The sequence below is a fragment of the Triticum urartu genome, chromosome 2A, assembly GCF_056163025.1.
Source record: "Triticum urartu cultivar PI428250 chromosome 2A, HENAU_Tu73, whole genome shotgun sequence".
In the NCBI taxonomy this organism is placed as follows: domain Eukaryota; kingdom Viridiplantae; phylum Streptophyta; class Magnoliopsida; order Poales; family Poaceae; genus Triticum; species Triticum urartu.
In genome coordinates, this window is record NC_141874.1 from 594354557 (window position 1) to 594426645 (window position 72089).

A 72089-nucleotide genomic window follows, 5' to 3' on the forward strand; every position below is an offset into this window, starting at 1 on the left:
TTAAAAAGGCCAATTGATTGATTCATAGACGCAAATGTCAGCCCTACCTTGTCAAACTGTAGGAGGATGCTGAAGGCGAACTCATCCAGTGTCTCCGTGAGGGACCTGCCAAATCGAAATTCTTGCTGTATCTCTAACCACCAGAATTCAACAGAAGTTGTGATTCAGATTCATCAGCATCAAACTGAATGGTCGATTATTTGACAGAAGCTATGTACAATTATTATTGTACAGTAAACAATCCCTGGTCCAATACGATCATGCCAGAGTCATAAAATGACTGTATTGACCAAATAACAATCGCGCGGTGCCTCTAAACGGAGGTGCTAAGCAGATGTCGAACATGAGAAGATATCAAGAAACATGTGAGCCTCTAGACGGAAATGCCAAGTAGCATCCTTGGACATCATGTATGCATTTTCTATGGAAGCTACTACCTATGTATCAAAATATAAGATGTTTTTGTAGTTCAATTTGAACTGCAAAAACATCTTATATTTGGTAAGGAGGGAGTACTAAACTCAGTTGGCCAGTTATAACAAAAGATCAGATAAGGATTGTTACCAGATCAACATTCCCTTCATTTGGGCGAGCAACTATGTGCCGTACCATCTTGGCCAGAACACTGCCATGCGACTGGGGCAGCTCATGTTACCAACTATAATTGCTGCCTTGACACACTTTTCTCCGAAGGTTGCACCTACCCATTGTCACTGAATGCAAAAACAAAGAGTAGCTCGCTAAAGTGCTCAAATAAATCATTTCACAATAAATGAGAATTAAACATAGAAATGGTTGATGACAAATAAAATACTGTAGGCGACTGGTGGAGGATGAAAAGGCCGTCCTTCCATGTCATATGTTGTAATGCCAAAAAAAGGTCTGATTCCAAATTTCATTCTTGGTCACCAAAGATTATTGTGTTGATGAGTACAAAAAATAGATCTCGGATCTCAGGGTCAGCTGTGTCAGTTGCTTAACAAGTTAGTGAAACATTATAGTTGAATAGAAACGGCTACTTAGTACGTATTGTGCAAGTATATTCAGGCAAACTAACATATGTATGTTCAATAATGATGATTAAAAGATACTACCTGCCAATTGGATAAAGATCCAAGGCACCAGAAAAAGTTGACCAACCTATGAGCGGAAAACCAGACAAATATTTTTACCTTTATTAAGCATACGATCGATCCACCATTACATGGATGTATCAGGAAAACTTCCTTTTTACATCCATAAGTAGTACACTCCACACATTCTTATATATGTCAGAAGGTAGAGCACTGAGTCTATCGATATGGAGAGCAGCGATTTGGCTCCCGGGCTCAGATGAGCCCGGGCCTGAACAGTACAGCAATTTTATATAGAAAGAAGTTTTAAAAATTCCAAAACAATTTTGTGGTGTAAGATGCTCCTGTATGTGTACCCTGTGCAAAATTTTGTGAAGTTTGGATATTCGAGGAGCTCATGGCAAAAAAAAATCAGGCATGAACAGTGCAATTTTCAAAAGTTTCTCGGACATTCGAAATTTGTCTTTTTTGAAAATCACACTGTTCACGCCTCGAATGTCTGAGAAACTTTTGAAAATCACATTGTTCACGCCTGATTTTGTCTTTTTTTCCACGACCTCCTCAAATATCCAAACTTCACAAAAAAAATCACGGAGTTCGCGCACATGAGCATCTTGCACCACAAAAATATTTGGAATTTTGTGAACTTTGTTTCTATTTTAAATTGTGGTACTGTTCACTGGGTTCATCTGAGCCCAGGTTCCGGGTTGAATTATTGATATGCCCTTACTCACTTTACAAACTCATCATTCTATCATTCCTTTGCATATAGCAACACTACTCACTGGACCACTCAATAATCACACAACTATACTGTCCATGTAAAATTTGACACACCAATTAGCAAGATGGGTGCCTCTCAACAACATATATTGGCGCAAAAAGGACAAGACTTCAAATTAAGTCGCAATCGTCCGCTTCACGCCCGCTACGGCTTGGGGGGAATGTTAGAAGTATAATGTGCTTGAGTTAGAGATAGAATTAGTAATTGTCTTGTCTTGTACTCCAAGTCTCTACCCCACCATGTATTCTATATAATCCCTCACGAGGGTCAGATCAAAACAACACAATATTATCATCCTACAATTTCCACAGTCCAATCAACACTATGATCCAACATCATGCTCTTACTTGCATACAAGAAGCCCCCACGACAACAGAAGTTGGACATCGAGCTCGATAGAGATAAAAATAAAGACAGAACAAATGAGCAAATGAAAGTTTGACAAATCATACAACTAAACGTCAGACGAATTGAAAATTCTCCACAAAATAAGAGGGGATTGGACTCTTACCTGTGCTGTCCGTTCCTCCCAGCTTATTCACCCATGTTCGTCAGTCTTCCATACCAGAGCTACTGCGCTATGAAATGAAACGAACATTATATGCACCATGGCTTTCATATAGCTAATCTTATGAATTCGAAACATATGACCATCAGGAATGGAGAATACATTGATCAACGCATTATTTTTCCCGCAAAAAAAGAACAGGTTAATGCATTGTTTTGCATATGGAAGCAGAGCGATACAACAAGATAGTTGCAGCAGTAGTAGTATTACTATCTCCTTCGATAGATGAACTGGAGGTCGGACCATCTTCAAGGAGGATCGGTTTCGATTCTTGGCAAGCACGGCCCTGCATGTAACAACAGCTCAAGGACCATGAAAACCTCACGTACACAAACCTGGGACTACATTGTCATTTTTCTTCACTAACAATAAAAGAACAAGAATAACCAAACTACAACTTGCTGGGACTGATACACAACAAATAGCAAACCTTGCCTTGAAGAAACACACGGTTGGAAGCATGCCTACCCCCCTGACTGTACTGAACTGGATGTAGTTTCATCAGGGTGTCCGGATCCCATCATCGTCAGAGATTCAGAGCTTGGAGAATTCCAGCCGTTACAGAACCTTAATGGTTTGGGACTAAGCACTTCTCCAAAGGTGATGATTTATGCGGGGGCTTATGCTGAAACTGAAGGAGCTCAATCTCACAATTCATCTTGTTGAGGCTATATATATCTGCATGCAGTCTGGGCGCTATTGATTTTGGCTCCCAGCATCTCTCCTGCCTTGCTCTTGTCAATTTCATGATACTCCTAGCGGCGGCGCTGCGCAGGGTGCGGGAGCAGCTCTGCCTTTCGTGCTCTCCCTCGACGCGAGGGATTGGTTTTGTCGTGGGTGTGGCAGGGAGCGGCGGCGGCGCTGGTGAGATGCGCTAGGGCATCGAGGAGAAGACTCGATGATTTTGGACCGGAGGATTTTTTTTTTTTGCGTGCGTGGGGGTGGGGGAGGGGACGGAAAAAATCAGCGAAAAAAAACCGTGACGAACAAAAACCAGAGAAGAGAAGGTGGGACAAAAAAAACCTGAAAGCAAGACTACCAACTGCTCCATTATGCTAGCGCTGTTCTTGTGGACATGGATCAAAAATCAATCTTCTTCGTAGGCAAATTAATCACTGAGCAGCTGCGGTCTATATGAAGTTATGAACACACGACAGCAGCGCCCGTCAAAACACACACAACACACACACGACAGCAGCGAAGCAAACAAGGGTCATCTAGGAGATGGCCGCCTCCGCCCAGGCCAGTGAGGAGTCCCTGACGGACGTGTCGACGCCTTCCTCGAGGATGGCCCCGATCATGTTCATGGAGGGCCTCCGCGACGGCTCGGCGTCGATGCACAGGTTCACCACGTTGCAGATGATGCCCAGGCTCTCCTGGCCCACGCTCCTCAGCTTCGGGTCCACCAGCTTGCCAAACTCCCCCGCCTGCTCCAAGTGCTTCCTCGCCTGAAACACACATCTCATCCATCATTCTCAAGAATCATGCGTACCCCGTTCGTCCGGAAATACTTGTCGGAGAAATGAATAAAAATGTACGATTTAGTTCCATAGTTCTGTGGTAGATTTTTCATGCTGCTGCTAATCCTGAGTTCTCTTGATTCAGGAAAGAACACCTACCCAGTTCACCAGGTCGTCTGTGTCCTTGGAGAGCGAGGCTCTGCCGCTGATCAGCTCCAGGAGAATCACGCCGAAGGCGAAGGTGTTGGCCTGGACGTCCATGAAGCGCACGTGCCGGGAGTCCACGACGCCGTTGGAATGCCCGCCGCCGCCGTTCACCACGCAGCCGGAGCTCAGGAGGGGTTTGCCGACGAGACCCCTCCACCTCTCGAAGTCAATTATCTGCAGAATCAAAACCCATTTCAGCTCAGCTGTTTAACATCTTGCTGTCAACCGCACCAAAGACGCCATGCTCCAAGCACCAACAGGCCGACCTTGGGCGAGAAGTCTTCCGTCAGATAGACGGAGCTGGACGCCAGCGCGGCGACGGCGAACGGCGGCTGCAGCTCGGTGTGCAGGTGTCTGAGCACGCGCGCGATGCTCAGCGCTATCTTCATCCGCCTCGGCCAGGATAGCTGACACCCTTCCACATCTGAGAGCACACGACAGACACCCAACCAACAAGATTCAGTCATATATATATGTCACCTTCTCAAATGCAGCAAGATTACAAAGCTTTCAGTACCGCCAAAATCTTACCGTGGAGATGCTCGTAGAGCGTCCCGTTCGACGGGTACTCGAAGACCACCATTCTCGAGAAGGGATCGGACGACTTGCAGTATCCCACCATCTTCCCGGCATTTTCGTGGCTCAATCTGGCCACTTCTACCACCTGAGGGTCCAAGACACCAACAGATATGGTCAAAGAGGCGTGTAAAATCTTTGGCATCAGTGTCAAGCTGGAGAGCAATCAACTCACCTCCTTCTGAAAGTAAAGCTCGACGTAGTTCGTCCAGTAGTGCACCGAAGCGGACATCGACACGACGGCGATCTCCCGGCCGTCCTTCATGGTCCCCTTGTACACCACCGTCTCCTGGGAAGACCCAATTATGTTGCTGAAGTCTTCGCAGGCCTCGGCGAGCTCCTGCCGGCTTATTTTCGGCACATTCCCCAGCAGGTCATCATCTGCACAAGCAAAAAGAAAAATTGTAACTAAAGCAGTACACACTCCAATATTTGTCAGTGAGAAGACAGACACTGACCAATTGAGATCACGTTGTTTTCCTTCCAGCTTAGCGCTCTTGTCCATGGAACACCTCTCCTGGAGGACCTATCTTTGCGTCTTCTGAGGCCAGCGATGGCACAGAGCGTTAAGATGGAGAGCACTGAAACTCCTGTGACGACTTCCACGATGAGGAGCCACAGTGGCTGTATCACTCTTCCTCTCTGCCCATCTTCACCAATACTGGTGTTGTTATTGTCCTTGCCTGCATCCATGCTGTTTCCACCTGTAATTATGACTCAATATACTCACTCACTGCTCAGAAAAATTAAATTACAGGCGGAGACTTAAAGTAAGTCTAAGCAATCCAGTATGATTATAAAAATGTGTTCTGGTATGTCAGTAAGAAAAGTAGGTATAGACCATTTTGAGTTATATCTTATTGCTAAAATGCACAGGTCAGTTCTGATCTGCTTCCCGCAGCGCTGAGGTATAAATATCTGACAGAAAAAATGAATACTTGGAAAAACATGGATACACTGGACAAATACCCAAGAAGATTAGGACAAGAGATCAAACTAAGGGACAAAGGGATGAATGTGATAGAAAGGGTCCAAGAAGGAAGCGAACAAAGTGGCAAATTTCTTCTCTTTGTTTTAGCAAAGCGTAACTAACATTCCCACTACCCCAATAGGTCCCATGATCTCATTCGCAGCATAGGTCCTACTTTTCTAATGTCTACTAATTTTGAACAGGCAATTTTTAAGTTCCTATGGCCGCACCATCAATGGCCTCGAGCCCCAAAGCTTAACACCTTTTTACTTTTTGAAGATGAACAAATGGCTGTGAATATTCTTCAGTCTAGCCTAATGCCCTAGTGCAGTTGTTCCTTTAACAAATACTGCAATAAGAGAACTGCTAGATGTATCTGTCCACAGGTAATATCTACATGCTCTTGTTGAATTACAGAAACTCAGCGGCAAACAGAATTTTTTTTAATAGAATCATGGTACTGAGAATAGGATTAAACTTCATTAGACCGTACATTCCCAGTCAGGACGGTTCCTTGTGTCATTGTTGTGGAAGCAATTTCCTACCATGCTTGATCTGTTGAAATACTGTAAAACAGGTAAGTTCAGATAGACTTAACCGAAATGCAAGCCACAAAAGAAAGATGTACCTTTGAATATGCCCCAAGCACGCAGGAATACTTCCAGCTAAAAGGTTATTTGAGAGGTCTATATCAGTTAGCTGAGCTAACTTACACAAACCAACCTGATCTTCTTTCTTGGTGGACACCCTGAAAGAAGAGCAATCACAATTTCATATTCATATGCAATGTCCATTGATGCCCACACAGAAGAAGCATATCTGCTAAAGACTTTTTTGGCAACATGGTCACTGTATCTTGTCTCATCCTCCAGCTTGTTTCGAAACGATAAACCATATCGACATCTTCTCTTACTACTATTGTGAAACAGCATCAGTGCTGATTGATGCCGACTTCTTAACTAAATAGCTTTATTGTGTTCAAAGGAGAAGAGACGTGCTTCGGCGCCCTTTCAGAATTCAGATCATGCATGCTGAAAACAGACATTTGGTTTTGAAGACTCTGAAAGACTGAAACAGATGCACTTACATGATGGAATCATTGCTTCCAGGAATAGTCCCTGTGAGGCTGTTGTTGCTCAACCGTAGCTCCTTGAGGTTTGCCAACTTGCCGAGCTCAGGAGGGATGGCACCACTCAACTGATTCGCGTGAAGGTCTCTAGGGCATAAGAGAACATAAGAGTTATGAACATGGAAATAAAAGTTTACATAAATAAAAGTTGATCACAGCTTCTGGCGTAGTACATTGTTGTGATGTTTTGCATGTCACCGGCCTCACTTGGAATGGGCCCCTCCAGTTGATTTGTGCTGAGATTCAGCACTGTGAGGTTCTTTAGCTTGCCGATTTCTCTCGGTATCGAGCCCGTGAATGCATTGTGATCCAATATGCTGCAAGAAGTTCATCAGGCCTGTTACTTTCAGTTGCTTGCAGGCGAAGTACATGTTGTAAAAAAATGACGGTTACAAGCACATACAGTTTTTGCAGAGAAGTCAAGGATCCAATCTCTGGTGCGAGGAACCCCGAGAGAGATGAGTTTGACAACTCCCTGGACAATGAGTTGCAGCGGGACATAAGCCAATTTACTTACAATGAGAGAAGAACATCAAGTTTGTCAACATATAAAACATATAGTAACTGCAATGCTGAACTTTCTTGGTTAACGTGAGCAAAGCATGCGTACACAAAACTAACACATGTATCTTATTTGACTTTGGACAAGTAACACTTGGATTTTCCTCACAAAAAGAATCAACACTTGGATTTTCCTCACAGAAAAAAACAACACTTGGATTTGAAGATTGTTTTGTGAAAACTGAGAATTCCATTGGCTTCTGCGGGTGGGACCACAAACCCACCGGGTCAGTTTTCTGTAGGTGCTTCTATGGTCAACTGAAGATAGGAGAGAGACACACAGTAAAAGTAGGTAAAAAAATGATGGTAGCTTTCAGCTGGATGTCTCATTGTGCTGTCGGAGACTTTTCCATGGAAAAACTTTGGACGCATCATTCTGTCCTGCTGTTGGCCCAGAGAGTCTTCTTCTTCTACCCCCGGATTGTTCCATTGGACTAGAGAGCGTGCAGCAAGAATTGTTCATATCGTTTCTGATAATAAACTCTGAAAGAGTCGAACAAGCACAGAGAAAGGGCAGCCAGAGATATGCTCAAGAAACGGCGCACTCGGCTCCTTCATCTTGCAGCAGACTACTGGCGTAACAAAAAGAGGAATTAATAGAAGGGATTCTTACAGAGCCACCACACGGCCGTCGGAGAGCGAGCACCAGACGCCGGACCACCAGCAGTGATCCGGTTCGCTGGTGTTCCAGTTGGAGAGCTCGGCGCGAGGGTCGTCGTCGATGGCTCGCTTGAAGGCGAGGAGCGCACGCACTGCACGCCCGCCCGGAGCAAGGACGAGGCAGCGGCAAGCAGTCAGCCACTGAAGAACACGCATGAAAAGCAGAAGAAAATATAAGAGAGCCAAGGGCAAAGGCAGCACCGTCGTCTGAGACGGAGGGCTCGGAGGCGGAGTCGGAGGGCTCAGGGGCCGGGGCGATGGAAGCGCAGCAGCCGAGCCCGAGCGCCATGGCCAGGAGCGAGACCCCGAGCAGCAGCCTCGCCATCGTCGTCGTCGTCGTCGTCGCACCACGTAGTGCTTTTCCTAGAGCAGATGCCAGAGGAGGGCCTGTTCTTTTCACGTGGTAGTCATCTCTAGAGCCCCGTGCGTTCACTCGAGTTTGTAGGAGTAGAAGAAGAAGAAGGGGGGCGAGGAAGTTGCACTTAACGGCCACGCCAAGCAGTGATGATGGCCTATACTCCAACAGGAAGACCAAACCAAACCACCGTGTACATTAATTAACTATATTTTCTCCGATCCATATTACTGATTGCTTAACAGATATATTTAGCACTGAAATACGTTTAGATACATCTGTTTCAGCAACAAGTAAGTAATATGGATCACAGAATACATTAAGTAACTTGGCCACCCCTACATGCGTAGCGTAGCTTACGTGAGAATACGGGGCACGCCCGTACGTTCGAGCGTGCACCACTCCACACACGAGCAACGCTCCGCAATCTCCCGCACAGCACGGGAGCACAAAACTTGCTAGATTCAACTTGTACCGGCGCGAACTGCAGCAGATGCGAGAAGAATCGGTCACGAAAGCTCGGAAGTACCACGTACTGCTGTACCGTCGATCGACCGGGACACGCGCCCAACTCGACTCGAGCGAGCGCCGAATTGTCATCGTTACGTGACGCTGATGCCTAAGCTTCACCAGAGCTCTGAAGTTCAAGTTTATCCGTATGAAATATCTAATGCGATTCCAAGTACCAGTTCAATCCTGGGTTGGGTTGCAAGGCAGGGCACGCTCCTCCCCTCCCTAAAAACGCACACGCGCGCTGAAGGCGACGTGCCGGGAGACCACGACATGTAAATCTGCATAAGATAAGATATGGTTTCGTTCGGTGTCATGGCCCGGCCGGGCTGCTTCTTGGGTTGTTTCCTTGCGACTAGCCGTACCTGGCTATTTGATTGGCTGATTTTACTAGGCATAATGACGCAAAAACCTTTGGAAGAGAGTTGGTGCACCCACTATTAAGAAAGTTACGGGGATGCTTCATTATTCAAGGGGAGGGGGCACGCGTCACCGGGTTTGCATGATTTTGTCAGCGGAAAAAGGTCAAGAGCAGGGGGCGCCATCATATGCCGTAACCAACCAAAATGTTATTAATAATTGTATGGTACACTGATTGACTAACTCGGAAGAAGCATGCATCCCCATGTCCTGCAGATCGATTTGATTTAGGACACATGCTTGTTTCGTTTTCGAAGAAGAAGAAGAAGAAGAAGAAGAAGAAATGTGCAGTCTTTTCGCTCTTTCCGGTGGTCGACGCATGCATGAATTCAGGTGGGGTTTCAAGTTTGATCCCTTCCAAATATGCACATGGTACAAGACCGGTGGAATGGAATCAGCACTGAGTGGAAATGGAGATTGCTTAGCTTAAAGATGGCCTGAAAGCGAGCCCCTGATGCTTCCAAGCAAATCAAGATCAGGTACTAGAAATGATGAACCCTGTGGGTGCAGAATATGGGACGGGAGTGCAGCAGCCTTCGGGCGCAAGCTTGTCTTATGAGAAAAAGAGGGGTTATTTTTCTTGTTACGTCGCGTCGTGCGGTGGTCTTCATTGTCTAGCAAACAAATTTGTCCACAAACACATGGATGAGAAAGTTCAATGAACTAGGTCTGCAAGGAAAGACGGTGTTCAAGATAACAGGATGTTGGTACTTGGTCTCTCTCCTGCAGGTTCGGTCCTCTTAACATTATATACTACTCCACCTTCGGTCTTCTTATTGAATTAAGAATGTGATGATATTTCGCAGCCCTTCTTCCCACGCGTGATGCAAATGAGTTGCACTCGTTCTTCTAGGAATAAGATTGTGTCCCGCTTTATAAATAAATTCACACCGCTGAACGATACATCTCCCTTATATTTCCCACCCTTTTTACCGCTTTGATTTGGTGTATGGTCCATGTTGTCACCCACAATGAGTATCTAAAATTATTTGGAAACTGGTTGGTTGATACGAACAAAAAGCTTATCCTTGTAAGGGTTTGTGCCTTTCTTTGGGCAATTTGAAATTGCCAGAATGATTGTATTTTTTAACAGGTCTCTTTTTTTTAGTTTTATGCAGGTTATTTTCAGAGTCACCATATTGATCTGTATGTGGTCATCACTTCAGCGTGTGACACCAGGAAGCTCATGGCCTTTGGTTGCAATCGTTTAGGGATGGTTGCACAAGCGTTATTCAATCGGTTTGACTGCATGTCACTAATAGTTTTTTTTTGCGGGAACACTAATAGATTATGTGGTTAAGACATGTAGTATTTCTATTGTACCAAGCGGTTGTGGTATTTTTCTTTTTTGGTCGTGTTAGTTGATAATGTGTACTTGTCGAACCTCTTCATTTTTATTTAATAAAGATGGTTGTGTGCACCATGATGATGCAGATGCCGGGATCTTCCCCTTTTTGAAAAATATACAGCCAAACGAGACGGGGTTGAGGAAATTCTTTTATGAAGCAGATAGGAAAATCAAACAAAAAAAGAGGGTTACGGAAAAGGCATAGATAGGACGTGCAGGGACGAACCTCAAGCATTGTCATTGGTGTTGACTGATGTGACGTCCCGAAACCGTTGCGCCAGGTGTCGTCCAGTTATTCGCTGTTGTTGCCTTGTCATTTGTTTGCGTGTTGCATTTTGCCATGTCATCATCCGCATTGCATCATCATGTTTTCAAAACCTTGCATCCGTCCGGGTTTCCCCTAGTTCCGTCCGTTGTCCGTTCTGAGCCCAGACACACTTGCACGCGTCCGCCGCATGTCTGAAATAGTATTTTATAAGTGACCAGAAAATGTTCTCGGAATGGGATGAAAGTTGGCGTGCGGTGTTGTTTTGTTGTCAGTAGGCTGCCTGCCAAGTTTCATAGCGTTCGGAGTCCGTTTGATGCCCCAACGGATAACTATAGCGGCAGTATAGCTGGTCTTATCGTCGGACGTTTTCGGTCTCCGGAAATCGTGCCGGGCTGCATCTCTCCCCTCTTCTCTCAGACCAACCCGCTCTCCACAGTCCACCTAGGCCCATGCCTACCCCTCTTTGCACAGTGCATCGGACCTCCTCGCGCGCGTCCGGAAGTTGTCCCGAACCCGACCCGAGGGAGTCGTCACCGTTGGGTCCGGATCATCCCCAGACATCTACAAAACATCTCCGTTTTGTTAATTGGACTCCCTAGCTATTTATTCGCGACCGTCCGTTTTCCGATCAGAGGGACCGAGGTAGCCCCTAACAAAATCTGTGAGGTATATATAGTCCATCCTTAGTCATTTTGGACAAACCCTAAAATCTAGGGACTTTGTCCCGTCGAGCCGCCGCCACCTACCGTATCTTCCTCGGGATCCAGATCCATCCACTCTCCCTTGTTTTCCCCAGCGAGCCAACCACCGCACCACAGCCGCGCAAATCCCGCAGCGCCCCTCCTTCTCCTACCCGAGACATGCCTCGTCCCTGGCCCCTCCTCGTCTCGTCGTCCGACGACCAACGCCGCCGCCGGAAACCCCCAGGCCAGTCCCTCGCGCGCTGCCCTTAATCTCCTTCTTTTCTTCTCCGCGTCCCTGCTCAACTCCCTCTTGTTTCTCTCTGTAAAGAAACCGCCATGGACGCCCGAGACGGCGACCTCAACCTTCAGGCCACCCGGTCGGGCCCCTGCTTCCTCGATCGCCCGATCCCCCCTCACGCCCGAGCCGCACAGCAGACGAGCGCCCCGATGCAGCGCTCGACCCCGCGCTCGTCTTCCCGCTCGGACGGCCGCCTCGCCGGCATCCCAGGGCCCGAGCTCCGCCGCGCCATCGCTCGAATCCGCCGCCCTTCGTCAAGTCCGCGACCCCGTCACCTCCATCTTCGTCGGAGCACCGCCAGACCAGCAGTGCCGCTGCGCCCAGGCTCCACCGCCATGGCCGCCCCTTGGTTCTTCGCGTCGCGCCCGACCTCCTCATGTGCCGCCCGTGCTTCTTCCCCAGGCGCCTGAGGCCTGCCTCTTCTCCCCTTGATCCTGAGTTGATCATGAAGCTATCCGAGGCCCGCATCACCCGACGACCGGTGCCGTTGCCGCCGTGGCCTCAAGCCGCCCTCGACCTCCTCCGAGTGCCGCCGCCTTGGCCTCCAGCTCCGCCTAGCCGCTTGCCTTCCTCGCCTGCATCTCACCGGTTTGAGCGGCCGCTGCATCGCCTGGAGTCGCTGTCTTGAGCTTGCGTTGGTTTTCCCCAAAGAGGAAGGGATAATGCAACAGAGTAGCATAAGTATTTCCCTCAGTTTTTGAGAACCAAGGTATCAATCCAGTAGGAGGCCACGCTCAAGTCCCTCGTAACTGCACAAAACGATAGCTACTCGCAACCAACGCAATTAGGGGTTGTCAAGCCCTTCACGGTCACTTACGAGAGTGAGATATGATAGATAGAATATTTTTGGTATTTTTGGTATAAAGATGCAAGGTAAAAAGTAAAAGCAAAGTAAATAGCAAAACAATATAAAAGTGATGGAGATTGATATGATGAGAATAGACCCCGGGGCCATAGGTTTCACTAGTGGCTTCTCTCAAGAGCATAAGTATTCTACGGTGGGTGAACAAATTACTGTTGAGCAATTGATAGAATTGAGCATAGTTATGAGAATATCTAGGCATGATCATGTATATAGGCATCACGTCCGTGACAAGTAGACCGAAACGATTCTGCATCTACTACTATTACTCCACTCATCGACCGCTATCCAGCATGCATCTAGAGTATTAAGTTAAAAACAGAGTAACGCCTTAAGCAAGATGACATGATGTAGAGAGATAAATTCATGCAATATGAAATAAAATCCATCTTGTTATCCTCGATGGCAACGATGCAATACATGCCTTGCTGCCCCTTCTGTCACTGGGAAAGGACACCGCAAGATCGAACCCAAAGCTAAGCACTTCTCTCATGGCAAGAACTACCAATCTAGTTGGCCAAACCAAACGGATAATTCGAAGAGACTTGCAAAGATAACCAATCATGCATAAAAGAATTCAGAGAAGATTCAAATATTATTCATAGATAGACTTGATCGTAAACCCACAATTCATCGGTCTCAACAAACACACCGCAAAAAGAAGATTACATCGAATAGATCTCCACGAGAGAGGTGGAGAACTTTATATTGAGATTCGAAGAGAGAGAAGAAGCCATCTAGCTACTAACTATGGATCCGAAGGTCTGAGGTAAACTACTCACACTTCATCGTAGGGGCTATGGTGATGTAGAAGCCCTCCGTGATGACGGCCCTCTTCCGGCGGAGCTCCGGAACAGGCCCCAAGATGGGATCTCGTGGATACGGAAAGTTGCGGCGGTGGAATTAGGTTTTTGGCTCCTGTTCTGATTGTTTGGGGGTACGTGTGTATATATAGGAGGAAGAAGTACGCCGAAGGAGCAACGAGGGGCCCACGAGGCAGGGGGCGCGCCCTAGGGGGGGGCGCCCCCCACCCTCGTGACCGCCTCTTTTGTTCCTTGGAGCAGGGTCCAAGTCTCCTGGATCACGTTCGGTGAGAAAATCACGTTTCCGAAGATTTTATTCCGTTTGGACTCCGTTTGATATTCCGTTTCTTCGAAACACTGAAATAGGCAAAAAACAGCAATTCTGGGCTGGGCCTCCGGTTAATAGGTTAGTCCCAAAAATAATATAAAAGTGGAAAATAAAGCCCAATATAGTCCAAAACAGTAGATAATATAGCATGGAGCAATCAAAAATTATAGATACGTTGGAGACTATCAGGCATCCCCAAGCTTAATTCCTGCTCGTCCTCGAGTAGGTAAATGATAAAAAGAGAATTTTTGATGCGGAGTGCTACTTGGCATAATTTCAATGCAAATCTTCTTAATTGTGGTATGAATATTCAGATTAGAAAGATTCAAGACAAAGGTTTATATTGACATAAGAAATAATAATACTTCAAGCATACTAACAAAGCAATTATGTCTTCTCAAAATAACATGGCCAAAAAAAGTTATCCCTACAAAATCATATAGTCTGGCTATGCTCCATCTTCCCCACACAAAGTATTTAAATCATGGACAACCCCGATGACAAGCCAAACAATTGTTTCATACTCTAACTTTTTCAAAACTTTTTCAATCTTCACGCAATACATGAGCATGAGCCATGGATATAGCACTATGGATGGAATAGAATGGTGGTTGTGGAGAAGACAAAAGAAGAAGATAGTCTCACATCAACTAGGCGTATCGACGGGCTATGGAGATGCCCATCAATAGATATCAATGTGAGTGAGTAGGAATTGCCATGCAACGGATGCACTAGAGCTATAAGTATATGAAAGCTCAAAAAGAAACTAAGTGGGTGTGTATCCAACTTGCTTGCTCATGAAGACCTAAGGCAATTTGAGGAAGCCCATCATTGGAATATACAAGCCAAGTTCTATAATGAAAGATTCCCACTAGTATATGAAAGTGATAACATGAGAGACTCTCTACTATGAAGATCATGGTGCTACTTTGAAGCACAAGTGTGCTAAAAGGATAGTAACATTGTCCCTTCTCTCTTTTTCTCTTATTATTTTATTATATATTTTTTATGGCCTTTCTTTTTTTATTTGGGCTTCTTTGGCCTCTTTTTTTTCGTCCGAAGCCTCATCCTGACTTGTGGGGGAATCATAGTATCCATCATTCTTTCCTCACTGGGACAATGCTCTAATAATGATGATCATCACACTTTTATTTTTCTTACAACTCAACAATTACAACTCGATACTTAGAAAAAAATATGACTCTATATGAATGCCTCCGGCGGTGTACCGGGATATGCAATGAATCAAAAGTGACAAGTATGAAAATTATGAACGGTGGCTTTGCCACAAATAATATGTCAACTACATGATCATGCTAAGCAATATGACAATGATGGATGTGTCATGATGAACTAGATGATGAAAAGTTGCATGGCAATATATCTCGGAATGGCTATGAAAATGCCATAATAGGTAGGTATGGTGGCTGTTTTGAGGAAGGTATATGGTAGGTGTATGATACCGGCGAAAGTTGCGCGGTATTAGAGAGGCTAGCAAAGGTGGAAGGGTGAGAGTGCGTATGATCCATGTACTCAACATTAGTCATAAAGAACTCATATACTTATTGCAAAAATCTAGAAGTTATCAAAGCAAAGTACTACGCGCATGCTCCTAGGGGGATAGATTGGTAGGAAAAAACCATCGCTCGTCCCCGACCGCCACTCATAAGGAAGACAATCAATAAATAAATCATGCTCCGACTTCATCACATAATGGTTCACCGTACGTGCATGCTACGGGAATCACAAACTTCAACACATGTATTCTTTAAATTCACAACTACTCCACTAGCATGACTTTAATATTATCACCTCCATATCTCAAAACAATTATCATGCTTCAATCTTTTTCTTAGTATTCAACACACTCAAAAGAAAGTTTCACAAATCTTGAATACCAAGCATATTATTATTAAGAAAATTACCATGCTATTAAGAGACTCTCAAAATAATTTAAGTGAAGCATGAGAGATCAATAGTTTCTTTAAAACAAATCCACCACCGTGCTCTAAAAGATCTAAGTGAAGCACATAGAGCAAAACTATAACTCTCAAAAGATATAAGTGAATCACACAGAGCAAAACTACTTAGCTCAAAAGATATAAGTGAAGCACATAGAGTATTCTATCAAATTTTAATTCATGTATGGCTCTCTCAAAAGGTGTGTACAGCAAGGATGATTGTGTTATACTAGCAAACAAAGACGCAAATAATACAAGACGCTCCAAGCAAAACACATATCATGTTGGTGAATAAAAATATAGCTCCAAGTAAAGTTACCGATGGAAGTGGACGAAAAGAGGGGATGCCTTCCGGGGCATCCCCAAGCTTTGCCTTTTTTGGTGTCCTTGGATTATCTTGGGGGTGCCATGGGCATCCCCAAGCTTAGGCTCTTGCCACTCCTTGTTCCGTAATCCATCAAATTCTTACCCAAAACTTGAAAACTTCACAACACAAAACTCAAAATAGAAAACTCGTGAGCTCCGTTAGCGAAAGAAAACAAAAGACCACTTCAAGGTACTGTAATGAACTCATTATTTATTTATATTGGTGTTAAACCTACTGTATTCCAACTTCTCTATGGATTATAAACTATTTTACTAGCCATAGATTCATCAAAATAAGCAAACAACACACGAAAAACAGAATCTGTCAAAAACAGAACAGTCTGTAGTAATCTATAGCTAGCGCAAGATCTGGAACCCCAAAAATTCTAAAATAAATTACTGGACATGAGGAATTTATCTGTTAATCATCTGCAAAAATAATTAACTAAATAGCACTCTTCAAATAAGAATGACAGCAGTTCTCATGAGCGTTAAAGTTTCTGTTTTTTACAGCAAGTTCAACACGACTTTCCCCAAGTCTTCCCAACGGTTCTACTTGGCACAAACACTAATTAAACACAAAAAACACAAACAAAACAGAGGCTAGATAATTTATTTATTACTAAACAGGAGAAAATAGCAAAGAATAAAAATAAAATTGGGTTACCTCCCAACAAGCGCTATCGTTTAACGCCCCTAGCTAGGCATAACGAGCAAGAATAGATCTAGGTATTGCCATCTTTGGTAGGTAATCCATAAGTGGCTCTCATGATAGTTTCATATGGTAATTTTATTTTCTTTCTTGGAAAGTGTTCCATGCCCTTTTTTAATGGAAATTGAAATCTAATATTCCCTTCCTTCATATCAATAATCGCACCAACCGTTCTAAGGAAAGGTCTACCAAGAATAATAGGGCAAGAAGGATTGCAATCTATATCAAGAACAATGAAATCTACGGGCACATAATTCCTATTTGCAACAATAAGAACATCATTAATTCTTCCCATAGGTTTCTTAATAGTGGAATCCGCAAGATGCAAGTTTAGAGAGCAATCATCAAAATCGCGGAAATCTAGTAAATCACACAAAGTCTTGGGAATAGTAGAGACACTAGCACCCAAATCACACAAAGCATAAAACTCATGATCTTTAATTTTAATTTTAATAGTTGGTTCCACTCATCATATAGTTTTCTAGGAATAGAAACTTTCAACTCAAGTTTTTCTTCATAAGATTGCATCAAGGCATCAACAATATGTTTGGTGAAGGCTTTATTTCGACTATAAGCATGTGGAGAATTTAGTATGGATTGCAACAAGGAAATACAATCAATTAAAGAGCAACTTTCATAATTAAATTCCTTGAAATCCAATATAGTGGGTTTAGCAACATCTAGATTTTTATTTCTTTCAATCCCACTTTCATCAATTTCATCATTAAGATCTAAATACTCCGAATTTGTAGAACACCTTCTAGGTAAAGGAAGATCATATTCAGTTTCATCAAGATTCATATTGCAAAATAAAGATTTAATTGGAGACACATCAATAACTTTTAGATCTTCATGTTGATTTTCATAGGAATTGGAAGAACACGCTTTAATAAAGGCATCTTTGGAAGCACGCATCCTAGCGGTTCTTTCTTTACACTCATCAATTGAAATTCTCATGGCTTTAAGAGACTCATTGATATCATGCTTAGGTGGAATAGATCTAAGTTTCAAAGCATCGACATCAAGAGCAATTCTATCAACGTTCCTAGCCAAATCATCAATCTTAAGCAATTTTTCTTCAATCATAGCATTAAAATTCTTTTGCGAAGAAATAAATTCTTTAATATTAGATTCAAAATCAGAGGGAGTTGTTGTAGGAATTCCCATAATTATTAGAAGGATTACTAGGATATGGCCTAGGATTAAAATTCCCTCTATAAGCGTTGTTACCAAAATTATTCCTACCAACAAAATTCACATCCATAGATTCATTGTTATTCTCAATCAAAGTAGACAAAGGCATATCATTAGGATCAGAAGAAACACTCTTAGTAGCAAATAATTTCATAAGTTCATCCATCTTTCCACTCAACACATTAATTTCTTCTATCGCATGCACTTTTTTATTTGATGATCTTTCAGTGTGCCATTGAGAATAATTAACCATAGCATCTCCTAAAGTGATTTCCATAAAAGTACCTCCCGCGGCCGAATCTAAAAGATTTCTAGAAGAAAAATTCAATCCGGCATAAAAATTCTGTATAATCATCCACAAATTCAAACCATGAGTAGGGCAATTACGTATCATTAATTTCATTCTCTCCCAAGCTTGTGCAACATGTTCACGATCAAGTTGTTTAAAGTTCATAATATCGTTTCTAAGAGAGATGATCTTAGCGGGAGGAAAATACTTAGAGATAAAAGCATCTTTGCACTTGTTCCATGAATCAATACTATTCTTAGGCAAAGACGAAAACCAAGCTTTAGCACAATCTCTAAGAGAAAAAGGAAATAGCTTCAATTTAACGACATCGTTATTGACATCTTTTTTCTTTTGCATATCACATAAATCAACGAAGCTATTCAGATGAGTAGCGGCATCTTCACTAGGAAGGCCAGCGAATTGATCTTTCATAACAAGATTCAACAAAGCAGTATTAATTTCACAAGATTCAGCATCGGTAAGAGGAGCAATCGGTGTGCTAAGGAAATCATTATTATTGGTATTGGTGAAGTCACACAATTTAGTAGTATCTTGAGCCATCGCGACAAACAAGCAATCTAACACACGAGCAAACAAGAGCAAACGGGCAAAAGAGGCAAACAGAGAGGGAGGATATAGAGAGAGAGAGGGCGAATAAAACGGCAAGGGTGAAGTGGGGGAGAGGAAAACGAGAGGCAAATGGCAAATAATGTAATGCGAGAGATAGGGATTGTGATGGGTACTTGGTATGTTGACTTTTGCGCAGACTCCCCAGCAACGGCGCCAGAAATCCTTCTTGCTACGTCTTGAGCTCGCGTTGGTTTTCCCCGAAGAGGAAGGGATGATGCAGCAGAGTAGCGTAAGTATTTTCCTCAGTTTTTGAGAACCAAGGTATCAATCCATTAGGAGGCCACACTCAAGTCCCTCGTACCTGCACAAAACGATAGCTACTCGCAACCAACGCGATTAGGGGTTGGCAAGCCCTTCACGGTCACTTACGAGAGTGAGATCTGATAGATAGAATATTTTTGGTATTTTAGGTATAAAGATGCAAGGTAAAAAGTAAAAGCAAAGTAAATAGCAAAACAATATAAAAGTGATGGAGATTGATATGATGAGAATAGACCCGGGGGCCATAGGTTTCACTAATGGCTTCTCTCAAGAGCATAAGTATTCTACGGTGGGTGAACAAATTACTGTTGAGCAATTGATAGAATTGAGCATAATTATGAGAATATCTAGGCATGATCATGTATATAGGCATCACGTCCGTGACAAGTAGACCGAAACGATTCTGCATCTACTACTATTACTCCACTCATCGACCGCTATCCAGCATGCATCTAGAGTATTAAGTTAAAAACAGAGTAACGCCTTAAGCAAAATGACATGATGTAGAGAGATAAATTCATGCAATATGAAATAAAATCCATCTTGTTATCCTCGATGGCAACGATGCAATACGTGCCTTGCTGCCCCTTCTGTCACTGGGAAAGGACACCGCAAGATCGAACCCAAAGCTAAGCACTTCTCCCATGGCAAGAACTACCAATCTAGTTGGCCAAACCAAACGGATAATTCGAAGAGACTTGCAAAGATAACCGATCATGCATAAAAGAATTCAGAGAAGATTCAAATATTATTCATAGATAGACTTGATCATAAACCCACAATTCATCGGTCTCAACAAACACACCGCAAAAAGAAGATTACATCGAATAGATCTCCACGAGAGAGGGGGGGAACTTTATATTGAGATTCGAAGAGAGAGAAGAAGCCATCTAGCTACTAACTATGGATCCGAAGGTCTGAGGTAAACTACTCACACTTCATCGGAGGGGCTATGGTGATGTAGAAGCCCTCCGTGATGACAGCCCTCTTCCGGCGGAGCTCCGGAACAGGCCCCAAGATGGGATCTCGTGGATACGGAAAGTTGCGGCGGTGGAATTAGGTTTTTGGCTCCTGTTCTGATTGTTTGGGGGTACGTGTGTATATATAGGAGGAAGAAGTACGCCGAAGGAGCAACGAGGGGCCCACGAGGCAGGGGGGCGCGCCCTAGGGGGGGGGGGGCGCCCCCCACCCTCGTGACCGCCTCTTTTGTTCCTTGGAGCAGGGTCCAAGTCTCCTGGATCACGTTCGGTGAGAAAATCACGTTTCCGAAGATTTTATTCCGTTTGGACTCCGTTTGATATTCCGTTTCTTCGAAACACTGAAATAGGCAAAAAACAGCAATTCTGGGCTGGGCCTCCGGTTAATAGGTTAGTCCCAAAAATAATATAAAAGTGGAAAATAAAGCCCAATATAGTCCAAAATAGTAGATAATATAGCATGGAGCAATCAAACATTATAGATACGTTGGAGACGTATCAGTCGCTGTGCCCTGCCGCCTGCTGCCTCCTCTGCTTCGCCTGCTCGCCGCTGTTCTGCTTCTCGCCGTGCCCGCTGCGCCCCTGTCGAGCTGCTCTACTTTGCCTCTGCTCGAGCAGGACGACCCCGCCCCGCGTCTCGTCTGTTCTGGCACGAGCGCACGAGCGCGTTGACCACGCTGGGTGTGCCTCGACCTGATCCAGCAAGCGGGCCGGCCTGCACGGCCTCCTCCCTACTGACTGGGCTTGGCCCATGGTGAGATGCCTTCCCCCAGCGCCTGTTACTGATGCGCCAACCAGATCCGGCCCGTATCGTGTTTTATTTTACATAGAACGTTTTCCTATTTTCCTAGAGAACGTCAGTTTTGCAGAAACACCCTTGAACTTCATGCATATTTTAACTCACAAACTAAGCATCACATGTAAAAACTTAATATATGAAACTTGCTTAGAATTTTGTGTAGATTAATAATTTGCCATTTTCATCTATGTTTAAAATGCTTAAAATTTTGTTTGTTTAAATTTTGCCCTTGCCATGCAAAAATGCTTTATTTCATAACTAAATAACCGTAACTCGGAATTTAATAAACTTTATATGTAAATGGGGTTGAAAAATGCCTAGTTTAACATGGTGACATTGCTTTGCATGTTTAACAACTCAAAAATATGGTTTAGGGAAGAACAGTACCAAACCTAAAATATGCACATGAGGAGTTTCCGGACTTGTTGTTTTGTTGTTCCGGCCTCATTTAAACTTGCCTAGATAGGTAGTTTTCATATGCTTCACCCCTTGTCATGTTAATCAACACTTAATATTGCTGGGTACCTAAATGAGAGAGAACTAAATAAGTGACGTGGTGTTCCGTCAATATGCAACGGAGTTGCATATTGACCTCCACTTAATTTGTAAGATTGTTTGTGCATTTTTGCCATGCCATGCCTCATTAAACCGGACATGCATCATACTTGATTGTGCATCATGTCATGATTATGTGATGGTTGTTTACCATGTTGTTTGCTTCTTTCCGGTGTTGCTTCTTCGGGTTGGTTCCGATAACGTCGCGTTTGTGAGGATTCGTTCGACTACGTCCGTTTGCCTTCTTCATGGACTTGTTCTTCTTCCTTGCGGGATCTCAGGCAAGATGACCATACCCTCGAAATCACTTGTATCTTTGCTTGCTAGATGCTCGCTCTATTGCTATGCCTATGCCGCGATACCTACCACTTGCTATATCATGCCTCCCATATTGCCATGTCAAGCCTCTAACCCACCTTATCCTAGCAAACCGTTGTTTGGCTATGTTACCGCTTTGCTCAGCCCCTCTTATAGCGTTGCTAGTTGCAGGTGAAGATGGAGTTTGTTCCTTGTTGGAACATGTTTATTGTTGGGATATCACAATATCTCTTATTTAATTAATGGCTTAATGCATCTATATACTTGGTAAAGGGTGGAAGGATCGGCCTTATGCCTGGTGTTTTGTTCCACTCTTGCCGCCCTAGTTTCCGTCATACCGGTGTTATGTTCCTTGATTTTGTGTTCCTTACACGGTTGGGTGTTATGGGGACCCCTTGACAGTTCGCTTTGAATAAAACTCCTCCAGCAAGGCCCAACCTTGGTTTTACCATTTGTCTCACCACCACCTACTTTTCCCTTGGGAGTCGCGCTCTCGAGGGTCATCTTTATTTTAAGCGCCCCGGGCCAGTGCTTGTCTAAGTGTTGGTCCGAACTAGAGTCCTTTGCAGCGCCACCTCGGGAAAACTTGAGGGCTGGTTTTAGTTGTACGGAGCGCTCATCCGGTGTTACCTTGAGAACGAGATATGTGCAGCTCCTATCGGGATGTCGGCGCATCGGGCGGTCTTGCTGGTCTTGTTTTACAATTGTCGAAATGTCTTGTAACCGGGATTCCGAGACTGATCGGGTCTTCTCGGGAGAAGGAATATCCTTCGTTGACCGTGAGAGCTTGCGATGGGCTAAGTTGGGACACCCCTGCAGGGTTTTAAACTTTCGAAAGCCGTGCCCGCGGTTATGGGCAGATGAGAATTTGTTAATGTCCGGTTGTAGAAAACTTGAAACTTAACTTAATTAAAATGCATCAACCGCGTGTGTAGCCGTGATGGTCTCTTCTCGACGGAGTCCGGAAAGTGAACACGGTGTTGGAGTTATGCTTGAACATAAGTAGTTTCAGGATCACTTCTTGATCACTTCTAGTTTGCGACCGTGCTTTGCTCCTCTTCTTGCTCTCATTTGCGTAAGTTAGCCACCATATATGCTAGTGCTTGCTGCAGCTTCACCTCACATACCTTTTACCTACCCATAAGCTTAAATAGTCTTGATCGCGAGGGTGTGAGATTGCTGAGTCCCCGTGACTCACAATTTACTTTCCAAACCAGGTTGCAGGTGCCGATGATACCGTGCAGGTGACGCAAGCGAGCTCCTGGAGGAGCTCGATGAAGATCTCGTTCATTGTGTTGTTTCGTTTCAGTTAATCAGTAGTGAGCCCAGTCGGGGCGATCGGGGATTTAGCATTAGGGGTGGTCTTCTTTTATTTTGGTTCCTTAGTCGGACCTTGATTGTATCTGAATGATTGTAATGCTATATTTATGTATTGTGTGAAGTGGCGATTGTAAGCCAACTCTGTACCTCTTTCTTATTCAGTACATGGGATGTGTAAAAATTACCCCTTTTGCGATATGCCTACACTGCGGTTATGCCTCTAAGTCGTGCTCCGACACGTGGGAGATATAACCGCATCGTGGGTGTTACAACTGACAACAACAATTTTTGAAAATCCTTCGCTATATTTGCACTAATCCCTCTTAATTTGTGAAGATGACACCATTGATGTAGAGCTGACCCCATTAAATCTCTTTTGTAGTTCCGTCAATGGACGCCACCATCTCGTCATCAAGCAAGAACCTGATGGCTTGGTATTTTTTTCACTTTTACAAGAGGGATTTGACGTGGTTTTCATCGAGTTTTTGATATTTCTCGCGTCTTTCTAACGGTAACCTTTCAAGAAAGAAGAAAACTTATTTTCCTCATAATATATTTTTTTGAGCAAAAGAGGGGGCGAGGGCTCTGATTTCATTAACGAAACCATCACCAGTATTTTTTCCTCATAATATACATAAACATTTTTTTGAAAGGAAATTGATCAATATCTCATCAAATAAAGTCAAATGGAGCAACTTCCCTTTCTAGTGAAACTTTACGAGAGTATCCAAATCGCAAGACAGCTCGGGAGGGCATGACCGAGGCGGCCGAGGTGACTAGGAGCTATCTTGTGCGCTCCCGCGGGGTGGCCGGAGCAATGGCTTGACTGCTTCGTGGGAGCGCTCATGGTAGGCGCAGTCTACATAGGGTCAGGGTCGGCAGGGGCGAGAGAAAAGGGTAGGGAAACCTTGGCATCACAGAGTTCTCTCCCATCCCTGAAATGAAAGAGAACTGACAAGGACACAACTATTATCAGCTTGAGCTCAAATGAGCCCGTATGAACAGTAAAATCATAAAAAAATGTTTTTTTAATCTGATTTATTTTTTCTATGAAACATTGACAAAAGTTTTGAGTGCTTGTAAAATTTTATCATGAAATCACATTCTGAAAGTGGTGGTAAAAAATAAAGTAATGCTCCAAAAATGCTATAGTCGAAAGCATTTTTGAAGTGTTGATTTTTTTTTGCTGCGACTCCCACAAATGTCATTTCAAATTGAATATTTGCAGGCTCTTAAAACATTTGTTAAAGTTTACCACATAATTTTTTTAGAATTCTTTGAATGTTTTTTCATCTTTTTTCGAATTTACTGTTCATGCGAGCTCAGTTGAGCTCGTGAGCAGTTGGGGACTTTCCAACTGACAAGTACTAATATCCACCAAGATATGTCATGTTGCAGCAATTTGATCAGGTATACTTATTAGCCGTTGACATTTATGTTTGCCAAGCAACAAAGAAATAGGGAATGAATTGCGAATCCCTGTGGTGATACGAACACACACGTAGATGCATCATCCCACGTGAACTCCCATCGTTGCTTGCAACAACCCACCATTGGGGAAGCTCGACGGTGTCTTCCACCCTCCAAGCGCATTATAATTTGAGTACACCAGCACCTTATAAATCAAATCGACTAAAACACCAGAAGCCTACGAATTAACCAGACAAATGCTCACTTTCACGTTATGAATGGACAAAAGTTACTGTTAGAAGAGAGAGAGAGGGATTGTTATGAAATATGATCGATGTATTATTGAGGCTCAAAGGCGAGTATATAAGTACAAGGCTAGGAAGGCAAGACGCCTGTTCTAAAGATAAGGTAGAAGACAGATTACAAATTCTAGACTACCAAACACATGTAGCCCAAATATATCTCTAACAGTTACAACAAATCAGCCAAAAACTACAGCCGGAGAAGCGGTCGAGGAAGAAGGAACCCCATTCATGATCTGCTCAAGCGTTTTGTCCTTCTCCTCGTCGGTCCACTGTGAGCGCTGCTGCTGCTGCGTCACCGTCTCCCAGTCCCAGTGCCCCTTGTCCCGGACATGCCCCTTCTTGAGCATGGCGACATGGCGCAACGCCGTGCTGCACACTCCCATGACAAACCTGACGAGGTAAACCTGCCTCTCCGTCCCTTCAAAACCAGTCATCACAAACTCCTTGAGGTGCCGGTGCCCACGCATGGCGGGCCGCCACGATATCTCATTGCCGCTGGGCTCCTCTTCCTCTTTGCAAGGCGGCGGGGCAACGTGGACATGGAGGGTCTCGAGGGAAGGCGCCGTCTCAAGGAGGAGGCGCGGCCACGAGACGTCCCAGCACCGAGGCACGTCGGCGACCAGCAGCCGCCGGAGGTTAGGTAGCAGGGACAGCGCCGGCGAGGAAACGGACGGCACGATCCATCTGTCAGGTCCAGTGAACCGAATGATCATGTCCGTTACGTCCGGGATGCATCCCACTAACGAGCCAAGCTTGAGCTACATGCGTGCCGCAAAGTATCGGCGAGCTGTTTCCTCTGTGACACCCATGCACAGGGTGAGGTTGCATTGCCTGAGGTAGGGAAACGAGGTGGTCTCGAAGCGCACTCTCGTGCCCAGGGATGCTAGGCGCTCGAGTCTGGGAAGAGCCCTCGGGCATATCCGTATGAAACAGACGCAATTGTCGACGACAAGCTCCCGCAGGTCTGACCCGGGGGCGTCTACGGTAATGTCCCCATTCCCATTGCCTGCGCTGTAGCAGGAGATGAGGTGAAGCACCTGCAGCTGCGGGCACGAGGTGAAGATGCCCTCGTACGCCGATTCTGGCGTCGACATTGGTGTGTCTTGCATGACGAGCAGGGTGAGCACATTGTGCCCGAGCAACGATGGGATCATGCAGCCTCCAAGCTTGAGGCTTCGCAGGCGTGACGCACAGGGTTCCTCACAGATGCCGTGGCCGGGGAAGGCATGAAAATTTCGGCGTTGCGAGTAGACTGGCTTAGCAACGGCCACGAGATCATGGACCTCCCAAGCATCGATGGCCTTGGAGATGAGCCGGTTGATGCAGTCAGTGTTGTGGGTCGAAAAGAACTCAAGCGTCAGCTTGCTTACCGTCCGGCCGACACCATCTGCCGCTGGGTCTAAGAGACGTTCGACAGAGGTGGTCAAGGCTCGCATGGCGCGGCGCTTGTACCTCCTGATGTGAGGCATGACCTTCTCCATATTAGTCGTGCAGAATTGGTACTTTAAATCTCTTGCCTTGGATTCTCGATGAAGGAGGACCCAGCGGTGGTAGCGCGGCGGGAGTATGTCCCCGACGCTCAAGTCGAGGACGGAGAGCTCGCGGGGCAGGCCGGCCCAGCGCTTAGATAGCACCCCGGCGTCGAGAACCATGCGGGTGTCAAGGCGGCCTAGTATGTCGAGGAGGAGATCGTCGCATAGGGCGCTAATCCGGTCATCGCCGTGGACCGCCACCGCCTGCGGCCGGCGGCGGCGACGGCGCAGGAATCGATCCCTTCTCTCCTAGCCATGAGTGAGCTACCTGCACCTGCGCCACGAATCGTCGAGCTTGCGGTCGCGCTGGCGATTAAATAGAGCCATCGGCATCGACACTGGAATCTTCCCGGAATAGGAACAAAAACCGAAACCGCCTGCAAGAAGGGAAGGGGCCTGGGATCTGGCGGCGAGATGGAATTTGGGATTTTTTTTGAGAAATAGGAATTTGGGATTTTAGGATGCAAAAATGCTACACCTACGAAACCTCTTACTTATTTTTTAGAGAAATACGAAACCTCTTACTTAAACTTACGTTTCTTTCCTTCCCAACTAAACATCTCCCCTTGATTTTCATGGGGTGGGCCTAGGCCTTTTTTCTACTCCAACCAAATTAGAGGATCTCCAACAGCCGCCCAATGCGTGGCGCCTAAAAAATGGGTTTACAGCGCGCAAGTAATTTTTTTAGGGCGCTAAAAGACGCTTGTTCCAACAAGCGCTATAAAATATGCGGCGAGCGCGAGTCCAGCGGTCCCAATCAAGCGGTTCCATCTGCAGCAGTCCAGAGTTTGCAGCGTGCGCGACCGGGGGCACTAAATATGCTGCCCGATGTCTTTTTAATGCGCGTGCTGCATTAATTATAGTGCGCGTGCTTTTTGTGCGGCTGCTGAAGACTTTAAATCAGGTCCGCGCGCGCTAAAAACAACTTTTATACCGTGCGTCGTTTACATAGCGCTTATGTTGAAAATGCTCTTAGGGCAAATCAGCTTTTACGTAACTCTCTTACGTAGTTTTACGTAGGTGTAGCAAAGCTCCTTTGAGGTGGGGGTGTGGACTGTGGTATCGGAGAAGAGTGGCCCAAAGTCAGGAGACACAAAGCCCGGATCCTATTTGACGCCTTGACACCAGCACAAAGCTTTTTTTTTTCTGTTTTCTGTTTTCTTTACTTTCTTTATTTTTGTATTTTTGTTTATAGTTGAAAATATTCTCAATATTTATATTGTGAAAAAAACTTTAATTTTTTAAGAAAGTTGAGCAAGTATTTGAAAACTGTATTTCAAAATGTTAACCAAGCATTTGAAATTTTTTGAACAACTATTTGAAAAATGTTAATCATACATTTGAAAAATGTTAAATATGTACAGAAAAAATATTGACCATGTATTAGAAAAATGGTGATTTTTTATCATGTATATACAAATATTAATCAAGCATTTTTAAAATGTTGAACAAGTGTTTGAAAAATGTTAAATGTGCATAGAAAAAAATGGCCATCTATTAAAATATTAATATTTTTATCTAAAAATTTTAATCAAGCGTTTAAACAGATGTTAAAAATATATAGAAAAACAATTGACCTTGTATTAAAAAGTGTTAATCTTGTATTTGAGAACTGTTTAAAATGTGATAAAAATGTTGGCCATGTATTACAAAATGTTTAATTTGTATTGAAAAAATGTTAGATGTGTATTAGAAAAATGTTGTTGACATGTACACAAATGTAGAATAATAACCAAAAGAACAAAGAAAAAAATAATAAACAAAATAAAAAATAAATAAAAATGCGAAAAAAGAATGAAAAGAAACGAAGAAGAATAAAGAAAATAATAAACGAAAACTAAAAAAAGGAAAAATAGAGAAAAACCGAAACGAATCACCTCAAGTAGGACACGCCCCTGCTACTTAGGGCATCTCCAGCCGTTGGCCCCCCCAGGACGCATAAAAATCGCCCCCTGGGGGCGAGCCGGCGATACAATCGGCGCTCGGGGCGGTTTTGCGCTCAGTCGTCGCCCCCAGGCGCCGAAATTGGCCCACTTTGCAGCCCAATTTCGGCGAATAAAGGGCCCATATGGGCGAGAATAGGCCCATATTCGGCGTGGTTTCGCCGTGTCTCGGCGTTCAATTATCAACACAATTATTTCTTATCACATATTTCATCACAGAAAAATCAAATACTTCAACAAAATAGTACAACAACAAATAGTTCAATACAAATTATATAGTTCAACAAATAAAAACTCATATTTCATCACACGGCGTCCCCCTTGAGCCTCCATAGGTGCTCAATCAGATCTTTCTGCAGTTGATGATGCACCTGTGGGTCTCGGATCTCCTGACGCATACTGAGATAGGCAGTCCAAGTTGCCGGTAGCTGGTGATCAACTTCGGCTAGAGGACCCTGCCTGCAGTATGGTTCAGTGTCAAACACTGGGTCTTCTTGCTCGCTCTCGATGATCATGTTGTGCAAGATGACACAGCAAGTCATAATCTCCCACATTTGATCTTTGAACCAGGTCTGAGCGGGGTACCGAACAACAGCAAATCGAGATTGGAGCACACCAAATGCCCGCTCGACATCCTTCCTGCAAGCCTCCTGAAGCTTCGCAAACCAGGCGTTCTTGCCTCCTGCCACAGGGTTTGAGATCGTCTTCACAAATGTCGACCATCTCGGATAGATGCCTTCAGCTAGATAGTACCCCTTGTTGTATTGGTGCCCATTGATCTCGAAGTTCACCGGAGGAGAATGGCCCTCAACGAGCTTGGCAAAAACAGGAGAGCACTGCAGCACGTTGATGTCATTGTGAGTTCCTGGCATACCAAAGAAGGAGTGCCAAATCCAGAGGTCCTGTGTGACTACCGCCTCAAGCTCCACACTGCAACCTCCTTTGGCGCCTTTGTACATCCCCTACCAACGAAATGGGCAATTCTTCCATTTCCAATGCCTGCAGTCGATGCTTCCAAGCATCCCAGGAAATCCTCTTGCTGCATTCTGGGCTAGGATCCGAGCAGTGTCTTCCGCATTGGGTGTTCTCAAGTATTGTGGCCCAAACACTGCCACCACTACCCGACAGAACTTGTAGAAACACTCTATGCTGGTGGACTCGGCCATGCGCCCATAGTCGTCGAGTGAATCACTGGGAGCTCCATATGCAAGCATCCTCATCGCTGTCGTGCACTTCTGGATGGAGGTGAATCCAAGAGCGCCAGTGCAATCCATCTTGCACTTGAAGTAGTTGTCGAACTCCCGGATGGAATTGACAATCCTGAGGAAGAGCTTTCGGCTCATCCGATAACGGCGCCGAAATGTTCTCTCGCCATGAAGTGGAGCATCGGCGAAGTAGTCGGAGTAGAGCATGCAGTAGCCTTGGAGACGATGCCGGTTCTTTGCTTTCATCTGCCCCGGCGCCGAGCCACCTCGCCGCGGCTTTTCATTGCTCGCCAGCAGCTGGCCGAGGGCGGCGAGCACCATGAGATGCTCTTCTTCCTCGACGTCGGCCGCGGCTTCCTCCTCCAGCAGCGCGGCGAGCTCTTCCTCCTCATCCGAGTCCATCGCCGAGGCAGGCAAAACGCCGAACACCTTGCGCTCGGTGGGCGTGTACCCGCCGTTCAACCACGCCTCCGCGGCCGGAAACGCCCAGCTGCTGTGGGAGGGGCTGCCGCGGCGAAGGGCTGCTATTTTCCGGTGGGGAATGGCTATCTAGCGGAGTAGGACGGCGGCCGTCGCCGGGATATAGCTAGTGGTGGCCGAGGGCGCGGGGGGTGCGAGGCGAGTCGGGGGAAGAAAACCTTGACTTTTCCCCTGTCGGTGTGGGCCAGGCGTGCTTTTCCCTAGCGCCGGAGCCCCCAACTGCTCCCCAGCGCGCCGGGTTCGGCCTGTGACCGCCGGGCGGAAAAAAGGTCCGAACCGGCGATTTTCGGCATCCTGGGGGCGCGGCTGGGCCGTTTTTTCAGCGCCGGCGCCGAAAAAGTGGCCTGGGGGGCCCTGTTAGGGGCGCGGCTGGAGATGCCCTTACGACGAATGGGACTTGGGCGGAGTGGTATGCACTTGTATATGTTGCACAGTATGATGGCCTGTTCGTAAAATTCATGTGAAGAGGTTCAGTTAGTTTCAAAGGATTAAGTGATGGGCATAGCTGCAGCTTCACTTGAAGCTATCAAAAACTCAAATTGAACTTTGTTTCGGTACATCTTCCTTAACAGTAGTACAAATTTCAGTGCAGATTAAAGGTGAAGATTAGAATTTACCCCTTCAATTCAATGAAAAAAGGTTAAACAGTCTTTTGTATCCAAGTCAATCTATTCGGTACGTTTGATCTGCAAGTTAATTAGCCCTTTTAAATAACTTTAGGATTTGTGTAAACTTTAAAGGTGTGTACCAAAGCAAAACTCAAACTATATCGAAACTAAGTTTCTTTTTGTATTTTTCTTGAAACATGAAAAAAAATCATACAATCTGGCATCATATGTAAAATAGCACATATATTTGACATATACATCTCCAGACATAAAAAAACAAGCACAAGCATGCTAATTCAATAACGAAGTGTTGCATCTATAATGTATCCTATATATCAAAAACAAGAAGAAAGAGTAAGGGAGATAGATGGGGCTTTATGGAACTCACTTGTGTATGCCTCTGGCCACGGCGGCTTAGCGGTGCTAAATAACATCATATTCAGCGATGCCCCCAATTTGACCGTACACTAATCATACACGCAACGTGTACGATCAAGATCAGGGACTCACGGGAAGATATCACAACACAACTCTACAAATAAAACAAGTCATACAAGCATCATATTACAAGCCAGGGGCCTCGAGGGCTCGATCACAGACGAGTCAGCGGAAGCAACAATATCTGAGTACAGATATAAGTTAAACAAGTTTGCCTTAAGAAGGCTAGCACAAACAGGGATACATATCGAAAGAGGCGCAGGCCTCCTGTCTGGGATCCTCCTAAACTACTCCTCGTCGTTGTCAGTGTCAAAACCGGCGGATCTCGGGTAGGGGGTCCCGAACTGTGCGTCTAGGCTGGATGTTAACAGGAGGCAAGGGACACGAAGTTTTACCCAGGTTCGGGCCCTCTTGATGGAGGTAAAACCCTACGTCCTGCTTGATTAATATTGATGTTATGGGTAGTACAAGAGTAGATATACCACGAGATCGGAGAGGCTAAACCCTAGAAGCTAGCCTATGGTATGATTGTTGTTCTGTATGTTGTCCTACGGACTAAAACCCTCCGGTTTATATAGACACCGGAGAGGGTTAGGGTTACACAAAGTTGGTTACAATGGTAGGAGATCCACATATCCGTATCGCCAAGCTTGCCTTCCACGCCAAGGAAAGTCCCTCCCGGACACGGGACGAAGTCTTCAATCTTGTATCTTCATAGTCCAGGAGTCCGACTGAAGGTATAGTCCGGCCATCCGGACACCCCCTAATCCAGGACTCCCTCAGTAGCCCCTGAATCAGTCTTCAATGACGACGAGTCCGGCGCGCAGATTGTCTTCGGCATTGCAAGGCGGGTTCCTCCTCCAAGTACTTCATAGAAGATTTTGAACACAAAGATAGTGTCCGACTCTGCAAAATAAGTTTCTACATATTGCCATAGAGAGAATAATATTTACACAAATCTAATCTGCTGACATATTCCGTAGTGTGACATCGCACCACGGCCAAGCCTTTATTCGAATCGTTTTATTGCCCCACCTCAGCGTGTCATGCGAGGCGGTTTCCTTGGCACGTCTCGTCGAAGCAGAGATCGTGTCCCCTTATTCCGAGATTCTCATCAATACGGGCGTGGGTAACCCAACTGCGCCGTTGATTATGGCGCTTGGAGATAAGCGAGTTTTACCAGGCTGGTGGGGACACGTAGTTGCGTCCACCCATATAAGGGGATAAGGATCCACCTTTTCACCTACGCCTTCTTCCTCCTTTGCCTATCCATTTTCGCGCACTCGAGCTCCAGCGCCCAAGTCCGCACTCCCCACCTCAATCTTCTCCAGCCATGTCCGGAGTGGGAGGCAAGTGCATGGTCTCCTCCATCACGGAGGGACACATCAAAAAACTGAGGAAGGCCGGATACTTGTCTAATGACATCGCGTACCGGCTTCCCGAAGAGGGGCAGCTCCTCCCCACCCCAAGGCCCCATGAAAGGGTAGTGTTCCTTCCCCACTTCCTCCGCGGACTGGGCTTTCCTATCCACCCATTCGTCCGGGGACTCATGTTCTACTACGGCCTGGATTTCCATGATCTGGCCCCGAACTTCATCCTCAACATCTCGGCGTTTATCATCGTGTGCGAGGCTTTTCTCCGCATCCGCCCCCATTTCGGCCTATGGCTCAAGACTTTCAATGTCAAGCCAAAGGTGGTGCGCGGCAACCAGGCGGAGTGCGAAGGCGCCATGGTGGGCAAGATGCCCAACGACTTATGGCTCGAGGGCTCCTTTGTGGAGACCCTGAAGGGGTGGCAATCGGGGTGGTTTTATATCACCGAGCCGCGCGACCCTGAGTGGGTCGCAGCTCCCGAGTTCCGGTCCGGACCCCCAACGTGGCTCACGTCCTGGAAAGAGACGGGCCTGTCGTGGGGCAGAAAAGTAGAGGTGACTGGACTGCAAACATGCATCCAAACCCTGGTGAACAAGCAGCTCAAGCTTGTCAACATAGTCCAGGTTATGCTCATCCGCCGGATCCTCCCGTGTCAACAACGGGCCTTCAATCTGTGGGAGTTCAACCCGGCGCAACACCGAACTCTGAGCAGGCTCTTCGACACGACGTACGAAGATGCATGGAAGGTGCTTTTCAAGGGCGCCGAGGCTCCCGCATCCGCTACCGAGGATCGCGGATTCAGCGCGCAGCGTCACGCTAGCGCGGTAAGTTGTTTGCACCTTTTACAGGGTATTAGTTTTTCATAGTTTAACTCTATGCGGGATCTAAGCTCCCTTACCTTTGATGGGATTGGCAGGCGAAGTTCGGACAGATCAACTGTCCGGCTCCTTTGCCCGAAGACCCAGCCGATGCCCGCTTGGCGAAGCTGCTGGTTCCGGCACCCTATGTGGTGCCGGAGAAGAAGGCCACGAAGAAGGCCACGGGGACTCGAAAAAGTGCCCGGCGCCAGGAGGTGTCGTGTTCATCATCCGACGGCTCCAAGGCGCATTCCTCCCGCGAAGACGAGGATGAGGAAGAAGAGACCTCTCCCCCTCCAGCAGGGGGAGAGAAGAAAAGGAAGGCCGCCCTCACTGGGGAGGCCGAAGGGTCCAAGAAGGGGATAACCCTTCCTCCGGACTACTCCACCAACGCCGACGACGGCGGAAAGGAGTGGCCGCTCAGGGCCAAGCCCCTGGCGAAATCGCAAGTATCCGGATACCAGAGTAATTCATAGTATTCCTTTATTGCATAGCTTTCCCTTATGTCGAATATGATTATGCAGCCCACCCAAAGACCGACTCGACGCGTCGTCGAGCGGTTCACTGGAATCGTAGGATGTGAATTCGCTTCCGACGGCTACCTCCCCCCGCCCTACGGACGACGCCGAAGTGTTGTCCCAACAGGTTCCAAGCCAGGAGGAGGTGGTCCTGCAGGCGCCGCAAGGCGACCTCCCGGACTCCAGGAGTAAAGGGGATAAAACCCCCCAGGGCTCCAAGTCCGGCTCTAGGCCGGACACCGCTCCGGAACCTTCAAAGGTTCCAGAGTCCGGCGGGCGACCTCCTTCCAAGAGGAGCAAGCCCACCGTGCCGGTGACCCCCATCCAACCGAAGGCGCCGGACAATCTGTTGGAGGTGCTCAAAGGCGCCTCCATCGACGAGGAGCACCGAACCATTATGAGTGCGGTGGTCCAGAAAGTTCAGTCCGCCAAGAGCGGACAGACTGAAGCTTGTGCTAGCCTTTTAACAGGCTTTGAGGTAAGTAAAGAATGTGTAAATAATATTACCTCATAGACAGTAGCCCCTGATGCTCTGTTTGGCGTTCGGGAAGAAAAGCCGAATAGAGGATCAAATAAAATTCGCAGGAGTCTAACAAAAATGAGTCAATATGCGTATGCATGCTTCTCTGCTGGCGTCCGCCGCACTGACTGCGGAAGTGGACCTGCTAAAGCAGAACCTCGAGCAGTCCGAGCAAGAGCTCGGGCGTGCCAAGAAGCAGCTCGAGGACAAGGAAGGTAAGAAATACCGTGTTTAAATATATATAAAAAAGTGCAATTGCAAAAAATGACAGGATTATCGTGGCTATTGTAGGGGCCACGTCTGAGGTGGCGACCCTTAAGCAAGCGATGTTCGAGGCCGAGAAGAGGGCGGCCACGGAGCGCACCGAGCAGGAGAAGTATGAGGCCCAGGTTGGCAAGGTGCGGCAAGAGCTCCAGGCTCTCATGAAAAAACATAAGAGTTTGGAGCTTGACTCAGAGACGCGAGCGTCCGAGCTCGCGGTGGCTGTTGAAAATGCCAAGTCTGCCAAGGCCGAATCCCAGAAGACCCTCCAGGAGTTGGATGCGGTGAAAAAGATAGCGGCGGGTAAGGCATTCTTTATGCAAAGCAAACACATAAACGTGAGTTACTTGTTACTTACCCAAATCCGGAGCTCTCCAGGAGCATTCGCAGATCTTCCCCGTAGCGTGTCCGATGCCGCCGCATTCTATCGATCCGAGGAGGGCAGCTCGACAGAGAAGGTGTTCTGGTCTCAGTATGCTGAGGCCGGACACCCCGTGCCCCTGAGCGACCAGCTGAAGCAACTGGTCGAGCTCCACAAGGCGGCCGAACAGGCCATGAAGGGCCTCATAGTTCGGCTGTGGCCTGGAGAGGCTCTGCCTGGGAGCTATTTCGGGTTGGTGCGGCGGCTGGTGGGGGCCTGTCCAAGGCTCGAAGTCATCAAGCGCTCCGTCTGCATTGAAGGTGCCCATAGGGCCCTTGCCCGTGCTAAGGTGCACTGGGGCAAGCTGGATGCTGAGAAGCTTGTGAAGGACGGGCCACCACCGGGGAAAGAGCATCGCAAGCCCGAGAATTATTATAAGGATGTTCTGAAGGGTGCCCGCCTTATGGCGGATGAATGTTCCAGGGATGTAATTTTTGAGTAAAACTCGCTCGTTTTGTCCTGTGCGCTGAAAACTTGTTCATATGTGCTAAGCAATGCTGTTGGAATTTAAAATATTACCTTCTGTGCGGCTGTTTATCAATTCTGAGAGATGACGAGTCGTCGGCTTCTGCCCCCGTGCTGCTAGTGCTGGGGTGTTCGAGGATAAACCTGAGCGCTCTTTTTCCCATGTCTGGGTCCTTCGAGGGAGGCGCTCAGCACAACGAACAAGGCAATCGGACTATAATGCGTGAACACTCTAACTTAGCCATAGAATTCTATAATTTTAAATTTCGGCGAAGCCCCTGGTATTTGGAAGACCGAGTTCGGGGCGCTATCCACGCCTTGGCCGGACAGAGCCGACTCCTCGCTCTAAGCGGCATAAGTCTTTAGGGACTCGAAAAACCTCTCGAACAGCGACCAGCTCTCGCTTCATCATGACAGTCAGTTTTAGCTTTCTCTACTGAGGTGCTCGACCCAGCTCAACTGGGGCACAATCACAGTAGTTCTCCTAGTGCTACCTTAGCCGACATAGCGGAACGTAAGGCACTAAAACATAGGAGCCGGGCAAACCCAACTATTGACCCAAGACATGATTCGGAGCCGATGCATATAATACTATAAGTTTGGGGTGCCGCACTTGTTAAAGTGTTCGGACTTCTCACACCATATTGAGGGGTACTAAAGCCCCTGGTGTATTTTGGCCGTACCAAAGTGTACGGTGCAACATGTCGTTAAGGAACATATATTTGTAAAAAAAGAGTAATGCAAAAATAGACAGAAGCTATGCATTGTTTATTAAAAAGGGCTGCGATCAAAGCAGAACGATACAAATAATGCGATAAGAAAAAGGTTGGACTATTTAACATGTCCGTTCCAGGGGCAGGCTGCGGAATGGTATGCAAAATAGGTATACTGCTCGTGATAGAGACCACCTGGGAGTTCCGTAATGCGGCATGGCTTGTTTGCTTCCCTGGTTCTTGCATCGTTTGTGCGGCAATTGAACTGCCGAACAGGCCTTCCGAAGAATGGAGTCCTGAAAGTAAGAGAAAATTAAAAAATCAGCAGCCCCTGGTGCGGTTTAAGCCGTGTTTCGGGCGTGCCGTGATGGTGCCCCTCCCCCTGTACCCATGGTATTTCTAGAGCGTAGTTACGTACGCGAAGCACTGGTGTCGCATTTTTGCAAGGGCCGGGGTTGGGGCCGCATTGCTACGCCTGCTCGAAACGTGCCAGGCGGTCTTGTTGTAGGTTACTCCGGGTGCGCTTAACGGTGTCCGGACGTTTAATGGCCGGACTGGAGAACTGCCTGGAGAGGCTGCGTTGTACTTCCACTGCAAGGGCCGCCGTGTGCTCCTCCGTTCGGAGGGAGCGTTCGATGTTTCCATTGACCGTAATTACTCCTCGAGGGCCTGGCATCTTGAGCTTAAGGTATGCGTAGTGTGGTACCGCATTGAACTTGGCGAATGCGGTTCGCCCGAGCAGTGCGTGATAGCCACTGTGGAATGGGACTATGTCGAAGATTAACTCCTCGCTTCGGAAATTATCCGGAGATCCGAAGACCACTTCAAGTGTGACTGAGCCTGTACAGTTGGCCTCTACACCTGGTATTACGCCTTTAAAGGTCGTTTTGGTGGGCTTAATCCTCGAGGGATCTATGCCCATTTTCCGCACTCTATCCTGGTAAAGCAGGTTCAGGCTGCTGCCGCCGTCCATAAGGACTCTAGTGAGATGAAATCCATCAATAATTGGGTCTAGAACCAATGCGGCGAATCCACCATGACGGGTGCTAGTGGGATGGTCCCTTCGATCAAAGGTGATCGGGTAGGAGGACCATGGGTTGAACTTTGGGCGACTGGCTCTACCGCATATACGTCCCTTAACGCGCGCTTCCGCTCCCTCTTGGGGATGTGGGTTGCGTATATCATGTTCACTGTCCGCACTTGTGAGGAAAAACCCTTCTGTCCACTATTGTTCGGCGGCCGGGGCTCTTCGTCGTCATCGCTATGCAGCCCCATGTCTTTATTTTCGGCATTTAAGTTGCCTGCCTGCTTGAACACCCAACAATCCCTGTTGGTGTGATTCGCCGGCTTTTCGGGGGTGCCATGTATCTGGCACAAGCAGTCGAGTATTCGGTCCAAACTGGACGGGCCCCTAGGATTTCTTTTGAATGGCTTTTTCTGCTGACCGGATTTATAGCCTCTAAATCCGGCATTAACTACCATATCCTCAGCATTGTCGCCATCAATGCGGCGCTTCTGCTTGTTGCGACGCGACCTGCCACTACTGTCCCTGGTATCCGAATTACCAGGGTTCTTGGTCATATTGTTGCTATGAGCAAGCTAGCTGTCTTCTCCCGCGCAAAAGCGGGTCATGAGTGTCGTGAGTGCTGCCATAGATTTCGGCTTTTCCTGTCCAAGGTGCCGGGCAAGCCACTCGTCACGGATATTGTGCTTGAAGGCTACTAGGGCCTCTGCGTCCGGACAGTCGACTATTTGATTTTTCTTTGTTAGGAACCGTGTCCAGAATTGCCTGGCCGATTCCTCTGGCTGCTGAATTATGTGGCTTAGGTCATCGGCGTCTGGTGGTCGCACATAAGGGCCCTGGAAATTGTCGAGGAATGCGGCTTCCAGGTCCTCCCAACAACTGATTGATCCTGCTGGCAAGCTGTTAAGCCAATGCCGAGCTGGTCCTTTAAGCTTGAGTGGGAGGTATTTGATGGCGTGGAGATCATCGCCGCGGGCCATGTGGATATGAAGGAGATAATCCTCGATCCATACCGCAGGATCTGTTGTGCCATCATATGATTTGATGTTTACGGGTTTGAAACCCTCGGGGATTTGATGATCCATTACTTCGTCTGTGAAACATAGTGGGTGTGCGGCGCCTCTGTACTGGGCTACATCACGACGTAGCTCCAATGAGCTTTGTCTACTGTGTTCGGCCCTACCGGATTTGTGTCCGGCGTGACGGTTATCGTCTCGAGTCGTGGGGCGCCCACGCGATCCGTAGATCGATCTTGTTTGCCTTGCCTTGTCCTCCAACATATCTCGCAGGTCTGGCGCATTTTCCCGTGCCTTGGTACGGGGTGCGTCTTGAGTGGAGGGCCGAGAGGCCTCTCTGTCGCGGCCACGAGGTGGCCGGTTGGCCGTATCAAGTGCTGGTGATATAGGTTTAAGTGCTTCCTCCTCTAATCGGGGTAGCAACCTGCGCTTTGGGTAGCTCTTGGAGGGGCGTTCGAGTTTATGCTCTTCGGCCGCAAGGACTTCAGTCCATCTGTCGACTAGCAAATCTTGATCAGCTCTAAGATGTTGCTGTTTTTTCTTGAGGCTTCTTGCCGTGTCCATAAGCCTGCGTTGAAAACGCTCTTACTCGACGGGATCCTCTGGCACGACGAATTCGTCATCATTGAGGCTTGCCTCGTCTTCGGAGGGAGGCATATAATTATCGTCCTCGACCTTTCTGTCTGCCGCTCTCTCATGAGGGCTGGCTTCTCCATCCTCCTGTGCTGAATCTTGCTAGAGGGGGTTTTCTTTGGCACTCTCCGGAGTATTATTATCTCCCGTGCTGGAATCACCGTATTTGCTTTGGCGGGATTTTGAGCGGCGCCGCTGACGCCAGTGCTTAGGCTGTTTCTTGGAGGGGTCATCCTTCGCTGTTCCATCGCCATCTCCTTCTTTTGGGGTGTCCACCATGTATATGTCATATGACGAGGTGGCTTTCCAGGGCTCAATAGGCGCTGGTTCTTCATCGTCTCCTGCATCGGCGTCCATACCATCAATGTCTTCGGAGTCGAAGTTGAGCATGTCGGTTAAATCGTCGATAGTGGCTACAAAGTGGGTGGTGGGTGGGCTTTGAATTTCTTCATCGTTCGTATCCCAACCTTGCTGACCATAGTCCGGCCAGGGCTCTCCTGATAAAGAGAGAGATTTTAGTGTCTTCAGAATATCGCCGAAAGGCGAATGCTGAAAGATGTCCGCGGCAGTAAACTCCATGATCGGCGCCCAATCGGATTCGATCGGCAGGGGCGCGGAGGGTTCGGAGTCCGGAGAGGAGTCCGGCTCCTTGGAGTCACGAGTCTCGCCGAGTGCGGGGCTGGTGTTCGGCTCGATTGCCGTTGGGATCGCAGCCCCCGAGGCGGCGTCCAACCACCCATCCTCGATTGGCGTAGTTGGCTCTAAATTAAGGGTCGAAGCCGATGCGGGCGCGACCTCTAGTGCACTGTTCGGCAGCAGAGCTAGATCATGCTTGTCGCGACAGTGCGGCGCGCTCGGCAGTGGCTCGAATCCGTCGAAGATCAAGTCCCCGCGGATGTCAGCCATGTAGTTTAAAACTTCCAAATCTGACCTGACGGCCAGGGGCATAGTTTTCGATCTGCTCCAGATGGCCAAGTGAATTGGCCCGTAGTGTGAAGGCGCCGAAGACGAAGATCTGTCTGGGGAGGAAGGTCTCACCCTGGACTGCGTCGCTATTGATGATCGTAGGAGCCATCAAGCCTAACGGCGACGACACAGAGGAACTCTCAATGAAAGCACCAATGTCGGTGTCAAAACTGGCGGATCTTGGGTAGGGGGTCCCAAACTGTGCGTCTAGGCTGGATGGTAACAGGAGGCAAGGGACACGAAGTTTTACCCAGGTTCGGGCCCTCTTGATGGAGGTAAAACCCTACGTCCTGCTTGATTAATATTGATGATATGGGTAGTACAAGAGTAGATATACCACGAGATCGGAGAGGCTAAACCCTAGAAGCTAGCCTATGGTATGATTATTGTTCTGTATGTTGTCCTACGGACTAAAACCCTCCGGTTTATATAGACACCGGAGAGGGTTAGGGTTACACAAAGTCGGTTACAATGGTAGGAGATCCAGATATCCGTATCGCCAATCTTGCCTTCCACGCCAAGGAAAGTCCCTCCCGGACACGGGACAAAGTCTTCAATCTTGTATCTTCATAGTCCAGGAGTCCGGCTGAAGGTATAGTCCGGCCATCCGGACACCCCCTAATCCAGGACTCCCTCAGTTGTCATCAGCGGCCTGCACGTAGTAGTAGGCACCTCCAGTGTAGTAGGAGTCGTCATCGACGGTGGTGTCTGGCTCCTGGGCTCCATCGTTTGGTCGCAACAAACGGGTATAGAAAGAGGAAAAAGGGAAAGTAAAGCAACCGTGAGTACTCATCCAAAGTACTCCCAAGCAAGGAGCTACACTACATATGTATGCATTAGTATCAAATGGAAAAGGTGTATCATATGTGGACTGAACAGAAGAATGCCGGAATAAGAGGGGGATAGCTAGTCCTATCGAAGAGTACGCTTCTGGTAACCTCCATCTTGCAGCAGAAGAAGAGAGTAGATGGTAAGTTCACCAAGTAGCATCGCATTGTATAATCCTACCCGACGATCCTCCCCTCGTCGCCCTGTCAGAGAGCGATCACCGGGTTGTATCTGGCACTTGAAAGGGTGTGTTTTATTAAGTATCCAGTTCTAGTTGTCATAAGGTCCAGGTACAACTCCAAGTCGTCCTGTTATTGAAGATCACGGCTATTCGAATAGATTAACTTCCCTGCAGGGGTGCACCACATTTCCCAACACGCTCGATCCCCTTTGTCCGGACACACTTTCCTGGGTCATGCCCTGCCTCGGAAGATCAACACGTCGCAGCCCTACCTAGGCACAAAAGAGAGGTCAGTGTAAGTGCATCTAGTGCCCCTTAGTGATTTTGGTGTATTAAAGACTTATAGGTTAAGGGACTAATGCGTTTGTGAGTGTACACAGGTCTATAAGTCTATGAGGAGCTTGATATTTACAGAGAAAGTCGACCCCTAAAAATGAAGTTCTTCGACTGAAGACTTTGGATCACTGAAGACTTTTTGAAGACTTTGAAGGTGAAGAAATTGGTGTGACCTTGAAGACTTGGTATTCGTTCGAGGAACTTGAAGTGTGAAGACTTTTGTTTTCGTAGTTTCGTTTTCTCTTTTTTGAGTCATAGGAAACACCGTACTGTTAAAGGGGGTCGAGGAAATACTAAGGAAAAATTTCCAAGTGATGCTCAACTCAAAATCCTACACCTACCAATCCCTTCGAGTGAAGCCATTGGAAATCTCATACAGTTCAGTCAATTTCTTCAGTGACAGAGACAAAGTTCTTCTGATCTCTTAGGAATTTGTTCTGACTGAGGAGTTAGGAATTCGCCAGTGCGGATTGCTTACATAGTGAGGAACATGATGGCCCTGAGGATTTTGCTACTCAAAATTCCGACCGTTGTTGTGCTATGCGCCAGCTGTCCCAAAATATCTATCCACCTAACGGTCATATCATTGAAGGGCATTTATGTCTTATCATGTCGGGCTGCTCCCTAGGCTATAAATAGCCGCCCCCTACAACCACTAGTTGGTTGGCTGCTCCGAGAGAAACTGACACTTGTCATTTGAGAGCAACCCATCCTCTGAGGACTTTGAGCGAAAATCATCAAGTGAGGAAAAACCCAAAACCTAAACACCTACAAACCCCGAGTGATTGAGCATCACTGAAGAGATTGATCCTGCGTGGATCCGACGCTTGTTACCTTTGAAGACTGTGCTTCTTCCAGACGGTTAGGCGTCATGGTCTAGAGCATCCAAGAGGAATTGTGGATCGCCGAGTGACCGAGTTTGTGAAGGTTTGGAAGTCGCCTGAAGACTTACCACGAGTGATTGGACGAGGTCTGTGTGGCCTTAGTTCAAGGAGAATATGGTGAGGACTGGGTGTCCTGAGCTGCGTGTTGAGGACTGGGTGTTCGGGACTGTGTGTCCTCGAGTTTAAATACTCAGCCACTCCAACCAGACATACAACTGAGACAGCAGTTGGAACTGGTCTACCAAATCATTGTCTTCACCAAGCTTACTGGTTCTATTTCCTCAACTCTTTCATTTCCTCATAACTGTGTTGTGTGCTTGTTCATATCTGTGTTTGAAGACTTTGACTGAAGACTTTCTCAATTTCCTCAGTTCAATTTCTTCAGTCTGTTTGTCTTCATCCTGTGTTATCCTGTGCTTACGCTTTCTGTACTCTGTGTCTGTCTTCATTTCATCATGATGACTATGCTTATATTCTGTTATGTTTACTTTTGAGTACTCATTCCGCTGCTAGTAGTTCTTTGCTAAGGAATTTCCTCACCGGAAAATTCCTCAGTGAAGAATTTCATAAAAATCGCCTATTCACCCACTCTAGTCGATATAACGCACTTTCAATTGGTATCAGAGCAAGGTACTCCCTTGTTCTGTGTGATTTTGGTTTAACCGCCTGGAGTTTTAGTTATGTCGACCGCAGGTATGATCAAGGTCTCTGCTAGGTGTCCTACCTTCGATGGGACGGACTACCCCTACTGGAAGAATAAGATGCGAATGCATCTTGAAGCAATTGATAATGATCTCTGGTATGTTGTGGAAAATGGTGTTCACTCAGTCACACCTTCTCTGAATGCTGCTGATGTGAAGAGATTCAAGCAACTCGAATCTCAAGCGAAGAATATCATATGTGGCCATCTGAGCAAAGGACAGTATGGCAGAGTGAGTGCTTTGGAGACAGCGAAGCTTATCTGGGACAGGTTGTCCAAAGTGAATGAAGGAGTCTCAACTCAGCGTGACTCTCGAGTTGATGTTCTTCGCAATCTCTTCAACCGCTTCAAAAGACTCGACAATGAAAATGTTCAACAAACCTTCGATCGCCTCACTGACATCTCAAATGAGATTCAAGCACTTGGTGCCACTGACATCACCGACCATGAGGTGGTAAAGAAATTGCTGAGATCGCTTGATTCCTCATTTGACACTCTGGCATTGATGATACAAGAACGTGCTTATTACAAGTCACTTGATCCCGCTGATATTCTCGAAAGGCTAAATACTCATGAGTTCCACCTTGCTGAAAAGAGAGATCTCTATGGTTCAAACTATGGCAGAACACGTGCACTGAAGGCCAAGGCAGTATCTGAGTCCGAAGATGAAGACTCTGGTAGCAGCCTTGGTGATCCTGAAGAACCGAGCCATGATCTGGCTCTGCTCGTGAAGAAGTTCTAAAAGTTCTCAAGACGTGGTCGCCTTGGAAGATCCTCAAGGAGCAATGATTCCTCATCCAGTGACTACAAGAAGAGGCTCTGTCACAAATGCAAGAAACCTGGACATTTCATTCAAGATTGTCCTCAGTGGGAAAAGGAATCAAAGAAGAAGAAATACAAGGATTACAGTTCTGATGATGCGAAGAAAAGGAAGAAATCCACAAAATCCTCATCATCAAAATCCTCAAAGCCTTCATATCACAAGAAGAGCAGCTCCAAGAAGGCCAGGGCATTCATTGGCAAGGAAATGGACTCTGAGGCTGAATCTGAAGAAAATGAGGAAGAGGAGTCATCTAAGGAGTCCGAATCCGGAGTGGCGAGCCTTGCTCTCGCTACTGCATTCGTCAGCAAGTCTTTTTTCAACACTGAAGAAAATGACCTCACCAACAAGGCTGATGAAGGGAATGATGACTACGCTCCCACCTATTGCTTCATGGCAAAGGGTGCCAATGTACTCAAATATACCTCATCTGAATCAAGTGAGAATGAATCTGATGAAAACCTTAAGCCCAGCTATTCTAAACTTGCTAAGATTGCTATAAAACAACAAAGGGATTTAGAAAAAGTTCAAAACATGCTAGACAAAACTGATGATATGTTGGATGAAGAAATGGATCGCACTGAAACTTTGACTGAAAATCTTTAGAGACTTCAGTCCAAGCTTGACAAACTTCAAAGTCATCATAACACTCTCTTATCGGATCATGAGAAGTTTTCTTATGAATTTCTTCAAAGAAAGCAAGACCTTGAGAAGCTAAGAGTGAGTTATGAAGATCTTCAGAAGGAGCGCGATTCATTACTTGCTCAACAAATCAGCGCTTCTCAGGAAGAATTTGTTCCTCCATGCTTGAAATGCATTGAACGTGAATCTGCTAATTCTTCACCTGAATGTTCAAATGCTGCTAATGTTTCAAATTCTTCACATGCCTCTGCTATCACTAATTCCTCATCTGAGGACATTGCTAGTATCACTGACGATGCAGGGCTGAAGGAATTGTACATGACAGGCATGTACAAAAGCCTCAAAGGGTATCAGACTCTTTGTGATGTGCTTAAAAAGCATATCCTCAACAGGAACTGTCGGGGATATACCCCGCGGTGTAAACCGGCCGGAAGTTAACCCGGCCGGACTTGGCGGTTTATCTGAAGACCCCGATGACACTTGATGATTTACTGGCGACCCACCCTGACCTGGCGGTTTACAAGCAACCCACCTGGTCTTATGACTCACTGGTGATCCGGCATGCGGGACAGACGGATGACAAGGCCCAAGGCCGAGAAGGCTGGTTCACGTTTAATGGTGGGCCGGTTTAAGAGGAAAGGCATGAGGAACGTTTATCTTACAAGGAGTTAAGACCTGGACTTGTATCCGGTTTGTATTAGAGATAGACTAGTCCTAATCCTAATAGGACTCTACATGTAACCCGCCCCTCCAACATATATAAGGAGGGGTAGGGCTCCCCAAAAAGGGGGACAAGATTCACAAGTTCCACAAGTTGGATAAGTTAGGTTTAGACAATAGCTCTCGAGTTAGAGCACTCTTGTAACCGTGATCATCATCATCAATATCAATGAAGTAGGACGTAGGCTTTTACCTCCACCGTGAGGGGCCGAACCTGGGTAAAATCTCGCGTCTCTCGTCCCGCTCAACCCCTCTCAAGCTACCACATAGATGCGTTGGCCTCGCGACTAAGTCCTGACACTAAGGACATCTGCCGTGAGTTTCTACGACAGTTGGCGCCCACCGTGAGGCCTGCGCACGGTGGTGTTGAGTTCTTGGAGGGATCCTTCTCAGGGATCGAGAAACTCGCAATTGATCAGATGAAAGAGAGTCAGCACGGACCGATCGCGTCGGATAACCCAGCATGGGACAACCTTGAGCAGGACCAGTGAATTCATTGTTTTGCGGTCAGAATCATAATTTTGGAATTGGCAGTACAAGTTTCAGAGAAAATTAGGGTTGCGTATTGCACGACGGGTAGACATGACCTGACGATCCGTCAAATCTGAAGACAGATCGACGTCTGTTGCAGCGGTCGCCGTATAAACCGAGATGATATCTGATTTAAGCAAGATAGCCGGGTCCTGGTCCGGATAAACAAAAGCAACAAACAGCGACAGGAGCAGTTCCCAATAAGATTAAATTGATCATTGGTATTGCTACATTCACGGAAAAGTCATGGCCAGGTATTTGGAGCAGTAGTGCTACTGTTATTAATCAGAACAAGGATCAGCTCCTATTCATCATGTGAAGACATCTGAAGCATTAAGGTACAATCCGGATTCAGCATTGCAGCCAAGAACTCGCCTATGATTCGCCCCTGCCTGGGGTCGTTTCCGCCGGACACCTTCGAGCCAGCGCCCGCCTCTGCCACCGCGCGTTGGGCTAGCGCGGCTGCCTCTGTGTCTGCCGCCGGCTTGCAGCACACATTGGTTTCTACGGTGTTGTTCCTCTTCTGCCGAGCTATTGCTACTTCGCCCTTCGCGAGACCCGCCCACGCTGATACGACCATCGCCGGGCCTGAAGACGCCCTTTGCTCCAAGTCGCCGTAGTTGCGGGCCGGCCGCGTTTCCGCTGTCGCTCTGCGCCTCACCGGATCCCAAGCTGCAGCTGTGCCCGAGTCATCGCAGACGCGACCCGCCGCCGGTTACACCTGCTGGCCCCGCCGCGCCGGTTCACCGCTACCCCTACCTGGCTCGCCTGCCTCTTCTGCCGGCCGGCTCCTGTGCTATCTCCTCCACGGCTTCCCCGCGCTGTGAGCTGCCTGCTGCTGCGTCCGGCCAGATGTGGTCTCGGCCTGCTAAGATAAATCAAGAAGGGGAATTTGACCCGGTGGAATTTAAGCACATGTGAAAAAAAGGGAAAAAAAGCTACCCAGCTCGGATACGACCCCGACCCGGGTTGACTGCAACGCCCGCCTCCGCTATCCCGGTCTGGTGCTGTTTCGGAGACCGGCCTTGATCTTCATCTCCGCGGCGTCCCCGTTTCGTCCGGCTCGCAGCGACCGCCCGGGTTGACCCCGCTGCCACATACTGCAGTTTGCCGCTACAGGCGGCGGGTTGGCCTCACCTCTGCACGCTCCTTTGTCAGTTGAGGGAAAAAATAAGAAGAGGTTGGTTGGAAGAAAAGTAAAGTGGCAGGGATACAAGGATCAAAGGGAGTTCAGTGTTTCACTAAAGTGTGAAGTAAGATCCATTTGATACACTCCTATGGGGAATATCTCCATGAGGACAATGGTCTTCGGGGAACAGCCGTATTGAAAAATTATCTACGGATATTACTTACGGATCATCGATCATCCAAAAATCAGATGATATCCATTTAAGTATGTTTCATTATCAATATTGTTTTGTCAAAGAACAATTACGTTGGTTTTGCATATTTTTATATGCAGGACAATTATTCGCCACAACATTGGTGTTACACCATGCATATGGAGCGCGCACTGGCGTCATTATACTGGCTTTTGACCATTCCGCACTGCTCAATGGACGCGCGCAAGCTGCCTGTGGTCCGGTTTACATCAACACGCGGCCGGTTCTCCATCTACGCCGGCTTACAATGCCCGCAGGCGACTCCCCGTCCGCGCCGGTTCACAATACCCGCAGGAGGCTCTCCGTCCGTGCCGGTTTACAACTCCCGCGGCCGACTCTCCCGTCCGCACCGACTTACTACGCCACGGCCGACTCATCTGGCTGCGCCATATCTGATGCTGCGGTCATTTTTACCGTCCGTCTCTCGCGACCTGGTCTACATCAACATACCGGGCCGCACCTGTCTGCATGAGCTGTTTATTAGGCGCACAAGTCGCCGCCACTACAATTTTGATTAACTTCAAATCGCCAGTTGGAAGGAACAATTGGCCGAGTTGCTGATACGGCTCATATGGGATCATTTACAACCCGCCGCAGTCACCTCAACCTTCTATGGATTCACATCGTGCTATCAACGCCAATGATATACAAGTTATGCCGGTTTATATCACGGTCAAATATGGAGAGTCTCAAGCCAACTCCTCGAGTCACCTTGAGACTTGGGGGTTACAATGATATGACTTAGCAAACGTTGCCGGTTTCCAGTGAAGTCAAGAACCCCAATACGTTGGAGGGAAAGATAACCCGGTCCCGGATTCACATCGTGCTGTCAGAAGATTTCTGGATTAGAATGTGTATGACAGTTACAAAATCCCAGCTCAACGAAGAAGTTTCGGGTCATCAGAAAAGGATTCCGGTTTATAATCCAGTACAAGGGAAATGTGTTCTCTGACAAAGCTCTGAAGCTCTCAAATCCGGTTTAAGAATTTCTGGTTCAAAAAGGAATTAACTTCTCGCAAATTCGAGTTTAAAGGCCGTCAGAAAATTTCCGGCTAAACATGAAGATTCCGGTTTAAAATCCGGTTCAAGGGAAAGATGTCTCCTACAAAGCTTTGAAGATCTCAGTATCCGGTTCAAGAAGAATTTATCTCTTGCAAAAAGTTAAAAGTTGCCGAAGAGGACCTGCTGCCACGATGCGCGGTTCAAATATGGGTATCCCACCTTACTGGCCTGGCATATTATTGATCACATGGGGGCTTCTGCTTCATAAAGCAGGGTCTCTGTTCTTTTACATCATGTGTGGTTACACGGAGTTGTTCTAAAGCGGCCTCCGGTTTACCCCTTGAGTTAGCTTTTTAAAGCATCATGTTATATCACTTGGGGGTTTGGTCGTGTCCGAACCAATACAATACCTTTTGATAGGCGAGAGCCACCAGATCACTTGGGGACTTGGTCACGTCTGAACCAGTCATGCCTCTTGATCTGCCTAAGGCCACAGAATCACTTGGGGGCTTGGTCAAACCCGAACCATTGCCATGCCACTTGGTCGGCATAAATGCCACGGTTTCATTTAGGGACCTGGCTGACTAGAACCATAGTTACACCTAACGGGAGCTTGGTCGTGTTCGGCCATGGTAACGCCATTTGATCAGCTCAAATAAACCTTTTTTGCAAACAGTTTTGTCTTTGCTTTTGCTTCGCACTTTTCTTTGCAAGATACTTTTTTCTTTTTTGCGTTTTTTTAAACAGACAAAGTTTTCAACCAAAAAATTGACGGAACACAGTTCACGTCAATCCGGAGACTATTTGCCCGGTTTGATCCTTGTTGTTAACATCCTCTTATGGAGTAACACGCTGTTTATCACAACCCGGCATGGTTTTATCATAAACCGGCACAATATGGAAGGAGTTATCAGTACTCGAGATTTGGGTTATCACCCTTACTACAAAAAGTTGGTAAAACCAACAATGTGATTCAATGTCACAGGTATGATATATTTCATATTTGATTATTCTTTAGTGCAGCCTTGGTTATAAACCCGGGTTATATGTTGGGCATTATGACCCGTCCGGCGGTAAACTGCCAGGACACTTTAAACTTGTTGTATGCAGAAACAGGTTTGTTAAACCGGCCTGGCTTTGGACTATAAGTCGCCAGCATATATATATATTTGGATTGCGCCATTGGAATCATGCATTCATAAATCATTGGGTTATATTATTCAAATAGCCAAGTTTGGCTGAATTTTCATTATGGTATTGAATGAATAAGGTTTTCACCGGATTATGTTATCTTAAATAGCCAACATGGCTGGATTTTATTATGGTTATCAGTAACCAGTATTATGATTAAGGTTTTCAAAGTCGCGTTAGCGCAATGGCTATTATATTATCAATGGATATGATTTATTGAAGGAATAGTCCCGAGTCGCTGCAGGCTTACGACTCGACACTTGGGGGCTACATTATTCATGTTGAGATTTCATCAAATATGCAAGTCTCATATCGCTGCAAGCATGCACCATGACACTTGGGGGCTAATGCAAAATCATTTTTTGCTCACTTTATTGAAGACCCGACTCATCACATTGTAATGAGCCGGCCCTTGGGGGCTACCGATTGCTCCTGTCAACAATTCAAGGTACACAAGTTTTATCCATTATATTGAAGGGTCCACTCCTCAGTTGGTAAAGCACAAAGCTCTTAACCTTGTGGACGTGGGTTCAAGCCCCATGATGGGAGTTACATCATATGATGTTATTTTCAATGAAGTATATATGAAGTCCCAGCTCAATATTATCTTACTGAACCGGCCCTTGGGGGCTACACTGATTGAAGTTTTTATAAGCAATTACAAGTCCCAGGTTGCTGCAAGCATGAAAACCCGGCACTTGGGGGCTACATATATGGAGTATTCAGTTTATATAATTGAGATGAACAAACCGGATTTCTTCAAGGTTGAAACACTTATTGGAGCAAGTCTTAAGTTATCACTATATTCTCCTCTTAAGACTTGGGGGCTACAGGTATTATGCATATAAAGAAGGAACATCTTCATTTTATCAGTTTTGAGCAAATCGGGAAGATCAATTACATGACACGGTGTCGACAACAATTATGACCCAGCGCCATCAATATTTATAAACCGGCCATTTTGGTAATATTAAACCGGCAAGTTTTACATCTTCAAACCGGCTGAATATCAAATAAGTATTTTTAGACCCATATTTCTTAATCCGACGCTTTGGGAGCTGAGTCAAAGGAGTTATTCTTCACAATATTTCTCGGTGACAAACCAATGTCGGCAAATTGATTATGAAGCTGGTCTGTTGACCCGGATTTCCCAGAAGGAGGAAATAACAAGGACTTAAGGATGATCAGGTACCGGTTTACAATTTTTTTTAACCCGGAGCATAACCTGTCAAATTTGTTCTTGTGTTTATTTTGCAGCATAAGTTTACCATGAATAAATCCAAGCTAAACTTGGGAGCTAATGTCGGGTATATACCCCGCGGTGTAAACCGGCCAGAAGTTAACCCGGACGGACTTGGCGGTTTATCTGAAGACCCCGATGATAGTTGATGAGTTACTGGCGACCCGCCCTGACCTAGCGGTTTACAAGCAACCCACCTGGTCTTATGACTCACTGGTGATCCGGCGTGCGGGACAGACGGATGACAAGGCCCAAGGCCCAGAAGGCCGGTTCACGTTTAATGGTGGGCCGGTTTAAGAGGAAAGGCATGAGGAACGTTTATCTTACAAGGAGTTAAGACCTGGACTTGTATCCGGTTTGTATTAGAGATAGACTAGTCCTAATCCTAATAGGACTCTACATGTAACCCGCCCCTCCAACATATATAAGGAGGGGCAGGGCTCCCCAAAAAGGGGGACAAGATTCACAAGTTCCACAAGTTGGATAAGTTAGGTTTAGACAATAGCTCTCGAGTTAGAGCACTCTTGTAACCGTGATCATCATCATCAATATCAATGAAGCAGGACGTAGGCTTTTACCTCCACCGTGAGGGGCCGAACCTGGGTAAAACCTCGCGTCTCTCGTCCCGCTCAACCCCTCTCAAGCTACCACATAGATGCGTTGGCCTCGCGACTAAGTCCTGACACTAAGGACATCTGCCGTGACGTTTCCACGACAGGAACCCTAGGAAAGAGGGTATTGCCTTTAGGAGGAAACTCAATGCTGATGGTACATATTGGAAGCCTGAGCAGTATCCCAAAACTACATGGGTTGCTGTAAAGGGACCTCCAGTTGATCCATCTAACTTATCTGGATTTGCATGTGAATCTCCTCATTCTGATGATGAGTCAATCGACTCCAACTATAAACTTTTAAAAAATCATAATGGTGAAGTATTTGCTAGATATGTTGGCACTAACTGCAGGAACGGCTCCCCTATGAAGAAAATCTGGGTTCCCAAAAGATGCCTTGAAAATCTTCAGGTGAATGTCATCATGACGCCACCTGTGAAGAATAGGAACCCCAGATCAAATTCTTCATATGCACCAAATTCTTCATATGGATCCAAGTCCTCATACGGACCAAACTCCTCACATGGATCATATTCCTCATATGGATCAAAGTCCTCATATGAACATCATCGTGCTAACCCGTCTGTTTCGCAGGGAAGATCTAAGGATTATGGATATGTGCATTATTCTTCAAATCATTATGTCCATAAGTCCTCGAAGAATTTCTCTGCATACTCTTATGCTTACTCTAACCCTTCTTATGTGAAACGAAATGGACTGGCTTCTATGCCATCCTTCTCGTATGGAGCTCGCAGAGTGATGAACTCTTTGCCACCCCTTCAGATGTGGGTGGTGAAGAAAAAGAACTAATCTCTTCTGCAGGGTCAGGTCTCCAGACGTACGTAATCGTCTGAAGAATTTGCTGGAGACCTGAGTATGCCTGATAGGACGCAGGCTAATCATGAAGAAATGAACTTTCATTTCTCACGTCCTCATATTGCTTTATCTGTTCTTTTGCTTGATGAAATTGATCTGATGAATTGATGTCATATTCTTCACTGATGAAGTATATGAGTTTGTAAGCTGCACTAATTCATCTGCAGGATGATCAACCCAAAGCCACTGAGTGGGTCCTCGATAGTGGATGTACAAACCACATGACTGGTGACAAGAATCTATTGATGGATGCTCCATTATCTCCGTCGCATCTAAAGCATATCATCTTTGCTGACAAAGGCAAAAGTTAGGTATTGGGTCTAGGTAAGGTTGCGATCACAAAGGATCGACACATGGACAAAGTCATGCTTGTTGAGTCCTTAGGATACAACCTTATGTCTGTCTCAATGCTTTGTGATCTTGATATGGTTGTTGTCTTTGTCAAGTACCGTTGTGTTGTGGTTATGGAAGCTGACAATTCCAAAGTCTTCGAAGGCTTTAAGAGAGGAGACCTGTATATTGTTGATTTCTCTATAGGACCACAACCAGCCGTGTGCTTACTTGCAAAAGCTTCAAAAGGCTGGCTCTGGCATCGATGACTTGGTCATGCAGGCATGAGGAATTTGCACACGCTTGCGAAGAAGAAGCATGTCATTGGCATCGAGAATGTCAAATTCCTCAAGGATCACCTATGCGGAGCCTGTGAAGCTGGGAAGATGACGAAGACCAAGCATCCAGCAAAGACTATCATGACCACAACTCGCCCATTTGAATTGCTTCACATGGATCTCTTTGGTCCTAATCATTATTCTGCTATTTCAAATGAAGCATCTCAATATGGCTTTGTTATTGTTGATGATTATTCTTGCTACACATGGGTACACCTTGTTACTTACAAACATGAAGTGCAGCAAGTCTTCAAACGATTTTCCTCGAGGGCTTCAACCAACTTTGGTGTGAAGATCAAGCACATCAGAAGTGACAATGGCACCGAGTTCAAGAATTCTGGTCTCGATGACTATCTTGATGAACTTGGTATTACTCATGAGTTATCTGCTCCTTATACTCCTCAGCAGAACGGCGTCGTGGAGCGTAAGAACAGGACTCTTGCTGAGATGGCTCGCACTATGCTTGATGAATACAAAACGCCTCGTCGGTTCTGGACTGAGGCAATTGATACTGCGTGCCACATCATGAACAGAGTATATCTTCACAAATTCTTCAAGAAAATTTCCTATGAACTCCTCACTGATAAGAAACCCAATGTAAGTTATTTCAAAGTCTTCGGTGCTAAATGTTGGATTAGAGATCCTCATCACAACTCAAAATTTGCACCGAAAGCACATGAAGGTTTTATGCTTGGTTACGGAAAGGACTCGCACACCTACAGAGTCTTGAACAACGTTCTTCACAAGGTTGTTGAAACTGTAGATGTGCGGTTCAATGAAACTAATGGCTCGCAAAGAGAGCACCTACCTACTGTGATAGATGAACCAGCACCTGAGGAAACTATAAAGTTCAAGACTACTAAGGATGTCATTCCCACTAAAGAATCTGCTGAAGAATTCATTCCAGAACATGAAGAACGTCGAGCTAATGCACCTGAAGAAAATGGTGCTGAAGAAAACACTGATCAAATTCTTCAACGGCAACCAGCCCATCGTCGCATTGCAAAAGAAGTGCAAGTTGAAAAGATCATCAATGACATCAAAGCGCCAGGTCCTCTCACACGCTCAAAAGCTTCACATTTGTCTAACTTTTGTGGGCACTATGCTTTTGTCTCTATTACAGAGCCCACTAAGGTAGATGAAGCATTTCTGGAGCCTGAGTGGATTCAGGCCATGCAAGAAGAATTACATCAGTTCGAGCTCAACAGTGTCTGGGAACTGGTCAAATGTCCAGATGCTTGCAAGCACAATATCATCGGCACAAAGTGGATCTACGGCAACAAGCAAGATGAAAATGGCCTTGTGGTGAGGAATAAGGCACGGCTTGTAGCTCAAGGCTACACACAGGTTGAAGGAATTGATTTTGATGAAACTTTTGCACCTGTTGCTAGACTTGAGGCTATTCGCATATTACTTGCTTATGCTAACCATCATGATATCACTTTATATCAAATGGATGTGAAAAGTGCATTCCTCAATGGTAAGCTTGAGGAAGAAGTATATGTTTCTCAACCCCCAGATTTTGAAGATCCAAAGAATCCTGACAAAGTCTCCAGACTCAACAAGGCCCTCTATGGCCTCAAGCAGGCCCCACGGGCGTGGTATGATACTTTGAAGGAATTCCTCATGACGAAAGGCTTCAAACCCGGTTCACTCGACCCTACTCTTTTCACTAAATCTTATGATGGTGAATTGTTTGTGTGCCAAATATATGTTTATGATATTACCTTTGGCTGTACTGACCAACGTTATAGTGATGAATTTGCCTATATGATGAGTGAAGAATACCAAATGTCTATGATGGGAGAGTTGAAATTCTTCTTAGGTCTTCAAATTCGTCAACAACGCAATGGCATATTCATATCTTAGGAGAAATACCTCAAGGATGTACTGAGGAAATTCGGCATGCAAGATTGCGAAGGCGTCAAAATTCCTATGCCCACAAATGGCCATCTGTGCACTGATGAAAATGGTATTGACTTCGATCATAAGGTATACCGCTCCATGATTGGTTCTTTATTGTAGTTATGTGCATCTAGGCCAGATATAATGCTTAGTGTTTGCATGTGTGCCCGATTTCAAGCTACACCGAAGGAATCACACCATAAGGCTGTGAAGCATATTCTTCGATATCTAGCTCACACACCAACACTTGGATTATGGTACCCCAAGGGCTCGGCTTTTGATCTCATTGGATATTCTGACTCTGACTATGCTGGTGATCATGTGGACCGCAAGTCAACATCTGGTACATGTCATTTCCTCGGACGATCTTTGGTCTGTTGGTCCTCGAAGAAACAGAACTGCGTATCACTATCTACTGCGAAAGCTGAGTACATTGCCGCTGGTTCTTGCTGTGCCCAATTGCTATGGATGAAGCAAACTCTCAAGGACTACGGCGTCAACATGAAGAATGTGCCTCTCTTCTGTGACAATGAGAGTGCCATCAAGATTGCTCACAACCCAGTTCAACACTCGAAGACAAAGCACATTCAGATTCATCATCGTTTTCTTCATGATCATGTGTTGAAGGGCGACATTTCTATTGAGCATGTGAAGACTGAAGAACAGCTAGCCGATATCTTCACAAAGCCCTTGGATGAGAAGAGATTTAGCAAGTTGCGGTGTGAGCTAAATATCCTAGAGTCTTCGAATGTTCTTTGAAAAGGACACTCATCCTAACACTTATGCAATATTGATGACTTAGATGTGCAACACATGAAGAAACGTTTTTCTTCAATTCAATGAAGAACAACATTCTTAGTGTGAAGAAATTAACGAAGAATTTGATTCTCAGAACCATACGATAATTGTACGCGGTGTCTGAAATCATCATTCTTATACGGTGGGTCACGCCACCACCAAAAGTTGAAATTCCTCAATTATTCATATTCTTCAACTTTGCATTGTCTTCACTGCTTCTGTCGTTTTTCTTCATTGACTATATATATATATAAGTTTATGTCCTCTACAGCATTCACTTATTGCTAATTCTTTAAGTTGGTTTTTCTGCTAAGTGAATGTGATCGGACCCTTCCCCCTCTATGCTATACTCAACCCAATCTATTCACAAATTCTTAATGTGCGTTCTATTTGAAACTCGTTCAAAATCTTCACTGTGTCCTTGTCAGCTGAAGAAATTGTGAACGAAACTTTAAAACCAATCTTATCAAAATTTTCGGCTTTGCCGCTCAAACCGTTCCGCATCCCATGTTATACTTATCCACTCACCCACGATCGCACATGATCTCCACCTCTCAGTACGTGGGTGACACATGTCAAGCGAATGAGAAGGGTCAGGGGCACGTTCGTCCAATTTCTTTGGGCGAGCAGTTTTTCACCGTGGCTATAAATACCCCTCCTTCCCTTCCTCACTTCTTTTACTCCGCTCGACCTCTCTCTCCATCTCGAGCTTCTCAAACCCTAGCGCCGCCGCTACTTCATCACCGCCGGTGAGGAAGAGCTTCACTGCCTCGACCTCGTCACCGACGTACTCGCGCCGACCGTGGAAATCTTCACTCCGCCGCCGCCGTAGCCGTCTTCCTCCGCCAAGTTAGGGCGTGGAAGATCTGCACGGACGAACTTCACATCTCCTCACTCCAGTTCGTCGTGTTGTTCGTCCAGGGTAATTAAAAGTTACTTTTACTGCCCTCGTTGATTCGAATGATTATCTTCAAAATCTTCAAAGGTGTTTTTTTCATAGTTTCACACACTAAACACCTCACAAGTCATATGTTCTTGATTCGTTTCTCTAAGCATCATTTTTCTTCAAGATTCCTCAATTGTGTGGATCTTCGATCTATACAACTCTGGAACCTAAGACAAAGAACGCTTAGTGAAATTCTTCAAGACTCATCTGGTCAAATTCCTCAAACTTGCTCTTCTGAAAAAACCGTCTGAGAACGCATATGACCTCTCCAAATTCCTCGCAACTATACTCTGTTCACAGGTACACATGTCAGCTGCTGAATCACTAGGTTCTCATCAACTTAACTCATTTGCAGCGTTCCTCGAAGAAAAGTTGCATACTTCTTCAGAGAATTCAATTGTTCAAATTCCTCAACTAAAGAAAATGGCTGACGGTAAGAAGCCACAAAAGGGAGGAAAGAGGCCTGAGGTAAATACAGCGTTTGAGATCCCTAATGAAATATATGCTGGGTACTGCACACCTACTGAGGAAACCAAGAATGAGCGCAAAGTGCGCATTCAGAAGATAGAGAGGAGATGGGCAAGAGAATGGAGGGAGTACAGATATGTCACTTCTAAGTATATGAAGAAATTCACACTCAATCCTCCATGCCCAAGAGCTCCATTGACACCTGGCCAAATCGCTGATCCCACCAGCCTCAAGCACGGTGAGGACTATCCTGATGAATGGGCCAAGCGCCAAGCCAAGTTGGCTAAGCAAGCCAAAGAAGCAGTGAGGAAATTCAATGAAGACTTTGCTGCTGATGCTGCCTCTGCTGAGGCCTTTGCTGTCAAGCCAAAGAAGGCTATGTCAAAGAAGCCTGCGCGCAAGTCAAGTGCTTCACCAACAATGCCCTTAAGGCCAAGTTCCTCAGCAATGCCCTCACGACCAGAATCCTGAAAGCCCCCACGGCCAATTCCTCATGCTGCTCCTGTTCCTCCAAAGTCCTCAGCTCCTCCGCCTAAGCCCTCAGTTGTTCCGACTAAGTCCTCAGCACCTGTGCATCTCGCCTCGTGCCAAAGGACTGCAGGCATCTCCATTGTCTCAGGTGTCTCAGCTAGTTCCTCAGCTTCACCAAGTTCCTCAGCTGGCCCCTCATTGCTGAAGACAAAGGCCACTGCTGGACGAGGTCCTCGCCCAAGTCCTCAAAAAAACAAGTCGCTTTCCAAGTACCGTCTGAAGAAGACAAAGCTGATGATTATGAACTTGCAGAAATCATCAGAGACAGGCAAGTCAGGGCTGCTAGACCCAAAGGATCAGAGGTGCCACTACTTTTTGATCCCAAGTTGATCCTCGACTACATTGATGTCTGGCACAAGGACCCCAACACTCCCATGCCTGATTTCAAGCTGACTTCTGGCCAAAGTCACATGCTGACCCACTTCATTCAAGAAGAAAAGTGGAAATTTGAGAAGGCCAGGCAGATCAAGAAAGCGCAGTACAAGAAAGAGCGCTATCTGAAGAAAAACGTTGTCTCTATGACAACTAAAGAATTTGTCACTATTCAGACTGAGATCAAGAAACTCAGTGATGACTTTGACGCATATAACGCTGATTGGCTTGGAGCCAAGGTTCGTTTTGTGAAACTTGCGGATAACTTCACTTCCAATGTTGTAGCCCCAACGCAACAGGAAATTCCTCAGGCTGAAGCATCTGCTCAGCCTACTGAAGAAAAAGCCAGCATCGTTGATGACAATTAGGCTACTGAAGAAAATGTGAGTTCCAGGGCTGATGACTGCATTCCAGCCACTGAAGAAATTGCCAGGGCACCCACTAGTGGTGCGCCTAAAGAAACTGAAGAACTCAGGGCAACTGCATCAGTTGTGCCTGAAGAACATCAACCAAATTCCTCGGCTGCTCCTGCATCAACTTCAACTCCAATCCTTCCATCTGCATCAGATGTGAAGAAGACCAAGGCTGCAGAGCGTGTTGCAGTGAAGAAAAGGAAAGCATCAGTGGCTTCAAATTCTTCAGCTCCGAAGAAAATGAAGCCTATGACAAGTTCATTTGCAAATCCGATTGATGCTGTTCCCATCTCAACCAGACCATCAAAGGACCTTGTTCCTTTTGATGAAGAATATGTGATCCCCAGCGGATCTGATGAAGAAACTCCTTCTGCTGCTTCGTCTAAACCGTTGGATGAAGAAATAGAAGTGGATGCGATCCCTTCAACACCTATCATCTCCTCGCCTATGCCTCAGTTCACAGCTGAAGAGGCTGGCGTTGAAGAAATGGAAGATGAAGAAGTGGACGTTGGCTGCTCCACACCTGTAATCAGTGATGAATTCTGGGAAAGTCAGCATCCAAACTCTCCAATGTTCACCCCTCTACAGCAAATTCCTCAGTCCCCCACACAAACTGTACAAATGGGCTCTAAAGAAACTCATCCCACTGCATCTGTCCATGAGGACATTCCAGCCACTAGCGCTGAAGAAACTTCTGCTGCTGAACAACCAACGACGCAGACTGCCACTGAGGAGGAACCAGAAATTCCTCAGCCTGAAGAACCTACGATTGAGATTCCTGAGGTCGTGATGCAACTCACTGACACTCTTCTGCCGAAGCCAAAGGATCCATTCTCACGCAAGCAAAAGTTCAAGGCTGATGATTTCTTCGGCGAGCACGTATTCTTCGAAGATTACAACCCATATAACTCTGCTCGCATTAGGAAGAGGCGTTTCTGGACTGCTAGTCAAGCCAATTTCTATTCCTCAGTGCTGTTCAACAAGGAGAAGATCTTGTACCATGAGCATATTCCTCATGTGGATATGGAATCTCTGTCGTGCTTCGCACCAGTCTTCAGTGTTCTTCATGATGCTGGACTGCTAAACTTTTGCTCTGACATCTGCGATTGGAATGAAGAACTGATTCTTCAATTCTATGCAACGCTGCACATCACCGGAGATGCTGAAGATGTGAATTCATGGGTGCTGGACTGGATGTCTGAAAACACTCACTACACTGCACCGGCTGATGAAGCTATGTACCTAGGGTAGGATCATGGACCTGTCCTAACTGCCCTACCCAAGGACATCTCTAGAAGAAACCACCTTTCAATCGACTTGGAGGTGTTCCACTCGACAGACTCGAAGACGCTCGACCAAGAAGCAATCACTCGACCAAGATCCAACCACTCGACGGCCAAGAGACCTGAAGTCACTCCGCACGCTAACGGTCGGTCATTAAGTAGCTTTTATGGTCATCATAACACTTTATTACTAGCGTTACCAGTAACGCCCTGCCTTAATGTACATTGAACCCTTTGTAACGTGGGCTGGCCGAGGTCCTGGCGCACTCTATATAAGCCACCCCTCCTCCGAGACAAGGGTTCGCACCTCTGTAACCCATATTCATATAATCCAGTCAACCGCCTCCGGGCTCCGAGACGTAGGGCTATTACTTCCTCCGAGAAGGGCCTGAACTCGTAAACCTTGCATGCTTACAACTTCTCCATAGCTAAGATCTTGCCTCTTCGTACTTACCCACCTACACTACCATCAGACTTAGAACCACGACAGTTGGGGCCCACCTTGGGGCAGGTGTTTTAGCGTTTGTTGGAGAAGTTGCGACTTTTTTCTGACCCGAATCATCATGGTTTTCGGCGGAGTTTCGGTGGAGGGCCGCGAGATCTATCTCGGCACGCTCACGTTCATCGTCGACGACTCTGCTTGGCTCCAGGAGGCTCCGCTCGACGTGGACGCACTCCCTGCTCGCGGGGCAACGCACTTTAGCGCATGCGTCTGCGGCGTTCTCCTGTGGCAACCGTCGACCCCCTATCGGTCGGCTCCTGTGTTGTCCTCACTCCCCGTTTCCCGCCGGCGCAAGCATTCCGGTCGGTCAAGACTTCAGCGGTGGGTGAGGCACGCGGTGGCGCGTCAGTCGGCCACCTCCAGGTCGCGGCGATCGAGACCGACGAATCCCTCTACAGCCTGTTCGACTGGCTCCGCAGAGACCGCATCCGAGTGCGACAGCAGCGATCCGGCGGTGGAGGTTCTGATGGTCGATGGACCTCCCAATCCTCCCGGTTTTACCCGTACCGACGGAGGCGCGGGTGGAGGCGACCCGTCGCGTCTCCATGAGGAGTATCTTCCCGAGCCTCTCACATCGCTGCAGAGAGAAGAACTTCGCCGCCGGAACATGGATGCACTGCACACTCCTATCGTTGGAGAGACCCCCGAGGCTCGCGCCTTGGAGGACGCGCGCCTGGCAAACTTGGCCGAGCGCACTCGACTGGAGAACCTCCAGCGAGCACTCGACGAGCGTGCGCGACAACGGATTCCCGAATCCAGTCGACGTCAGCTCTTCCCGCCCCCGCAGGTATATCGAACTCCGGTTCAGAATTTAGCAGCTGCGGCCCGTATAGCAGAGTCAATTCAACCTTCCCAGTCGGAGACTGGCAGAGGCTTTCTGCAGATCAGAGCGTTACTCCGGGCAGCAGGAGATCAGAATTCCGCTGTTTCTCAGTCGCGGAACAGGATTCGCAGCAGATCCGTTGCCGCGGACACAATCCAGTCGGCTCACAGCCCAAGATCGCCCCCGAGGCGTGAGGGACGTGGAGACCGGCGTGACCAGTATGGGAGCCATGAGCAGTATGATCACCGAGTCGATCGTGACGGTCGACGTCGAGTGCCCACGCCTCCCCCGAGGAGCGGGTCGTATGTGCCTCGCCAGCAGGATGACAGGCGCCCTCATAGTGGTGGGCGAAGGATTCCAGTCGACCCCAGAGGGCCAGGCTTTGACGCGAGATCCATTCTCGTCCAGGGTTTGGTCGACGGGAACAGGGCTCACCGAGAAGGTCATGACATAGATGCACCTACCAGCAGCAGAGTACATGTTTCGGGGCCAGAATGCTTTAGTAGAGCCATCAGGGCCGCTGTGATTCCTCCCAACTTCAGGTTGGCGACTGGAGTCAGTAAGTTCACTGGGAGTCCAAGCCCGATACTTGGCTTGAAGATTACCGAGTGGCCGTCCAGATCGGCAGCGGCAATGATGAAGTGGCCATGAAGCACCTCCCTCTCATGTTGGAGGGCTCGGCCAGAGCGTGGCTGAACCAGTTAGCACCTAGCAGCATTTACACTTGGGAGGATCTCTCCCGAGTGTTCATCACCACATTTGAAGGTACGTGCAAGCGGCCGGCAGGGCTGACAGAACTGCGGTCTTGTGTACAGAAGCCAAATGAAACTTTGAGGGATTACATCCAGAGGTGGATCACGTTACATCACTCGGTGGAGAATGTGCCTGACCACCAAGCAGTTTGTGCCTTCAAGGAAGGCGTCAAGTACAGAGAACTGAATTTGAAATTCGGTCAAACTGGGGATATGTCCCTGAATCGGATGATGGAGATTGCCACCAAGTACGCTAATGGCGAAGATGAAGATCGGCTCAGGAGTGGCAAACTCAAGTCAGTCGCCCAAGAACCTGGGGGCAATTCCAATCGGAAACAGAAGCGGAAAGCCGAGCCAGCGGCTCCCGGAGAAGCCTTGGCTTTAAAACAAGGAAAGTTTAAAGGGAAACCTAAAGGGCCTTGGAACCCTAAAAAGGTTAAAGACCAGGACGGAAATGATGTGTTGGACTTGCCATGTCTCATCCACACAAAGAAAGATGAAGAGGGTAATTTCATTTACCCGAAACATACCACTCGACAGTGTCGACTCTTGATATAGCAGTTCCATGGCAAACAGCCCAAAGGTAAGGAAAAGGAGTCGGACAAGGTCGAGGACAAAGAGGACAGTGACGACGGATACCCTCAAGTCAATTCCACCTTGATGATTTTTGCTGATGTTGAGAGCAAAAGTCGACTGAAAGTCATAAACCGAGAGGTGAATATGGTTGCTCCGGCGACACCAAGTTCTTTGAAATGGTCCCAGACTGCCATCACGTTCGACCAGTCCGATCACCCAACGCATATTGCCACCCCTGGGAGGCAAGCTCTGGTGGTCGACCCAGTGGTTGAAGGCACTCGACTGACCAAAGTCTTGATGGATGGTGGCAGTGGTTTGAACATATTGTATGCTGAGACATTGAAAGGGATGGGCATTCCGATGTCCAGACTCAGCGCCAGCAACATGAGTTTCCACGGAGTCATTCCTAGGAAGAAGGCTGAATCACTCGGCCAGATTGCTCTTGATGTGGTTTTCGGTGATTCCAAGAATTACCGCAAAGAAAGGTTGACATTTGAAGTTGTAGACTTCCAGAGTGCCCACCACACTATTTTGGGCAGGCCGGCTTATGCACGCTTCATGGCCCGACCGTGTTATGTGTATCTTAAATTGAAGATGCCTGGCCCCAAAGGTGTGATCACTATTATGGGCAATCGGAAGAAAGCGGAAGAATGTTTTCAGAAAGGTTCGAAGATCGCCGACGCTCAGATGGCAATGGTGGAGTTGCGGGAATACCAAAAGACTGCAGACCCGAGTGATTTGTTGCGAGCCAAGAAGCCCGCTACAGAGTCAGCTTTTCAGTCGACTGGCGATACAAAGACAGCTCATATCCACCCGACCGACCCCAGCGCTGCGCCAACTCATATCTCGACAACACTCGACTCCAAATAGGAAGAAGCGCTCATCCAGTTCCTCCGTGAGAACTGGGACATTTTCGCATGGAAGCCCTCTGACATGCCGGGTGTTCCCAGGGAGCTGGCTGAGCACCGCCTAAGAGTCGACTCAAAAATAAAACCTGTCAAGGAACATCTCCGACGGTCCGCCGTCCAGAAGAGAAAGGCCATTGGCGAAGAGGTAGCTCGGCTCTTAGCGGCAGAGTTCATCCGAGAAATCTACCACTCCGAGTGGCTCGCCAACGTTGTCATGGTCCCCAAGAAGGACAAGTCACTTCGCATATGCATTGACTTTAAACATATCAATCGGGCCTGCCCGAAAGACCATTTTCCTCTCCCCCGCATCGACCAGATAGTCGACTCGACTGCGGGATGTGAGCGACTGTCTTTTTTAGACGCCTATTTCGGGTACCATCAGATCCGTTTGTATGGACCTGACGAGATCAAAACAGCTTTCATCACTCCATTCGGGTGCTTCTGTTATGTTACCATGCCATTCGGCCTCAAGAATGCCGGAGCCACATTCATGAGGATGATTCAGAAGTGTTTGCTCACCCAAATCAGTCGGAATGTGGAGGCGTACATGGATGATATTGTGGTCAAGTCATGGAAGGGTTCCGACCTACTGACTGACCTTGCTGAAACCTTTGCCAACCTCAGAAGGTTTGATATCAAGCTTAATCCATCAAAATGCACATTCGGGGTTCCTGGCGGAAAGTTACTCGGTTTTCTCGTTTCCGAACGGGGAATCGACGCCAATCCAGAAAAGGTTGGTACTATACTCCGAATGAAAAGTCCTGTGCGAGTGCACGATGTTCAGAAGCTTACTGGTTGCTTGGCCGCCCTAAGTCGATTCATATCTCATCTCGGTGAAAAGGCATTACCTCTTTACCGATTAATGAAGAAGTCTGACAAGTTCAAGTGGACTCCTGAAGCTGACGCAGCGTTCGCAGAACTCAAAGCTCTGCTCTCCACCTAGCCGGTGCTTGCTGCCCCAATCAGCAAGGAGCCTTTGCTGCTTTACATTGCAGCCACAGGACAAGTCGTCAGTACGGTACTCACGATCGAGCGGGAAGAAGAAGGGAAAACCTTCAAAGTTCAGCGCCCAGTGTATTATATTTCTGAAGTCTTGACCCCATCGAAGCAAAGATATCCTCATTATCAGAAGCTCGTATATGGGATTTATATGACCACAAAGAAAGTTGCCCACTACTTCTCTGATCATTTCATTACAGTCGTCAGCGACGCTCCGTTGTCAGAGATCTTGCATAACAGGGACGCAACTGGTCGAGTGGCAAAATGGGCGATTGAGCTCCTTCCTCTAGATATCAAGTTTGAGGCAAAGAAAGCTATCAAGTCCCAGGCAATCGCGGATTTCGTCGCCGAGTGGATTGAACAGCAACTGCCGAGTCAGGTCCACTCGGAGCATTGGACCATGTTCTTTGACGGTTCCAAGATGATAAATGGTTCCGGAGCCGGAGTGGTGTTGGTCTCTCCCAGAGGAGATAAACTCAGATATGTTCTTTAAATCCACTTTGATTCCTCTAACAATGAGGCAGAATACGAAGCACTTTTATATGGGTTGCGCATGGCCATTTCACTCGGCGTCCGTCGCCTCATGGTCTATGGCGACTCAGATTTGGTGATCAATCAAGTGATGAAGGAATGGGATGTCAGAAGTCCAGCCATGACTGGTTATTGCAATGCAGTGAGAAAACTGGAGAAGAAATTTGAGGGGTTAGAGCTTCATCACATACCCCGACTGAAAAATCAAGCAGCTGATGATCTGGCAAAAATAGGTTCCAAAAGAGAAGCCATTCCCAGCAATGTGTTTCTGGAACACATCCACACACCATCAGTCCAGGAGGATCCCTTCACTGAAGAGGCCCCGCAGCCAAAAAGTGCCACGGATCCGACTGAAGTCGAAGTACCAGCTGTGGTCGACTTGATCATGGAAGTCCTGGTTATCACTCCCGTCTGGACAGAACCGTACATCGCGTACATCCTAAGGAAAGAACTCCCAGAAGACGAAGAAGAAGCTCGACAGATCGTCCGTCGATCCAAGGCCTTTACAGTCATAAAGGGACAGTTATATAGAGAAAGCGTGACTGGGGTCGGCCAGAAGTGTATTACACCAGAAGAAGGTCAGATGATCCTTAACGATATCCACTCGGGGACCTGTGGCCATCATGCGTCCTCTCGGACCATTGTGGCTAAAGCATACCGAGCGGGGTTTTACTGGCCAAGAGCCAATGAGATGGCCAAAGAGATAGTCGACAAATGTGAAGGATGTCAGTATTACTCCAACATGCCACACAAGCCCGCGTCGGCCCTGAAAACCATTCCACTCGTCTGGCCCTTCGTTGTTTGGGGGTTGGACGTGGTTGGACCACTGAGAACAGGCAGGAGTGGCTTCACTCATGTGCTGGTAGCAGTCGACAAGTTCACCAAATGGATTGAGGCCAAGCCTATCAAGAATCTTGATGCTTGCACCGCTATCAGTTTCATCAGAGAGTTGATATTCAGATATGGAGTTCTGCACAGCATCATCACCGACAACGGGTCAAACTTCGATTCCGACAAATTTAGGGCCTTTTGCGCCTCTCAGGGCACTCGGGTCGACTATGCTTCGGTCGCTCACCCTCAGTAGAATGGGCAAGCAGAAAGGGCAAACGGCCTAATTCTCAAAGGACTGAAACCCCGATTGATGTGCGATCTCAAGCACCCAGCAGGTGCATGGGTCGATGAGCTTCCATCAGTCCTTTGGGGATTGAGGACAACCCCGAATCGATCGACCGGAAGAACCCCATTCTTTCTGGTCTATGGAGCCGAGGCAGTCTTACCGAGTGACCTGCTTCACAACGCTCCCAGAGTCGAGCTCTACTCAGAAGATGAAGCAGAACAAGCCCGGCAGGACGCAGTCGACCTCCTAGAAGAAGAAAGAGAAATGGCCTTGATTCGATCGACCATCGATCGGCAAGACTTGCGTCGATTCCATGCCAGAAACGTGAAGAGCCGAGCCTTCCAAGAAGGAGACTTAGTCCTCCAAGTGGATCAGCAGAAACCACACAAGCTCGCTCCTACTTGGGAAGGCCCCTTCATAGTCACCAGAGTCCTCCACAATGGAGCATACCACCTCTACAATGTCGATCGCCAGATTGATGAGCCACGAGCCTGGAATGCGGAGCTACTCCGCCCCTTTTATACTTAAATTCTCACTCGGATGAGATGTAATAAGAAAAACTCCTGAAGTTTATTTATCAAAGACAAGAGCGTTATAATTTTCCCAGTGATTATTATTGTTGTTGTTTTTTTGTTTGCGTAAGAAATCCCCCAGTGGGTGACTTAGCTGCGAATCCGTTTCGCCTAAGTTTGAAAAAATCCTACCGAGTGGAGAGCAATCCTCCCACTCGGGGGCTTAGCTGCAGTCCAGTACTCGCCTAAGTTCTCTCACTTAGAGACTTAGCTGCAGTCCGGCACTCGCCTAAGTTTGAAAAAATCCTACCGAGTGGAGAGCAATCCTCCCACTCGGGGGCTTAGCTGCAGTCCAGTACTCGCCTAAGTTCTCTCACTTAGAGACTTAGCTGCAGTCCAGCACTCGCCTAAGTTTGAAAAAATCCTACCGAGTGGAGAGCAATCCTCCCACTCGGGGTCTTAGCTGCAGTCCAGTACTCGCCTAAGTTCTCTCACTTAGAGACTTAGCTGCAGTCCGGCACTTGCCTAAGTTTGAAAAAATCCTACCGAGTGGAGAGCAATCCTCCCACTTGGGGGCTTAGCTGCAGTCCAGTACTCGCCTAAGTTCTCTCACTTAGAGACTTAGCTGCAGTCCGGCACTCGCCTAAGTTTGAAAAAATCCTACCGAGTGGTGAGCAACCCTCCCACTCGGGGGCTTAGCTGCAGTCCAATACTCGCCTAAGTTCTCTCACTTAGAGACTTAGCTGCAGTCCGGTACTCGCCTAAGTTTGAAAAAATCCTACCGAGTGGAGAGCAATCCTCCCACTCGGGGGCTTAGCTGCAGTCTAGCACTCGCCTAAGTTCTCTCACTTAGAGACTTAGCTGCAGTATGGCACTCGCCTAAGTTTGAGAAAATCCCACCGAGTGGAGAGCAATCCTCCCACTCGGGGGCTTAGCTGCAGTCCAGCACTCGCCTAAGTTCTCTCACTTAGAGACTTAGCTGTAGTCCGGCACTCGCCTAAGTTTGAAAAAAAATCCTACCGAGTGGAGAGCAATTGTAATGTCCTCGATGCGGCTATAACTCCCACGTGTCGAGGCATGACTTAGAGGCATAACCGCATTGAAAGCAATGTCGCAAGTTAGGCAATCTTCACAACATCCCATGTAATATAGATAATAAAAGGGGAGATACATAGTTGGCTTACACTCGCCACGTCAATCAAAGTACATAAATAGCATTACATCAAACAAACACTCATGGCCCGACTACAACGCCAAAATAAAAGATAAACCCAACATGCGACACGGTCCCGATCACCCCAACTGGGCACCACTACTGATCATCAGGGAAAGACACGTAGTATCGGCGTGAGTCCTCGTCAAACTCCCACTTGAGCTCAAGCGCGTCATCTAGAGCGGAATCATCAGGCCCTGCATCTGGTTTGGAAGTAATCTATGAGCCACAAGGACTCAGCAATCTCGCACCCTCGCGATCAAGACTATTTAAGCTCATAGGTAAGGCAAGGAAAATATGTGGAGCTGCAGCAAGCGACTAGCATATAAGGTGGATATCCTGTTCGCAAAAGAGAGCGAGAAGAGGAGGCAAAGCGCGAACGAATAACTAGGGAACATCCTGCGGCAAGCATTACTCCAACACCGTGTTCACTTCCTGGACTCCGCCGAGAAGAGACCATCACGGTAACTCACACTGTTGATTCATTTTAATTAAGTTAAGGTTCAAGTTATCTACAACCGGGCGTTAACAAATTCCCATCTGCCCATAACTGCAGGCATGGCTTTCGAAAGTTCAAATCCCTGCAGGGGAGTCCCAACTTAGCCCATGAAAAGCTCTCATGGTCAACGAAGGAATAGACCTCCTCCCGAGACATTCCGATCAGACTCAGTATCCTGGTTCTACAAGACAGTTCGACAGGTTAAAACAAATCCAGCAACACCGCCCGAATGTGCCGACAAATCCCGATAGGAGCTGCACATATCTCGTTCTCAGGGTACACTCAGATGAGCTCTCCATACAACTAAAACCAAACCTCAAGTTTCCCCGAGGGGGCGCTGCACAGGACTCTAGTTTGGACCAACACTCAGAGGAGCACTGGCCCAGGGGGGCTTAAAATAAGATGACCCTCGGGCTCCGGAAACCCAAGGGAAAAAGAGGCTAGGTGGCAAATGTTAAAACCAAGGTTGGGCATTGCTGGAAAAGCTTTAATCAAGGCGAACTATCAAGGGGTTCCCATTATCACCCAACCGCGTAAGGAACGCAAAATCCGGGAACATAACACCGATATGACAGAAACTAGGGCGGAAAGAGTGGAACAAAACACCAGGCGAGAGGCCGAGCCTTCCACCCTTTACCAAGTATATAGATGCATTAAGATAACAAGATAATATAATGATATCCCAACAAGTAAATAATGTTCCAACAAGGAACGGTCTCCAATCTTCACCTGCAATTAGCAACGCTATAAGAGGGGATGAGCAAAGCGGTAACATAGCCAATCAACGGTTTGCTAGGACATGGTGGGTTAGAGGTTTGACATGGCAATTTGGGAGGCATGATAAGCAAGTGGTAGGCATCGTAGCATAGGCATAGCAAAAGAGCGAGCATCTAGCAAAGCAAAGATAGTAGTGATTTCGAGGGTATGATCATCTTGCCTGCAAAGTTGTCAGAGTTCACTGGATCCTCGAAAGCAAACTCAACGGGCTCCTCGTTAGTGAACTCGTCTCCCGGCTCTACCCAAACAAGACAAACAAAGCAAACGGAACACAATCAACCACGTGCAAACTCAAACAACATGATGCAAACATGGTATGCTATGCGGGATGCGATATGTGATGCATATGCAAGATTTGACAAGGAATGGATGAACCTGGCCTCAACTTGGAAATCCAAGTGTGCCACTGGAAATGTGAGATGAAATCGCTTAAAAATGATATAAAGATCACCGGAATCGGAGTTACGGTTTGGAAATGGCAAGCAATTCAAACATGACCACGTTTTGCGATTTACAGCAAGTAGCCATCTAAATGCAACAAGATGAACATGCTACAACACCCAAACATGGCATCAAAATACATGGCAGGGATCCACCCATGATGCTTAACAAAAGACTAGCACTGAGCTACGGCCAATTCATCCATTAACAGGTTCAAACAAGCATGGCAAAAATGCATTTGGTAAACAGATTTCAGACTTAGTGAAATTAACACTTGTCTGGAATTTCAGATCAGATAGCACTCTTTGGAGTATGAAAACTATATGCTACAGGACCTGAACATGGCAAAGTAAAGCATGGTATGGAGCTACTCAAAGATCTTAACAAAAGTCCCTTAGTGACCTTGAGCCAAAAGGGATCAGAAAATACATTTGCAAGCATGTGAACATGGCAAAAACATAATCAGTTCTCAGACTTGGTGAAAACTGGAGCATGCTGAAATAGATATCAAGTAGGCATGTTTATGAGCTCGATGCACTCACTAAAGAGCAAGTCATGATAATATAAGCATATACCCATCAATAATACACAAAATACAAGCTAGACATGGCAAGAACAATAACATAGCATGCACGGATCAACTACAACATCCTCGGCAAAATTGCTAACAAGTAGACAATCTGCCCAGATTCACGAAATGACAAAAGTAGAGCTCGATTGACTCAAGCTAGGGTGCTCCATAATTGCAAACAAGGACATGGATGGATAGAGCACTACAAGATTAACAAAACATCCTTACTGATCATCCTCAAAAGAGGCACGGATCACTAGGAATCAACATGAACATATGGCATATTGAGATAAACAGCTCAAGGACTTAGTGGAAATGCTAAGTCCCTGAAATCAGCATCAATGAATGCTCCACTTTGCAAGCTTGTGCTAGTCACCACACACATCACAAAAATACATGGGTTGCACCTCTGGATAGATGGCAAAACATATAACAAAACTCATGTAGAACTCTAGGGCATATCATGCACACAATAATCATGGCAAAAATGACAAATATCTAATTGGAGCAGCAGATCTGACAATTATCTCAAATAGCACTCTTCCAGTAGCATTTCGGGCATCAATATGAACTCAAATGAAAATGATGCAATGAGATCAAATGATGTGCTCTCTGATACAAACATTTTGATATGCTATATGCCCAAAACGGAGCTACGTATGCGGAGTTACGATGCGATGAAAATAGCAAAAATATTAGGGTTTCGGGGCAAAAGTCAACCGTCTCAGATCTAGATCCGTATCTAGGTACTGTAGCGCACGGATTCCGAGGATCGCCGGACAACTCGAGGTCGCCGGAGATCTTGCTGCGGGGAGGATCCGGTCGGAGGAGGAGGCGCGGGCCGGAGTTGGTGGTGGCCGGAGCCGCGCGGCGCGGTCGCCGGCATGGTCGCGGGCGGCGCCGGTCGGCGAGGAGTGCGGCGGCCCGGCCGCTGGAGTTGAGGCGAGGGGCGGCGAGGGGGTCCGACCGCCGGAGTTGACGAAGGGCGGCGAGGAGCTCCCTGGCGCGGCGTGGACGAAGGAGGAAGACGCGGTCGGCGCGCGGGCTCGGAGGGCCGGACGCGGGCTCGGAGGGCCGCGGCGGGTGGCGGCGGCGCTAACACGTGGCGGCGCGGGGTGCCTGGCAGCGGCGTGTCCGGCGCCGGCGGACAATGTCCGGCGCGCGGAGGATCAGATCTAGGGTTTCGGGGAGAAGAAGAAGAAAACGAAGGGGGTCTTTAAATAGGCATAGGAGGAGTTAGGAGAGTCCAAATGAGGTGCGGTTTTCGGCCACGCGATCGTGATCGAACGCTCTAGATGATGGAGAGGGTTTTGGTGGGTTTTGGGCCAAAATGGAGGGGTGTTGGGCTGCAACACACACGAGGCCTTTTCGGTCCCTTGGTTAACCGTTGGAGCATCAAACGAAGTCCAAATGGTACGAAACTTGACAGGCGGTCTACCGGTAGTAAACCAAGGCTGCTTGGCAAGTCTCGGTCCAATCCGGAAATTTTTAATCCCCACACACGAAAGAAAGTTAGAATTGACCACCGGGGGAGAACGAAGCGCCAGAATGCAAAACGGACAACGGGGAAAATGCTCGAATGCATGAGATGAACACGTATGCAAATGCAATGCACATGATGACATGATATGGGATGCATGACAACGACAACAACACACGGAGACAAAAAAACCCGAACCCAAGAAAATAAAATAACTTAACGCCAGAAACAGCAAGAGTTGGAGTACATATTGGGAAAATCATATCCGGGGTGTTACAACACTCCACCACTATGAAAGGATCTCGTCCCGAGATCTAGGACTGGAAGAACGCCGAGAATTCAGAACGGAGGTGATCCTCGCGTTCCCAGGTAGCTTCACGGTCGAAATGGTGTGACCACTTGACTTTGAGGAATTTGATTGACTTGTTGCAAGTCTTGCGTTCAGTCTCTTCAAGAATAGCAGGGGGGTGCTCACGATAAGAGAGATCTTCTTGGAGCTCAATGTCCTCGAAGTTGACTGTGCGGTCAGGAGTCTTGAAGCACTTTCGGAGCTGAGAGACATGGAACACGTCATGCACATTTGCAAAGTTTGAAGGAAGCTGGAGTTGATAGGCGAGATTGCCTCTCTTGCTGACAATCTTGAAAGGTCCCACGTATCTGGGGGCAAGCTTCCCTTTGATACCGAAGCGACGAGTACCTTTCATATGAGAGACGCGGAGGTAAACATGATCTCCGATCTCGAAAGCCAAATCACGGTGCTTACTATCATAGTAGCTCTTTTGGCGGGATTGGGCTGCTTTGAGGTTATCTCGAATGACTTTGCACATTTCCTCTGCCTCTGTGATTAAGTCATTTCCCAGAAGCTGACGTTCACCGGTTTCGGACCAGTTGAGAGGGGTACAACACTTCCTGCCATACATAATTTCAAATGGGGCCTTGCCCGAACTTGCTTGAAAACTGTTGTTGTAGGAGAATTCAGCATAAGGAATACAATCCTCCCACTTCATGCCGAAGGAGATCACACAAGCCCTGAGCATATCTTCAAGAATCTGATTGACACACTCGACTTGACCGCTGGTTTGAGGATGGAAAGCTGTGCCGAAGCGGATGTTAGTGCCCATGGCCTT

General features: G+C 47.0%; 1 protein-coding gene and 1 pseudogene across 1 annotated transcript; both read right to left on the reverse strand.

Moving 5' to 3' along the window:
• Positions 1–3449: 3449 nt before the first annotated feature.
• Positions 3450–8456, reverse strand: LOC125528255 (putative LRR receptor-like serine/threonine-protein kinase At1g63430). Its single transcript, XM_048692749.2, has 13 exons — positions 8190–8456; positions 7942–8080; positions 7171–7242; positions 6941–7084; positions 6726–6854; positions 6267–6386; positions 6132–6193; positions 5127–5372; positions 4844–5049; positions 4624–4756; positions 4359–4516; positions 4045–4266; positions 3450–3873 (listed from the first exon to the last, which is right to left on the reverse strand). The coding sequence occupies exons 1-13, from the start codon at positions 8311–8313 to the stop codon at positions 3643–3645; spliced, it is 1986 nt and encodes a 661-aa protein (XP_048548706.2). The 5' UTR covers positions 8314–8456; the 3' UTR covers positions 3450–3642.
• Positions 8457–24968: 16512 nt separating this feature from the next.
• On the reverse strand, positions 24969–26825 carry LOC125528254 (uncharacterized; annotated as a pseudogene).
• Between the last annotated feature and the right edge of the window lie 45264 nt (positions 26826–72089).

Bases quoted from the DNA above. Each gene is read 5' to 3' on its own strand.
- LOC125528255 (XM_048692749.2), bottom strand. From the start codon at position 8,313: ATGGCGAGGCTGCTGCTCGGGGTCTCGCTCCTGGCCATGGCGCTCGGG. The intron at 7,085-7,170 runs GTATGTGCTTGT...AACTTCTTGCAG, and splicing joins TTGACTTCTCTGCAAAAACT to CATATTGGATCACAATGCAT. The intron at 4,267-4,358 runs GTCGGCCTGTTG...TTGATTCTGCAG, and splicing joins CGGAAGACTTCTCGCCCAAG to ATAATTGACTTCGAGAGGTG.